This window comes from Canis lupus, chromosome 24 (assembly GCF_003254725.2).
Source record: "Canis lupus dingo isolate Sandy chromosome 24, ASM325472v2, whole genome shotgun sequence".
In the NCBI taxonomy this organism is placed as follows: domain Eukaryota; kingdom Metazoa; phylum Chordata; class Mammalia; order Carnivora; family Canidae; genus Canis; species Canis lupus.
The window spans coordinates 10611105-10683193 of NC_064266.1; the positions used below are offsets into that span (position 1 = coordinate 10611105).

The 72089-nt window shown below is 38.1% G+C and overlaps 1 protein-coding gene across 4 annotated transcripts; it reads right to left on the minus strand.

Moving 5' to 3' along the window:
- Positions 1–351: 351 nt before the first annotated feature.
- Positions 352–34635, minus strand: BTBD3 (BTB domain containing 3). 4 transcript variants are annotated; one of them, XM_025469301.3, is made up of 5 exons: positions 34437–34635; positions 9483–9753; positions 8891–8981; positions 8193–8311; positions 352–4830 (listed from the first exon to the last, which is right to left on the minus strand). In XM_025469301.3, exons 2-5 carry the CDS (start codon positions 9623–9625, stop codon positions 3798–3800), a joined length of 1386 nt encoding a protein of 461 aa, XP_025325086.1. In that variant the 5' UTR covers positions 9626–9753; positions 34437–34635; the 3' UTR covers positions 352–3797. The 4 variants fall into 4 exon arrangements, with proteins under 4 accessions (XP_025325086.1, XP_035561290.1, XP_035561289.1 ...); XM_035705397.2 differs by lacking the exon at positions 34437–34635 and adding an exon at positions 33335–33494; XM_035705396.2 differs by lacking the exon at positions 34437–34635 and adding an exon at positions 32824–32992.
- Between the last annotated feature and the right edge of the window lie 37454 nt (positions 34636–72089).

The following is a 72089-nucleotide window of genomic DNA, read 5'->3' on the forward strand; positions in this document are numbered from 1 at the left end:
TTTAAACAGCAATAGAGAAAACTGCTGACCTTCCTGGATTAAAGACCTTTGCAATTCAGGTTGTATCTGTAATTAAGCTGAGTAGAATGAATATTTTCAGTTTCTTTATTCTCTGGAATAATTCCAAAAATCCTTTGAGTAGGTATGCTGCTGTAGAAGCTGAACCCTGAGTAGATGAAGGATTAAACAAATATAAAGGGTTTCACGATAAACTCTAGTATAAAAGCAACAGAAAGCTGCAGAGAAAAAATATATGTATGTGTATTATATAATTATGTATAAATGTGTACACATGTGTATATATTACTTATATGGGCAAATAAAATGGAAAACTAGTTGAGCACATAAAAATTATATTCAAAATTCTCATATGACATTTATTTTTTTTCATTCAGACACTCCAGCTATTATAACACAGCAGGAACAAGCAGCACTGGTTACATCTAAAGCTAGATGTGATTCAGTATCCACACCCCTTTATACAGTCAGATCCACAGACATGTGAGCAACTATAGCATCAGACTGCCAGCAAAGCACGAGTTTCATATAGGGAATATAAATGCATCCATTCATTTCCTCTCATTAACTTCACAGTCAGGCTTTGAACAATGCGATTGATTAACATATTCATTGTTCTCTTATGCTTTTACCTCAAATTTTTACATCTTTAGGGATCAAAGATATCTGAATACTTAGCAAACAAATGTTCCTGCAAAACCATCTCTGCAAAACGTAGTGGCACCAAAAGTGCCAGAATGGATTTTTTACTGTTTCAAGGGACCTACAAAAATGCTAAGGAAAACAAATCTATGAACCAATTTTATTTTTATTTGCATTTAACATGATTATACACATTCATGTGTCTAACAAGATCTGCACTGTTACATTAAAAATACAGTACAATAACATTCAACATGAGGTACTTCATATTTATATATTTTTCCTTCATAAATAATGCTGTAAGCTACTAAATTCAAGCACTCTGCACAAATGGCTAGTGTCTTGAATTAGCCGAGCTTATTTAAACACCTTAAAAACAAAAAAGACAGTTCAGTGCAATAATTATGTAGAAATTAGACCATTTACTTAAATACTATATTAAGATATGCTTAAAGAATGTTACATTAGAACTGCTAGCCTAGTTCCCCTTTATCCCCAGTATGAACAACGACAAAGACTGCCAGATACATTGGGAAAAGCATCTACAGAGTATTCTGTTTAATAAAGATGTGTTTTTACACTAGAGTTGCCTGTCTTGTCAGAACAATGGTTTTCTAGTTTTAAAAGCTACAAAATTCGAGATTACCAAAGAAAATGAAGCAAGCACATTAGCTTTCATTCCATGTTGAAAATGCAACAGGGAGAATAGGATTCAAAATACAAAATTTCTTATTCTAAATACAATTTTCAAATTTAACTCATGGCTCTCAACACCAGCCAATTAGGTGATGAATCTGTCTTTTGTTTTTTAGGTAATAATAATTAACATAAAATCAAGCTCTTATACCCCCAGTGTACAAGATCTCCCTCGGCTTTCACCCAGCAGTTCCCTAGCCACATGGAGGGCATCTTGCTAACAGGAGTGCTGACAGTGAACGTTACTAAATGAACAATCTTTAATCTAAGGTTATCACACCCACCTCAACAATCTGATCTGATGACATTAGTGTTAAATCAGGTTTCTTCTTCTCTGGCTTAAAAATGAGTGCCTTCTAATCAGGTATATAGTCTACCAATTTGCATGGTAGCTATGAGTTACCGAAATGTTTAATCATAATTTAAAAGCAAAATCCTTTACAGAACTATTTTTAAATTGAAAACACACCTTTATTTCATAAATACTTTGCCAAAACTACTATCTGTCATCTTCCTAATAAGAAATAGTTGTTAGATAATTTTGGAAAGTTGTCCTGGGAGTACTCATCTAAAATCACCAGTAACAGCTTTTGATCACCTATGCTAACAGGCATAGGTAATGGCAAACATGATTAAAACATTTCCCATAATCCAGTGTTCTCCTCCACCAGGGAAGCTGGCCAAAAGCAAAAACCCCACGACTGGGGGGGAAAAGTGGCCCAGAAGCACAGTGAATAAGATAAGGGTAGTCACTTACTGGGGCCTTGCTAGGGCCAGCATGGGGACCATTTCTGTCTGACCTCTTATACTGGCCAGGCAGGGAGGAGACAATGCCTGAGTCGGCAAACACACTTGCATGCACATGGACGTGCATGGACGCCCACGACGTGCACACACCCACCCACCCACCCCAGGACTAACCCCTGGCTCCAGACAAGCCAGCTTGGGACTCGCAGAGCAGGAGAAGGAGGCGGCCAGGGACCACACTCTGGGTGGTGGGGGAAGCCATCTCAGGATCACACTGAGCAGAAAAGCTGCCCAGAAAGACATGGATACTTCAACTGGCAGTGAACACATTGGACACTACCAGGGTCACAGGCACTAAACCATCACAAGCCATCACTGAAGGAGAATTTTTGGATGAGCTTTTCCCTCCTTTGTTTACATTAGCCGTGTAAAAATAAGAGGGCTGGATGTGATGCTGATGCAGTGAATATCAGTTACAATCAAATGTATCGCTCCAGACTTTTTTTAAAAAACCCTGCAGGCATATATTGGCACTTTAAGATAGCCAAAGACCAAATTCTAGCAGTCTGGAACAGGACATAATTATAACTAAGAAGATAGTATGTGGTCAAAGTAGATCAGGTAAAGTGTATTTTGGATTAAAAAGAAAAAAGAAAAATCAAAGAATAAAAGTATCTTATTACATTAACATGTAGTGCTACAAAACTAATTATTACTCCACACATCTGAAGAATTGTTTGGTCCTCTTTTCATGGGAAAAAGGGCATAAGAATTCTATACAGTATGACTTATAAAAACAAGCAAATAGTGGGGATCAGAAGCAAAGTGGGGAGAAGACTGGCTTTTTCAAATGGTGTGTTCTATCACGCCATCAAATAGACTATTTGTAGAATGGGACTTCTTTAGGTTTCCTTTCTAAGCTGTTTTAGTTTAAATTAATAGGCTTGTGATTTTCCCCAATGACAATAAAAATGTGTAATTTAGTTCCAAAAGAAGTGTCTGTACTGCAATAGTTTGTCTTCTAAACTAAAAGGATAAAAACCTGCTTGTAGTAGAAGTCCTGGCCTAAGCAAACATCCAATTTCCTATTTTACATTGATACTTTGCAGTGTTTAACATTTAACAATCTTATGAATTTTGGATTTAAGAAAAAATAATGCCCAGAGTAAAATACTTAAAATGAAACAAGAGCTAAACAAAACTATCGTCTACTTTCTAAATTATTATTTATTACGAAGCAAAGCTTCTTTCAAAATTGTACACTGAGGTTTACATGTAATTTGGGGAAGGGGGGGAGTTCTCTTTAAAAATAACTCATTATTATTTTAGAATATTTATTTCTATTGTCAAAATAAAGCCCTAAAGGAAATTCAAGGTGACCCAGAAATTCTGAGAGAGACAAAACTGGGAGGTCAATGGAGCAGTTGGAAAAGAGCACAAATTCTCCTCGGGTGTATAGATGCAACTCTAAAAACCACAAAGCCTTAAATAAGAACTTGGCTCTTTTAAGCATATAGTTAAAAGCTGAATGCTGCATTTTTGCCTATACATAATTAAAAGTTTGAAAGAAATTAAGAAACTGCCTACAGCTTCATTCATTACGAATTACCTGCGCTGATCTGCAGATGAGCTAAGTATAAGCAAGTAGGAACCAGATGCGCACCTCAGAGCTCACACTGCTTTGGGAGGTGTTTTCAAGCATAGAATATGAGTTCAGGGATCTGCCCTCCTTGCACCCCAGTGCCATTGGTACTATCTGAGGAGCACTGAAACTGGACAGTCACCTTGCCACACTGAACTTCCGTCATGCCTTCTTGTCCAAAGTAGCTGAGTTCATTTCCATCCAGTATCACGCTGGCTGTGTAGAAGGTGTCTGGTTCAATCTGCACTGGGTACTCAAACCACACGGGGAAAGTATTGCTGGAGCCATCTGAGAAGTACTTGCTCAAGTTCTGCCCCAGAACAACGCCCTGCCGCTTGAGTTCAATCTTGGCGCTATACTCTGCAGAACCACAGCTGGAGCCATACAGCCCAAAGCCAGCAATGAACACTCTCTTATCAACTGCGAACTGGATGCTGTCACAGCGGCCCCGATAACGCCACTGGTTGCTACGATAGGCACATGATTGGAAACGGTGACAGCGCTGGGGGACGAGGCCCTTGCGGGCTTTACTTACAAACTGCAACTCGGGCTTTTTGGCTGCAGTGTACCAGAGGAAAATGTCATTGGTCTCATTGAGAGTTAAAACTCCTGACTGGGCAGCACCATTTGCAAAATCATCCAGGGCCATTGTGGGTATGCGGATTAAGTAAAGTGCCTTTCCAAGGACCTTGCGTTTATTTTCAATGCTCAAAGCTAGATCTTGTCGCTGGCATTCCACTTCAGCCCAGTTGAGAGCTGCCTCAAAAACCACAATTTCTTTGGCATTCAGAGTTTCCCTGCGGAGGATACTTTCTAGAGTCTGGAAGTCGATATCGCAGAATCCCTCAGACTTGAGAGCTAACTCAGCCTGGGCATCGATCACCTCCCAGCAACGCTGGGTCAGGTCTGGCTCCTCAAACAGGCAGCTCTGGGAGAGGAGTACACAGGCGTTCTTGGCGCTCAGGCTGGTCTCCAGGAAATTAACGCAGGCTCGGGCGAGGTGAGGGACAATGTACTTTTTGGCAGCATAAAGAGTGGCCAGCACTGTGTCAGCAGCCAAGTCAATTTCATCACAATAGATATATCTGAAAGAGAGCACACAGCATGTAAATGGAATTTTCACAAAATGAATGTGTCCAACAAGATGCAACTACTTTCAAGTTAGTTCCAAGAAAGTCATCTTATGTGACAGTTATTATAAAAATGATTGGGATTAAGGGAACATCTGAAATATGTTCATTAATTATTAATATTCCAACTCAGCAGTAAATTTGTATAACTAAAGATATTAACTTTCTGTTACCATTCTAGCCTCTATTTTATAACCTGCATTCAATGTCTTCTCAAAAAAAAAAAAAAAAAAAAGATACTAGAGCTGTTTGAAAAAAAAAACTATATACCAAAGTTAGTATTAGCAAAAAATAGCAAAATTTCTGTTAAATACACCATCTTATATTTAATCAAAAAATAATCTCCAGAGTACTTGGTGGCTCAGTTGGTTAAGTGTCTGCCTTTGGCTTAGGTCATGATCCAGAGGTCCTGCCTGGGATTGAGCCCTGTGTCCTGGAGCCTATGTCCTGTTGGGCTCCCTGCTCTGTGGAGAGTCTGCTTCTTTCCACTGCCACCCCCCTCCTTCCTCATGCTCTCTCTCTCTTTCAAACAAATACGTAAAATCCTTTTTTTTAAAGAATAATCTTATGTTTTAGAAGAGTGCGCTCTCTCTCTCGATATATATACACAGATATACATAGTTTTATTTTTAAATTTTCTCTGTACATTCAGAAAGAAACAAATGCCTTTAATACTATAATGTTGGCAATGATTACATCTTAATTCTTTTAACTAGGCAGGACTTGAATTTTTCCTTAACACAAAATAAAACCTGAAATTAAGCAAGATATTTTTCAAGTAGCTTTAAAGTTCAACAGATTATCAAATATGAATTTCAACAATCCGACATAGGCTTTGTATCTGGCTTTTTTTTTTCCTTCAAACTCTAAACTCTTTCTTCTCCACACATTTCTTCTACCTTCAGAATTAAAGACTATTATTTCTGGATATATTTAATTAAAAGACAAAAAAGCAAGAAAGCCTAAATATGCACTTATTTTTATGATTCTGTAAGGTATCCCTATGTCAGGATGAGAGAACATTTCTTGTGATTTGGGGGAATGGTGGCAGCCTCCCAAAATGGTATGTAAAGACAAAAATCATCTGCTTCTTTTAGACTGGTATGGTTGAGTACGAGAGTCAGTGAGAACTACATACGGGTGAAAAATACATGCTGTTAATACTTAATTTTTATATTTTTCTAGCTAATGCTAAGATGTTTAGCTACTTGCTGTGAAGTTTTCCTTTAATTTCTACATTTTAAAACAGTAAAACATATATGACAAAAAATTAGCAATGGCTTCTGCACAAGTAAAAAATCCCACAGTGATGACAATAAGAAAAACATCCACAATCACAAATGAAACTTCCATTTTTGCTCCCTAGAAGCTCTTCTCTTCTGATATGCTAAGCCATAATATACCTGGCAAGACTAACTCACAACATACCGGCAGCTCAGTGATGTTCTGACCTGAGAACCAGGATGCTGGGGAAGAATCTGAACAAGGTCAGCACGTTGTGCCTCTTACCCCGGATTGTCAAGTGAGCAGTCTTCCCCCTTTTCTTGACAACTCCCTTTCTAGGAATACTGGCTACTCAGCCATACAATGCATGGTCTGGAAAACCTGGCCCCCACTGTCCATGGCAACAGTGCAGTACTAACTATGGCCCAACAGCAAACGGCACCTTACTTCATTTCTGATTCTTACCACTGTATGTATCATTTTAAAAAGCTGTATTGAGATATATTCTAGGTAATGTATTTGTAAGAAAAAATGCCTACAGAATGACTTGAGTGAAATGTAACTTTATAATTCTTACTTGTGTTTCTTAATTATGTATCTATTCTGGCTGAAACAACAGGACACTCTACTGGACTGCAGTGCAGTCAAAATGCTGAACTAGTGTTAGCGTTCTCCTCAGCAAGAGACAATGTCAAATATACAAAGCTGATTTGACTGGAAAAAAAAAACAAAACCCTCAGGTAAAACTGGTTTCTGTACATGTACCTCTAGAAGATTATAAAGGTCACTAAGTGTTGGTTGTTTAAAAGTGGTGGATTAGTTTACCTTTTGGTACTTCACATGCTCACTTATCTTTCATTTCCCTATTTCCCATTGTGAAGTTTCAGTCAGAAGCAATCTGATTTCAAAACTACAACATAAATAAAGAATTGAATACTTTTAAGTTCTACAATTGACTAGAGTACTTATTTCTCAGTAGAAGTAGACAATAAATATCTTGCAACATTTTAAGCATTTGTGGGATTATCGTCCAATTTGTTGACACAGAAAAATTTAACAAACACATTTATTCCAGGGAACCAAAATGCCCACAGCAGCAGATAACCTTGAACTCTTGATATACTTGGTGTGCTAGAATAAGGATTTAACAAAAATCATAAAACCTTACTTATCACACTAACACCACCAGTGCACATCAAAGAAGCTGATTATATTTTTTAAGTATATATCTTACATGTTTATATTTTTATATTACCAATTAAAATTTTCTTGTAAAAATACATATAAAACTATAGAAAACTATTCATATCTCTCAAAAATGTTTCTTCTACTATCAAATATTTCTTTATCTTTGAGAAATGGTATCTGGTTTTATGTAAGAGTACCTGTATGTATGGTATGTATGTACATACAAAGATCAGATATTTTAACACAGTAAGTTTTAAATAATTTTTTTTTAAGATTTTTTATTTATCTATTCATGAGAGACAGAGAGAGAGAGAGAGGCAGAGGGAGAAGCAGGCTCCATGCAGGGAGCCCAATGTGGGACTCGATCCTAGGACTCCAGGATCATGCCCTGGGCCAAAGGCAGACTCTCAACCTCTGAGCCGCCCAGGCATTCCTAACACAGTAAGTTTTATATCTGCTGACAAGAAACAATAATTCCTAGAAAATTCAGCAATCTCTTAACTAATGGTACTTAAATGGAGTGCAGAATTTCTGGAATTGTGAAACAAAATATAATTTATATCTTTAAAGACTTCATACACAATGCTGTCAGAGAGATTGTAATAGACAATCCTCCATGACAAAGTGATTTTTAATTTTAAGTCGTTAAAAATCAAATCACTATACGTGCCACTTGGTCTCAAATCCCATGCCAAGGTGTCATTGCAAATGCCTGCACCATTCCACATGCTTTTGTCCCAAAAGATGCACAGTAGTTTTCTCCAAAAACATTTACAAGGTAAGCAGCACCCTCTTTCTTCATCAGTCTCCCTTTCAGTTACACAGAACTTATATTTAACTGTGAAGCCAGCAGAGTACAAACACAGCATAAACAAACTCTTTCTAAGCAAATGAACGATGCTTACTTCAGCATAGCGAGAAAAGCAGCAGGTTCGACATCTGGTATACGGATTTCATCTTTGTCCTCAGCAAGTTCTCCGTAAAACATTGCATGGAACACAGAGCTCCCAACAGCTAAAACATACTGTGGAGAAAAGGAAATCTTATTTCATGCACTAAACTGAAAGCATTTTCAGTAAATCAGTCCAGAAAAACAACTCCAAGCAATCAGGTTTAGTGGACATGAAGCAACTACACCTGCTCTTTCTTCAAAGCCAAGGTCTAATGTGTATCCTGCTGTGAAAGCAGAAGATAGATGTTCATGCAAGCCAGCCTTTATGCTGCTAATTACCTCAAAGCTTTAAGGAATTAATGTGTAAGTTCCCTCATTACAAAATAAATAAAATAAAAGCTTATCTAACCAAATTTCTAGGGGAAGAGTAAACATGACTTTCCTAACCTGTCACAACAACTTCCCATGACTGGAGAGTTAAGAGGGCATATTTTTGTGTGGGATGTAAAGCAGGGTAGAAAGACACAAAGAAAAAAAATTAAGCGTGGCTAAAGACCCTTTGGAGAGGCTATGCCTTCTCTGTGATGGGCGAAACACGCACTGCCTGCCATCAGCAAGCTGCCCACCCCAACCAAGTTTCAGGCTTATGAAGAGGAGAGGGTCCCTCTTTGTAAATCTCAGGACTAAACCGGTAATGCAGCTGTTGCTTACTTTGTGTCCTGGCAACCGCTGAGTCCCACCTGGTGGCCCAACCACAAAATGTACATCTGCCATCAAATCATTATTGAACATCACTGCATTTCTATAAACAGAGGCAATTTATTAATTCACAGCAGCCAGCATTTTTAATACCCCCTCCCAACATGCAAATCCCACAAGACTCACAAGCTTAGCAAAGTTTAGTAACTTCAGGGCAGAACTACAAATACAGATTCCACTAAACAACTGTTTGTAATCATTGCAAACACATGGGAAGTAACTAAAGTTAAAAAAAAAAAGGCAAAAAGTTATCCAAACTTTTCATAAGACTAAGGACAAATAATAGGTTTCTATCTTCAAACCTTCCATGGTCCGTAGACACAAGCCTGTCACTTAAATGTTACAGCTTGCAGAAACATTTTTATCTAAGAGGAAAACAGCTGTACTGTTTTGGAAAAGATACAAGGCAGTTTTCCATTACCAATAAAGCTTCTGGGAAAAGAGGAAACACAGATTTATGTTAAAATACATTACAGGTTGTGCAAAAGCAGAAACTTCCAACACAGGAAAACTTTTAAAGTAAATATGCTGGTCTGGCACTTACCTTTCTCGAATGGTAGGATAAAGACCCTGCCAGTTTGGGGCCGGAATAAGGTTGTTATTACTGAGATTCTGCTGGTGGTACTGCTGGACAGTGGTGCTGCTGGAGTTGGCTGGTTTTTTACGAGGGAATATATCAGCAGCCATCTTCTTCTTCTTTTTAGTCTTCAAGGTAATTATTTCATAACAAACTGGGGGCAACTTGCTGCTGCTGCCGCTGTTGCTGCTGCTGGTATTTGTCTTCGAGCTTTTCTTGGACCTATTCTTTACCGTCTCTGGAAGCATCAAGAAGAAGGTGAGACATTTCATGTTCTTTTCCTTGTCATCTACCATGAGTACAGTATGTCTTTCTTTATAGCTAGATATCCCAAATTGGTGCAAACATCAAAGAAAAGAGGCTAGCATGAGCCAAGATGTTAACAGAAACCAACAAGCTGCTATTTTGCTTCTTCTCTCAGCCGGACAAGGTGACCTTTTCACTATGTTCAATAGAAACTGGCTTTAAGTTTTATCCAGTACTGGGTCTGCTAAATACATCTCCATCATGATTCCTATTGCTCTTATGTGCTCATAAAAATAACCCAGTTTCCTAGATCACCTGAAAATGCTACGCTGAGCACAGATGACAGGCAGAGAGAGACGTAGCACTTGTTTTCTGAATTAGGTTAGCAAGATGTGCTGGAGCCGTGCGAGTCTGTTCAGCCGGCTGAAGTTGTATGGTGAATGGATCGGAGGAGAGTAGGTATTACAGCCCTGCAGATGGAGTCAGACAGCCAGTGCTGGGAGCCAATAGCTGAAGTCACCAATCATGATTGGACCAAGCAAAACAGTGACACCTATTGTAACGTGCATAGCTCTGATATTAAAGGAACAGTAGTTGCATTCTGTTGTCTCCTGTATTATTGTATATTTAGGTAAGAAAAACAACCTATGAAATACATCTGCAAACAGGAGAGGAATAGTTTGTGCCCACAGATTTCTCTGCAGTAGATGTACATTTTTATTTCCCCAGTTAAACAGGCAGGATCAATTAACAAAGGGTAGGGACTGGTAACTACTCTGTATTTCTAGTAAAATCTTTATCCCAGCAGCATTTAGTTTCAGATACTTCAAACAAAATCCTCCATTCTTCCAGCTAAAAGGGATTATTAATAGCAAAACCATACTCAACAACACATTTATGACAGCTTAATGGAAAGGAATGTTGTTTTTCTTTTTCCAGTCTCTTTGAAAGCAAGTTACAGTCTAGTATAAAATAAGAGAGATGAGGTCATGTGTTCATTTTACCTCCTAACATTTTCTAGTTCCTATGTTGATCTTTGACAGGAGTCCCAGATCAGAAAATACTTTTAAATTTGACTAAGATTATACCACTAGGTTTAGCTGCACGTTGAAACAGACAAATTTTAGATATGAAAATAAGATTCAAATGAAACAAATCTGTAACCTTTAATCAGTATTTAAAGGTTATAATTCACTAAAAATACATCAGATGGGCCCTGCGCAGGATCTCAAAATCCAGCCTCAACGTTATGGCTTTATTTAACTTGTAATAAATTGAAAGAATATAATCCACAACTTCTAACACAAACCCAGTAAAAAGGCTATTCAAAATGATAAATGTTCTGATGCTGCCTAATTAAAATGCAAACAGGTTCTCTCTGCTTTGAATCAGAAGAATATAAACTACTACATATGTGGTTTTCATGGATGTGAATCCCACAACAATCTCTGGCTTTGTTGAGCAAGAAAAAACAAACCCTGCTACAGGTTCCACATATATTTATTTCTAAAGAGGGACTAATGAGGAAATTTAATCCCACCCCATCTATCTGGATTACTCTCATCTGTTCCAGGTGCAGCAGCCATTTGCTAACCCCCACTCCTGGCTCAATCTTCTCGGCCACGGCCCTGCTTGTTGCACAGTATTCATCTGAATAATGAGTCCCTGACAGAGTAAGGGCTGAACGAATGCACTATGATGGTCACTGTAACTAATAATCTACTCAAGAGAACAAACCGAAACCAAACTTTTAATCCCTGAGGCCCTAAATCATGAGACTGAACCAAGGAATATCCTCTTTATTGTCATCATTATTACTCTTAAAACTGCAAAGCCAGTACAAGATAGACTGTGTATAGAAGAGAACCAATGGTCTTTACCACAAGGCTATTCATCCCCATTTTAGATGGACCCTGAGTGCTCTTATTATAATTACTGTGTTCCCAATCACAGGGCTACCCACCCCCCTACACACACACACCCTTTCAAGTCACACATCACAGAGAGAGATCTAGAGACTAGTTTTTAAAAGCATGTGGTGAAAGGTATGAAGAAACAAATCTGTTCCCATTTGACCTAACTACCCAGGATATGGTTAAAACCAAAAGATTTTTCTTCTGTTTAACTGCTACTGAGCTTCCTGACACCAACTCCTTGGAAAGCCCCCACCATAGGCAGGTCCTTCTAACCAGGATTAGACCTGGCTTTCAGGTGAGATAGTGACCAATTAAATTTATTTTTTTTTTTTATGATAGTCACAGAGAGAGAAAGAGAGAGAGAGAGAGAGAGAGAGGCAGAGACACAGGCAGAGGGAGAAGCAGGCTCCATGCAGGGAGCCCGACGTGGGATTCGATCCCGGGTCTCCAGGATCGCACCCTGGGCCAAAGGCAGGCGCCCAACCGCTGCGCCACCCAGGGATCCCCGATAGTGACCAATTAGAATGGAAAGGGAAATAAGCTGCTTTGAGACAGACATACTAATAATTGTCAACTGGAAAGACAAAATATAACAAGCATAAAAAGCAGATACAAGATAAAAGTAGATATAAGCTCCTTAGAAGGCTTTGTGGTTTTTATTCATTTCATATGCAGTTCAACACCTTTTACCAAGAAAGGCTTGAACACTGCTCTTACACCACTAAAATAAAAAGTGTGCGCAATAGCTTAAGAAAATTATATAATATTTTAGAAAATGTTCTTTCTGACATTAAAGGTTTTAGGTATTTGGAAAATTAAGTTTTGTGGAAAAGCTTGAATATACTAATTACATGAAGCACTGCTCAATCTGAATCCCCTAGAATAATACTGCAAAGAGGGTCATTGTCACTCAAGAAATGTGGGACTGAGGAGTATGGCTGTTTTAAAGAAATGTTAATACAGAAAAATGTTCTTAAATACAAAAATTAAATGGCATTTTAACTTTTATAATCAAATTGAAAAGCATGAAAATGTTAGTAAAATCATGACATAGAAAGCTTCTTAAGAGCTTCGTTTTCCTACCACAGTTTAAAAAGTAACACCAAGTCCTTGCTCCTCAAAGTGTGGTTCATGGAGCAGCCTCAACAGCAGCAGCAGAACCTCCTGGGAGCCTGTCGGAAATCCAGAATCTCATCCAGATTCTGGATCAGAAATGCATTTTAACAGGACCCTCTAGTTAATCTGTAGGACATTCAAGTTTGAGAAAACCTCATATGAGAATAAAATAAGGAAGATTACAGGGTCTCCCAATGATCCAGTATCAACATCTGGAGCCATGTTTCGCATTCAATTATCAAGTGAATGGTGAAAAAATTTAAAATGATTTAACTTGGTTTGATCATAAAACTTAATCTTCATATCTTATTATAAAATTAGGGCCTTCTGATTAGGCCCTAAATGTCAAAATTCTAGGATTCACGTGTGTGGACAGCCAACTAAGAGGCCTCAAAATATTTTTCGACTCTCTGGAAAAGAAGCTCATGCTCAGATTATTTTATAGGACAACAGAGATCACGTTTGTGGGAAAAAATAAAGGATTAAGGAATTCCAAGTTGAAATAAATTAACCATTTAGTATTTTCAAATAATCTACTTCTCAATTTTCTTTCAAAAAATATATATTCTGGTACAGCAAAACCAGCAATCACATAATGTGGTTCAGTCCCCATTCGGCCACAAAAAATTGAAGCGTGTGTGTGTGTGTGTGTGTGTGTGTGTGTGTGTGTGTTGGAGGGGAGGGGAGTCTGATAAATCATTTAGCTTTTAAGGGCCTCAAGTTCTCAGCAATAATATGAAGAGGTTCTCTAGATGACTGTTTCTCAATCTTTACCTTCAATCCTCAGTCAGAAATGCATTATATATTTGGACTCAGTATTAGCACATATTCACGCACAAATGGAAAGATAGTTCACAGAACAAAAACGCTTAGCTTATTAGGATAGTATAGATATTTTCGATCTGATTTTTCTCTTTTCTTTTTAATGTTGGTCTTAATTCATTTTATTGCTTTCATAACCACAGTTTAAGTGATACCGGTCTAGATGATTTCTAATAGCTTTCAGAATTTAACATTCCAGGGCTCTCTTCTATCAAGAACTTGGGCTAAGGGGAAGAAAGCAATAGCTGCATCAACAAATGGAATGAACAACTTGGAGTGTGCATTTATTTTCCTTGAAAAAGGAGCCATAGTTATCATCCATCATTCAGAGCAATCCATGACCCAGACCGAACACAATAAAATGTTATAAAAATTTTTAATTGATTTGATTATACAAAATATTTATATGTCACTTTCCTCTCTGCTTTCATATCTATAGTCCACTTCTTTAAACACAAATTATGGCTTCTTTTCCCCCTGAGAAATTAAATTTGGAGTTAAAACTCCATCTATTGAATCTGCAACCCAAAAACATCACCCATTAAGCTGAAGGGTGGATAAATAAAGGATACCAGCTCCAAATGTACTTTCATATCTTGCCTCCAAAATTTCAACTAGCATTGTATCATTTATTCTTTAAGATTTTATTTATTTATTCATGAGAGAGACAAAGAGACAGAGGCAGAGGGAGAAGCAGGCTCTACGAGGGGAGCCCTATGTGGGAATCCATCCTGGGACTCCAGGACCACACCCTGAGTCAAAGGCAGATGCTCAATCGCTGAGCCACCCAGGTGTCCCAGTATCATTTATTCTTATAATTCTTATATTCTTATGCCTCCTGAATTTTTTTTTTTTTTTTGCCTCCTGAATTTTAAAGCTGTTATAAGACATGGTTAATCTGCCCTAATGAAGTAAATTGGTCAAGAAGTCCATCAATCTTTTATAAAGTATATACATGTATCTCTCACTTTTTGAAAGTCCACATTTTGAACTTTGCTTTTACGGAAGACCTACATTAGTATCTATTATGACTAGCTAAAGGAAATCCAAAGAATTTTTGCTTTTATGAAAAAAGGTAAAAAGCAAAAATAGCATTCAGCATGTTTTGCAGTGAGCCATTACAGAGGCAGCACACATCCTGAGAAAAGTGGCCCCACCAAAATTCTTCCCTGGGAACTACACTCAGCATCAAGCCATCAGAGCTTTGAACTCTGTGAACATCTGTGCTTTATCTTGATTTATTCTGTGCATCTATTAGCAAGATGTGTTCTACTCTATCAGAAAAGCCAGAGAGAAGTCATTTTTTGGTTCCAGGGACACTCAAAACTTTTTCCAAACGAATTAATGGTATTTGCTTCTTTATGCCTTTTTGGCTTACAAAGGGTTTCACAGGTATGCTGTACTTTCAGATAGAGGCAAAACCTGTACTTAAAATACAACATGCTGATCATGCACTGTGTTAGGTGGCTGGCATATGATAGTGAGCAAGATTAGGAACCAACTTTAAGAGATTAGCCAGTCATTGTGGGTTTTGGATGATTTTTACAATTGTCAGAAAGTTCAATCATCTTTATTTCCTTTCATTCAATTCCCAATAACAAGATTATCAACAGAATTTAGGCTCACTTAGATCATCTTCACCACTGGAAGGTCTGCTTGACATCCCTCTTTATTTGGTAGAATCTTATATATCCAGTTTGGGGACGTGAATGAGGTTTGGAACTTGAAAGGGGCTCTAGAAATCATTTAATGTAACTCTCTCTATAGGTAAGATGACTAGGTATCCAGAAGGGATTTGTGAATGGTTAAGCAGTGGCACAATGTCTGGACTAGAATGCAGATTTCCAGACTGGTCGCCTAATTTTGTCTGTTCCACTCATTCTAATTTCCATCCACAGTTAATTACCCCTCATTTTTACCTTCATATTTCTCATCTACTTAAAATGAAAATATGCAAAATTTACAGATATGAAAAACATGAACATATATATTCTGCACCCTGTAGGAAGAGTTCTAGGATACTTTCTGGGAAGAAATGGAAAGGAACTATAACAGGAAGAAACATAAAAAATGCCTAAGGGCCATGAGTAATCTGCTCAAAAACATAAGAGGCTCTCCAGTAAAATGAAAGTTGGGGAAACCAGGCAGTTATGGTTTATACCAACAAATCCTATGTCGACAACTAATAACGGGGGCAACTCTTGTTTAACTGCTCTAACTCTGAACTCCTTGTCTGGACTTGTATTTGGTTTACCACAAAATATCTAAACAGCTACAGAGTGAGGTTAACTGGGGTTTAAACAAGGTAGGGTAGACTGTGGAAATCAGTATCACTTCCAAAAATTACTGACAGACCATCACAGAGGAGAGTAATTTTAACTTAACCTGATAAGCCGTGATGGAATAGTGTTTTGTTTTTGCTTACTTTTCAATACTGAGCTAAAGTTATGCTTGCAATTTAGGAGGTTAAAAAAAAAAAAAAGGCAACAAAATGTTGGCAGTCCCTAAAGATAGCAACAGCTGCTGGAAAACGGACTATATGCTTTCTAAATATAAAAATAAATATGGAATCAAGCATTGGCAGCATGATATAGTGAAAAAAGCAAGAGCCAACAAGAAGTAACCTTAAGGTTATTTAGTATTAGTATTTAGTATTTAGTATCCATTAGACTCGTTTTTTTTCATCTGCCAAATACCCATTCAACCCTCAGGTTTAAAGAATGAAGGCAAGATTACCTGTTTGGGAAAGCATTTTGATAAATGTTGAAAACATTTTGCAAAAGGCAAGCTTTCACTATTAGTAACAATTGTGCCCAAAGCAGGAAACATTTGTGATACAATCTTCTGGGACAACCAAAACCCAAAGATTAATCTGGCTCCCTGCCTTTATAATCTTCCCGGCCTCACAACTACTGACATTTCATCCCATCTGCAATCTTGCTCAAGCCTCTCTCACTGGCCAAGAAGGTCCTAAATTGCTGACGATCTTACTGGGATTTTGGTGAGGTTCAACTATTAACATCTGTGTTGTACACTGTGATCAAGTCCCCACCCGATGCACAAATCTCCTGCACCTGGAACCCATACTCTAGGCTAGTTGTCCACTGGACTTCAAACCTGTGAGACCACCTGTTGGCAGGTCTCTGCTGTACTCACTTTATGAGAGAGCCCAAAACTACAAGTAGTCCATCTATGGAACACATAATGATGTCTATACTAGCAACTCAACTTGGCCCCTCTCAACAATGAACTAGTTTTAACTGTAGCACCAAGGGTGATAACTAAGACTGATGGCATACCCCCAGTGCTGGCTAGAAGAATGAAGCTCATGGACAGATTCACTAAGTCATTTCCTTTTCACCACAGAGCTCCTGTTAATCTTAAATTACACCAACTTGGAAAATATGCAGAAAGGTAGAATGTGTCTATTCTTTGAAGGCAGAAACAATAATTCTTTTAAAAATTCCATATGGTATTTAATATGATATTTCATGCTTATAACTGTGTCTATATGCACACTTGGGATACCAAACAACTTCATCTAAATCCCAAGTTATTTTCTTCCTTCCTTCCTTTTCTTTCTTATTTATTTAACTCATAAAGATTTTATTTATTTATTCATGAGAGACAGAGAGGGGGGGGAGGGGAGAGAGAAAGAGAGAGGTAGAGACAAGCAGAGGGAGAAACAGGCTCCATGCAGGGAACCTGACATAGGACTCAATCCTGGGTCTCCAGGATCACACCCTGGGCTGGAGGCAGTGCTAAACCACTGGGCCACCAGGGTTGCCCTCTCTATCATATTTAAATGAAGTGATCTTGAGAGGGAACAGTATATAAAATTTATCATGAGATACTCTAAAGATAGCTATTTAAAAGGATTACTATGAATTCTTTTATAGAGTTTAATATACTTTGGTAAACGATAATCAATTGCTAATTTTTATATACTCTAGATGTTCTAGTAAATTTCCTCATGTATAAAGTGCTGACTACATAATCTTATTTTAATTTTTTACAATTCTAGATTTCTAGGATTAAAGAAATTTTATGTTTGGCAGAATTACTGATTTATTTAATATAATCTCCTTTACATTTTAATATTATCTTTACTCAACATTACTTGAGTAATCAACTCAGCTAATATTTAATATTTCTGAAATTGGGTTTATCTTATAATTGATGGGAATCTCATAAGTACAACTACTAGGCCTTTTTCTTCCCTTTCTTCTTGGTATATAGAATAATAGCATATCTTACAACTGATGGCAATTTGTAGTCGGTGAATAAGGTGAATATTCAACAGAAAGAAAAGGTGCTCTTCTTTAGGTTTGTTAATATTCTCCTAACCGGGCAAGATGGCAGCTCAGAATTCTGGCTCAACTACATTAGAATAATTAAGCTTTCATCAAATAGTCATTTTTGAAACAGTATATAATCATAATTCTCAATTGAGACTGCTACTATGATAATCAATGATATGGTAGAACGTCTACATGGAAATTCCAAAATGAGAATTTCTATTAGTAAGAGTTCCAGCATTAATACAATGCATTTCTAACATTTTCTCATGGTGTACAACTATACATTTCTATAAACTTGATTAACAGAAGCCTATTAATTCTCTGGGTAATATCTGCTGAAGATACTTTATCAGTCAATCAAAGAATAACTTACAACAACACTATATATAAATTAAACCTAGAGCTAAATGACTGCTTAGGAGTTATTATTTTCAGGGCACCTGGGTGGCTCAGTCGGTTAAGCAGCAACCTTTGGCTCAGGTCATAATCCCAGGGTCCTGGGATGGACAATGGAGCCCTGCATCCAGAAAGAAACATTAGTATTGTAATACAATGATCCCATTAACATCTGACTTTGATCTGGGTACTTAAAAACAATTTATCCAAACAGAAGTAAAATCAGGCTTCAGGAAGTCTCTTCTGAGAAGGCCAGAAGGGAGACTGTACTGATCCAACAGGGGACATTAATCCTACTGGAAATGCTAGAATGGAACAACTTTGCTGTAGCCTTCTTTAGGTTGGCTGTTGGCTTCAGTTGACAGGAAGAAAATTGTATGCTAATCAAAGAAAAACATTTTTTCATAGTTTTTTTTTTAACTTTAGGCAGGTGCTATTTTTCCCCCTGATATTAGGAATAACAAAAAACATTTCCACAATCAGATTAAAATAAAAGCCAAAGCCCTTTTTCATTAAGAGTTAATGCTTTCCTCTATTTGGGAAAGCCACTCTTTTCCAATAAGCACATGGAATGGGACATGCTCAAACCACCAGATATTGTGTATTGATACTGGTTATTAGTGGGGTAAATGTCACAGACCAATTTCCCCAACATCCACAACTCTTAGTAAAAAATATCTACAGGATTAACATTTTTATCACTGTAAAGTGAACAAGATAAGGTTTTGTAAAGGCAAGGCTGGGGGAAGGTAAGAGGAAGCTTTTATTTCTTATTTTAACAAAATCACATAGAAAAAAATCAGTTACCGATTTTAGGAATTGATTGTCATCCACAAGGGTCTCCAGTAATGAAATGCCTTCCTTCACTTTTACTATGTATATGACTACAATAAAAGATAGTTATTTTAAGCAAATAGTGCAAGATCTAAAAGTAAGAAATCTCCACTGAGAAAAACTGTGCTTTGGGAAAATACAAATACATGTGAAGTTATACAAGGCATCTTCATACCCAATTTCCAACCTATCTCTTCTGGGGTAGAGACCATCAAACGAAAATGAAAAAGGCACCTAACTTTTCTAAACTAAGTCACAAAAATGTTTTCTAACAAGAAATTCAAGTAGAATTAGAAGCCTGTAACAGAGGATTATTATAGAAAGCAACTTCTGGCAAAAACTCAAAGTAAAATCTGTTTTAAAAGCAAATTTAAGAAATGGGTTCTATGCTACTTTTAATTAGCTTTAAAGTATACAATTCCCCATGACTGTTGTGAAGGACACAATATAAAGGCACATTGTCCTATAAAGGTTGGCAAAATCTTAACTATATCAACACCAAGTAACATTCAGAGACTGCTTTCATTTGCTGCAGAAAATAATTATTTGGCACTGATAAAGTACTCCCTTGTTTCCATCCCTCATGCTGTTGTAATCGGAATAAAAGTTGAGAAGGTTCTGTACTTAGTTTCACTGCATGTGCCAGAACTAAGAAAATAAGATATTTTAAACAAAAACTCAATTCTAATATATATTCAGCAAGCATTTCTTTTTTAATTAAGAGCTACCATATAAGTAGGTCAGTACTTGAACTGCCCAGAGGTATAGAATAAAATAATTTAATTGCTCATAAAATAACGCTCAAGTGAGTTTCATTTAGAGTCAAAAGTATTCATAAAAAATGTTTTTAAATTCGGGTTTCCCTAATTTCTACATCACAAAACAACAGGCAGGCAGTATTTACATGTGTACCTGAACTATAATGAGCAGATATTCAAATATATCCTCAACAAGTGGCAATTCAACTGTTACTTTGTTTTTTTAACACAACAACCATGTCACCACAGTTCAGAGTTAATGTGGACCCATACAAGATCTTCGGTAATGATCATGACTGGAACTAGACAAAAGAAAAGCAGACAGTCTCTGAAAATGGTGATCAAAATTAATAGGTGTTAGATCTCTGCATAAGCATTTTACTAGCCAGCTATAGGGATGCCATGACCCAGTTAGAGTTTAGGATAGGAGACTTAGTTGATGTCAGTATTTAAGGTAATATGCTCTCATAAAATTTAAAATATAGCATCAAAAAGGAAACAAAAAGGAGTATTTATTAGGTGGTGTATAGCCAAGTTTTAACCAACTATTCTGTGCTGTTCTTCCTGAAGAGGTACCATGTGAAACAAGAATGGGTCTCCCCTGCTCCACTAGTACATCAGGACTGCAGACCAAGCATCTACACAGGAAGAAAAGAAACTCTGTCTCGCCTTTTTCAGAGAGAGAAAGTCACATGTTTTACAACACATTCTGAATCACCACAACATGTCTGTAAGCTCTATCTTATCTTCTTCATGGACTCACCTAGCAAACCAGACTGTTCCCACACTGCAAATGAGCCTGTTGCCTCTTGCAATCTTCACTGCTCTTTCTTCCCTACAAATCTACCTACCAGATGACTATCCATGCTTCACAATGCAGTCCAAAGACAACTCAATAAGGAAGATTTCCTGGTGCTTAGAGGCTCTCCAAGCAGCCTTTTCTCACATTCCATCCTGCCTTATGTAGTCTGATTAGACTGAATTCTCTAAGGGCTACATCTCCCAGTAAGAGTTAATAGCACCACAAGCACCAACACTCACATCTGGCTTTCAATCATTGTGTAACAGGAAGGATTGAGTCCAGCATGTCCAAGCCCATTTAGAACCCTAGAGTGCATTGGTAGAGTGCAACTCTTCCTGGGTTTAAAATGGTCCGAAACTGAGGTCTATGATGTTTCTAGCTATCTTTTGAGTGCAGGTTTATGTGAGGTACAGTGGTAAAGAATCTAGATATCTGTGTCCCGAGGCTCTCCTGAACATGTCCAAGCACAAATGGAGTTTAGTAATACTGCATTCATCTTGCAGCTAGGCCAAATGACAATGCTAAAGCTCTACTTAAAGCAAGTCCCCACATGTGTTTCAAAGCAAGGCTTTGCTTCACCAGAAGTCTAAAACTCACTGTAGTACAGATATTCACATATTTAAAGTGTGGGTTAACCACAAGCAAGACCCAGTTACTAGGACAAAGCTGCCTTTATCAACTAGTCTCAATTCGTGGTCTGGCATATTTATTTATAGCACCAGTAGAGAATTTTAATAATTTAATGAACTGGAAAGGATAATAAATTCTCAGCAATTCACATGAAAGGAAGAAAGCAGTCATATGAATAATCTAAAAAAATAGGTAATTAAAGAGACTTTTACTTTGAAATGTGTTTCATTTGTACTTAACACTGAATGGATAAATTTCCACTACATTAGACACACCCAATCCTCAAACAAAGTAATAAAACAGGCTTGTGTGTACAGGGCTCCTATGTGAATAGTCTGGAAACTCACGCCTACATGGCAAACAAACCACAGTGCCAGGGATGAGCAACGTCCCATTAAAATTACCGCAGAAAATGAGCATAAGTAGAAAAGTGCACTTTTTACACATGTGCATTTCCATGTCATGATTTATTAAGAAACAAAAGTGTTTGATTTTTTCCCAAAAATAAAGAATTCTCAACTTCTATCAATATATTCTAAGACTAAAGGAAGAATAAATGAAGATAGTAATATCAATAGAGGAATAAATAGCTGAGTATCTTCTCCACAGCTGCCAAGTCTCTTGCATGTTAATAAAGGAAAATTTTTATCACCAGTAATGATTTTAAAAATCATTAGTAGGGATGATTTATTAACAAACCGTTAAAATGCAATGGTTTGAATTGTGGGCAAAACATAAAAAATAACTTGGATTTCCAAATAACTTAAAATGGCTATCAAAAATGTATTTTTTGAGCAGGTGGGATAAGGTAAATATATTATTTTGTGCCTGTTGTTTAAAGAATGAATGATTTTACGGTATTATTTTAAGCAGTTTTGAAATGCACTGATTAAGAAAGTATGTGAAGTAGGTAGAAGTGACTGAAGCCCTCTGAAACCTCTTAGTTAACATCTGGTAGTGGTGATACATAACCAAGAGCCCTCATGAGAGGAGCCATCTGCTCCAAATAGAAAAGGGAAGGTTTTCTTTGGAAGCTCCAAAAGAACTGGTACCATTGCCTGGCTGTGTGACTCTTCACTATTGATGCTGCTGGTTCCTAAGCCACCAGAGGTGACGATCACTCCCATGGTTCCTGAACAGCCAAAGGGAACAAGCACTGAAGGACCCGTCAAATCACCTATCTTTCCCCATTCCTCCCTGCCCACACCTGGGGAATAGGAGAATTTAGGAACTGTGGTAAAACAGCTTCAATAATGCAAATTAGCTCCTGTGCCTTCCTTGGCCATAATCAAGGTACTGTTTCATGGGGGAATCTCTGGGAGATGCAGCAGTAAAAACTGTTGATTTAATTAAACCTTGACGCTTGAGCACACATCTCTTAATATTTTGTGTGATGAAATGCACAAAGCAGTTCTAGTGAAATGCAGATACAACGGTTGCCTTGAGAAAAAAATACTCATGTAATTGTTTTAGAGGTGAACAACTCTTTTTTTTTTTCATGGAATATCAACCGTACTTGAGAAAATTTGCCAAATATGCTTTTTCACTTAAATATCTAGCAGACATCTTCTCAAAAACGAATGAAGTGTCACTTCAAATAAAGGCAAGCAAAAATTAAAATTTTGGAAATTTTGATTACATCACTATGTTTGATAGCTTCCCAACATTTAAAGACTGTTCTTGATGAGATTGGTGACATTAAATGAATGTAATATTTTAATATTGTGTAATTAAACATAACATTTGAAAGATTTTCATAACTCACTGAACCAATGTCTTCTAATAACAATGCACTCACATTACAAAATCGTGCACAGGAAAAAAAATGGTCCATTTTAAGTGCAAGACAGACCAATGGATTTCAGTATGACAAGAGTACAAGTTCACTGATGTTTTCACATGGCAATTAAACTTTAAAAAACTACCAAAGTTTGACAAGGTATTAAAGAATATTCTCAATAATCTGAAAAGGCTATTAAAATATCCTTCCTACCTACCTGGGAGAAGAGATTTTCATCATATGATTCGACCCAAAACATTTATTTATTTTTAAACATGTAAGTAAATAAAGTTTTTCTTTGCTTTCATTTCTACTCCTTAATAAATAACAATAGATATAACCTCTATAAACAAAAGTTCTCAGGGTTTCTCAAAATAAGAGTATAAGAATCCTGAGAACAAAAACTATGGGAACCACTGACACTCGACTTGCATAAGGAATTTGGATTTTACTGTAAGCATGATTGGTGGCCAGCCCTTAAGAGTGTTTTAATAAAAGTTCTTTTAAGGTGTTTATACCTATCAGTCTTTTGGTTTTACTCTTCTAGAAATCAACAACTCTGAGAGTAAAATTCTCAACTATTCACCCCCCAAAATTTTTTTGCACATTAGGTAGACAAAATAAAGAATACAAGAAAAACATGACAATTTCTGCCACAAAAATTAACAGCAAAGAACTAATATTGTTTGTTCTATGACCCTGTTTGGCACCTTATCTTTGCTCCAACCTCACAAAATTCACAGGACATGAGATGCAAGATTTATCAGTTCATACCTTCTTGGAAGACTTTAAAATAAAAGTTTAAATGGATTTTTAGTAAAAAAAAATGTCCTTAGAAACTTCACATAAGTTTTAACAGTAAGAAAGACATTGATAGGACATCTTCCTGATGGTATGCTTTTCCAGGTTTCCTTAGGAGAATTAGAAGTAGCAGCCTCTGCTGTCCCCCCAAGGTAAGCATTGCTGTCAACGTGAAGAGAAGTTGCTGTTCATTTTCTTTCATTTAAAGACAGACACATTTGTTTGGTTAAATGTGTCTGGTTAAAACTTGCTTCTCTCACACTAATTTAATATCTACCTTTGTATTATTTATCTATAGTACAGTGTTTGGTTTTATATAATGCCAATAATCTTTGTAACATACTAAGTAGTAAAAGATACTTTGTTGGAAATAAAGTTCAAGTTAGGACTTTGCTGAAGTCCAAGGGAAATATTTCATCTACCAGCAGTAATTTTTCATTTAAAAATAGCCTTTACTGGTGTGTCTGTCTGGCTGAGTTGGTGGAACATGGAACTTGATGTTAGGGTTGTGAGTTTGAGCCTCACTTTGGGTGTAGAGATTACTTAAAAATAAAATCTTAAAAAAAAAAAACACTTTCTTAGCTTCACTCATAAAAGGATTTCAGAGGTTGTGTATGTTGGTAGAATTGTAATCCTCATAATTACTTTATACCCAATAATTATGTTATTATACAAAGACAGTAATATCAAAATACAAGTTGTCCCAAACTTGAGCATCTGGTTTTCCTATAACTCAAGCCAGACACCATTATATACTGACATCCCGAACCGGCACCCAACCTCGTACAGAGTATATCACTGCCTGGTGATGATTCTGAGTACCTGCCAGCAGCTGTATGCTACCAAGAATTCAGGATCAAATTCTGCATTTTGAGGAGTCTTTTGTGGCACTGACAAGAGAAAGTAGATAAAATAACTCAGAATTGCAAGTAAGCATGGGCTGATCCCATAGGTCCCACAAAAATACTGTTGAATAGTAGTATTAAGTTAGCTAGAAAATCCACTAATTCAACTTAACAAAATTCTACATTTCTTGACAGATATGCTGAGACCCCCTAGGGGAGAGGTGTTGGGGGGGGGGGGCGAGCAGGCAGAGAGCAGGGACCAGTGACTGCCCAGTCTCTCCAACAGAAGCGTGCCAGCTTCCAGCACTTACCCACCCTGGCTCCTAAGGCCCCAAGGAACGGAGAAAGAAGAAACCATGGCAAAGGAGGGAGTGCTCAGGGATGCACCTCTGCCAGAAAGGGTGTCCTACGTGGAGGGGAGGAGAGGCGCGGGTTGGGGGGAGGGCTACACAAGAGGAAGCAACAGCTAATAACAGCCTGAACTTACATCTTGAGCAGGAGGTGCTTCTGGGTAGCTTCTCACCATTTTTAATGATGACAATAAGATTATTTGGGGAAGAGAAGCCTGCTATAATGCTAATTAAAAATTATACCATTTTCCAGACTTTCTAGGAATGTAGATCATTCCCCAAAAAGCCCTCCAATAATACATCTAAGTGTAGTTTAATTATTACAACTAGTCTTTTTACTACATTTTCCATGAACAGAGATGTGAAAATAGGTGGGAGCCTTGGTAATCCCTTGTCTATCCAGAGACCTAAAGTATAATGACTGAAGACCAAAATTAGTTCTTCACCAGAGTAGGTATGTTTGCTGGTGCTGGGTAGGCAATATCACCACTTCCAAAAAAACTGGATGGATATAAAAAGATGGGAATTTAAAAAAAAAAACAAAAACAAAAACAAAAACTTTACAAATAAAACAATTACTATGTATGTCCCAAACCAAATGTAGAACCATAAAAATAAGGGATATTTTCCAGGTGGGCTATCAATTAATAGCTTAAACTAAGGGTTACTTTGCGATTCAGCAACAGCAAGTCAGGTCAAGGCTTTCCATTCAGACTTGGCCAATAAAACAACTGTTTGGGGTTAAATAAAATAAATGATTACCAACGACATTTGAAAAGAATGAATCTTCACAATAACAAAACCCAGATGTAATGCTAATCTGAATTTCAAAGGCAGAGCAAACTTATCAGGCAGGTGCATTCAAAACAGTGGTCCTTCAGAAATTTTATTTCTCACGTCTATGGTAATCATGGTTAAACCATTTACATCCTCTAACTGAATATAGGGATTGCTCTTGTTCATATACTACTATAGAAAAATTCAGTAGGTAAAAAATAAGGAACTAGATGTGCCTAGAGGAAAAGAAAACAAACTGAAGAAAAGTTTCACAAATTCTGTGTTTAGGTAACAGCTATTGGATTTATGCATTTCTAGGAATACATACACTTTGGTTTATTGTCTATTCTTTAGTTGCTTATATGATCTCTAAAAAATCTTTTTTCTTGCACATGAAATCACTTATTTGCATGGCAACTACAATGAGACAAACCATACAGATCTCTATCAAAAGAGAAGGATGTCTGATACTTTTGAAATACTCTCCAATTTTAATGACATAAAAGGAGACTCTAGAAACAACGTAAGCAAAACTCTAAAATGACTGCTCTAAGGACTGCTGTAAGAATTACTGTAAGGGTGACTGCAACTGACTGCAGTCTGGGAAGCTGAAGGTAAAGGACTGAGAATGCTTTGATTTTGTGGATTTAGTACCATGTTTAATCAATGTGCTTCTCTGTGGCTCTCAGTGATTTCAAAATCACTTTGTAAAGGAACTATTTCAACCTCAGAGGAAAAAAGTTTAAAGGGGATATAAGAGATGGAGAGATGCCTTGAAAAGCAAGAAAGCACAAGAAGAAAACAAATGGTTATATTCCATTTTAAGGGACTGGTTAAAAAAAAAAAAAAAAAAAAAAAACAAATATAGTAACAGTGTATCACTGATATTTACCAGGGAGCTCAGACATGTATTTTGAAAAGTTACCAAAGTGAGGCTACTATTCCCCCTTGGTTTAAAGCTGAAATCCAAAAAGCAGATCTAGAATGTAATTCACACCATTCAAATGTGAATTAAGGCAGTTGGCTACGTTTTCCTGACAGTTAAGCGACTTGTCCCTACACATTGGCACAACTGAGCACTTCACAGCCTCCGCCTTAATCCTCATAACCAGTCTGTGAGTTATTATATCCACTCTAAATCATACATGTTCTGGAACTTCTCCCTTGTGGTAGAATGCTCTATCATTAATGTTGGACCCACTGATGTCAAAGACTATGCTACTTTATAAGAAATTCATTGAAAAAAAAAAGAGAGAGAGAAGGCTGACTGCATTCATTCATTCAAAAAACATTTACTGGACACTTTCTATGTACCAGGCACAAATATACGTGGGACACGTTAATGAAGAGACATAAAATATATTTGCCCACACAGAACTTACAGCCTAGCAGGGGTGGGGAAAAAGACAAGTAACCATCAATCAATCAGTCAGCATTTTAGAAGATATCTATCACATAAAAAGAAAATGCAGAGCACTGCAAAAGGGATACAAGACATACCTTGCAGTTAAAAATAGGGCAGACCTCACTGACCAGGTGATATTTTAGTGAAGACTGGAAGGAGGTGAGGAAATTGGCCATGACTACATCTGCGGAGAAGATTCTACAGGCAGAGGGAAAACCCAACACAAAGACTTGAAAGTGGGAATGTGCCTAATTTATTTCAGGATCAACAAGAAGGTAAAGATGACTGCAATGGAGAGCAGGAGAGGAATGGAAGTGGAAACAGGGCAGAGTTACTGGTAGCCAGATTGTATTGGGCTTCATGAATCATTATGAGAAACTGGACTTTTATTTCTAAGACAGAAAGCCATAGGATGGTTTTAATGTAACCTGACTTGTTTTATTTTATTTTATTATTTATTTATTTTTTTTCTGACTTCTGTTTTAAAAAGATCTATCTGGTTGTTATGCTGACAATATATTAAAAGGAAGCTAGGGAAGGAGACCAGAGGGGCGACTGTAATAATGCAGTCAAGAGGTGCTGGAAACTAGGGACAGGATGTGAGTAGTAACAGAGGTGGGGAAAGGGTTAAGCTCCTGAATTTCTATGGACAACAGGATTCTGGGTACATTTTGAAGCTACAGGAACAGGATTTGCTGACAGCTTTGATGTGGAGAGAAAAGAGTAAGGAATAATTCCAAGGGTTTTAGCTTGAATACCCTGAGAGAAATGGAACTTCCACCCACCAAAATGGGGCAGGATGCAGGAAGAGCAGGTTTATAGAAAACTATAAAAATAAATCACTTTTAATCCTGTTAAAATTGAGTTATCTTTTACGTATTCAAGCTTTAAGAAGTCAAAAAAGTAGTTGATATGTTCTTCAGAAGTTTCAGGGCACTCACTACTCCAGCTGGAAATATACATCTGGGAGTCTTACAGAGCTACATGGTATTTTATTAAAGCCTTATAACTGTTTGAGACAAGAGTCCTACAGGAACTGAGCCCTGAAGCATTCCAAATTAATAGGTTGGTGAGAAAAAAACAGTGCAAATTTTAAAAAATGACTGAAAAAGTGAAATCAGTGATGCAGAAGTACAGGAGGAAAAGCAGCATATGGTGTTCTCACAACCAAGTGACTTATGTCAAAAAAGAGGGAATGACGACCAATTATATCAATGTTGCCAATACGTAAAGATGGGAAATGACTGCAGATTTAGCAACTTGGAGTATCTTCTTTTTCTAAAAAAAAGTCCTAGTGACTGTATCCCACCTCACCCCAGAAGATAATTATGGATTGAATATGATGTTGTATTTCAATGTGCATGTGAACTGAATGTTTTCCTAAAGAATTATCCAAAAGAAAGGATTTATTCCAATTTAACATTTGGGATTTGAATCAGCTGATCTGTTAAGAAATACGGTTAAGAAAGTGATAAACTATAAATGCTAACAGTAATTTGTTAAATATTTAATTCCCATCCCTTAACAAAACAGCCTCAAGGTAAATTGGAAATTAAAAATATAGATTTTGTCCTGATTAGGAATTATGATAAACCAAAAACCCATATCACACTACTGTTTTTCCTATTAGAATAAAGAACACAAGTTTGCACATTATGACCATTACTATTTGATAACGTTCTAGAAACATTTTGTAATGTTCTAGAACGTTAACATTAGTGCAGCATGCCATTAAACCAAAATAAAAGGTATATTAGAAAAAAAGTAGAAACAAGTGTTATTGGGAACTGATTTAATATAACCGGGAAACCCAAGAGAACAAACTGCTCTTGGAGTAAAAGCCAGCTATTAAATAAATACACAAAAATCAACAACTATCTTATACTAGCAGTAACCAGTTTGAAGAACCCATCACAACAGCAACAGCAACAACAAAATACCAAAGAAGAACCCTAACAAGAAATATTAGGGCTTAAACAAAAAACAAAATGAAAAACAAACAAAACCTCTTCCAGGAGAGTTAGAAATCTGGATAACCTGTATTGTCCCTTAAAAGACACTTACTCCATGTAAATGACAGTCCTTGCCAAAGAACAAGAATGCACATAACTGTAGTGGAAAACTGTAACAAAAGCAGGAAAGTGGAAAGCAGCTACGTAGCCCACCTAAAAGAGTGAATGAAATGCTCCAGGTTACTCACAAACTGAGGGAGTAAAAGGAGGTGAAAGGGTAGCAGGTTAAAATAAGGTTAGTAAAGGCTGTTTAGGAAGTCCTACCCCTGGATGCCCTTCCAACTGGCCATCAGGCCCAGAGCTCAGCAAGACTGGAGACTAATTGATAAGAGAGTAGATAAAACAATTAAGTCTTCAGGCTGTGAGAGCACAGGAACCTTCCCCAAAGTGGCTCTATAGAAAGAGGATGCTGAGACTCCTGCCAGATGCCTCGGGGAACCCTGGCAGCTAGATCCTTTCAACAGCTCAGGATGCTGAAGTCCATACTCTCTGACCAGCCCAAGAGGAAAGACCCTACAAAAGGCTCCAATAAACGACTGGGAAGAAACAGTAAACAGTGAAAAAAGGCTGGGGGAGAGGGAGACTCAGGAGATTGGGGGTGGTAGGGGAGAAAGGGGCAAGGGGCCATTTATTTTATAGTAAGCCTTTTAGTACTCTTAAACTATGTACATGTATTAGTTTAAAAATAGTAAGATAAAAAAAAAGATAGTAAGATAATGTTTATCTGAAAGGACAGATGAACATAATTCTGATTTTCCAAAGAAAATTGTGACTTGCTCTACCAGATATTTCTACCTAATCTAAATCTACAATTTAAAAGAGTTGGCGTTAAGTTTAGAGATCAACACATAGATTAGACCTAAAGCAGAAGCAAACCCAAAACTAGTCAAGATCTTAACATGTAATAAAGAAAAGATCAAAACCAATGAGGAAAAGATGGACACTTTAACAAATGGTGTTGGCAGAATTGACTTGCTGGTGAAGAAGAGATGGTCTAAGACAATTCACATCCAAACATTAGTACATACTTAATTGTAAAAATCTAATATATTTTCAAAATTTGTTACATTAAGGTAAATGTAACATAATGAGGTAAATGTAACATAAAACTTTTAAACATAAATGTTTACAAAGAAAAATCATAAAGGAAAAAACAAAGCTTGACTACATAAAAGTAAACCTATTTTGCTGTTTGGAAAACACCATTAAGTAAAAGTAACAAGCTATATGTGTGTGTGTGGGGGGGGGGGGGTGAAACTGCAAATATGATAAAGGTATTAATACTCTTTATACAGAACTATTCAAAATCATTTAAAAAAATCATCAATTAAGAATAAAGGGAGCAAAGTACCCAAACAAACTCCTTTCAGGAGTTAAAACAAGAAGCAAATCACGAATTCCACTAGTTACCAAAGACTAGAAGTTAAAATAAGATCACATTTTTATAGAAAATTAGGAGGGATTAAACACTGGAATGCTGACACAGTGAGGAAATCATTAGGTGCATAAGGGAATCAATGTGTCTTGGCATAAGCAGTTTGGCAACGTGCCTCAGGAACCATAAAAGGTTCACCTCTGCCCCAGGAATTCTGCTATAAACCTAGCCTAAGCAAGTCTAAGACACCAAGACTTTCAGGCATAGGCATTTATTCCAGCACTGCCTGTGAGTCTGCTCTTCCTTGAGCCTACCTCCTTTGCCCGACTCTGTTGAAGGCTGTCTTCATTCGGTTCATTACATCTTTCCAAAACTCTATTGTTGCAGATACCATTACTATTATTATTACCCTGATTCCACGGATAAAGCAAACACAATCAAAGAACTAGTAGAATTTGGAACCAGCGTTTAGTGCCAAATTTTCAACCACTAAAAATGAAAATATATCAAACAACAGAAAACTACTTAAACCTTGGTATATCAATCATTAAAAAATCTTACATTCCGTGGCGCCTGGGTGGCTCAGCTGGTTAAACATCTGCCTTTAGTTCAGGTCAGGATCTCTGGGTCCTGGGATCAAGACCCACATTAGGCTCTCTGCTCAGCAGGGAGTCAGTCAGCTTCTCCCTCCCTAGCAACCTCTATGCCTCTCCCCTCCCCCTTAAAATAAAAAGCAAAATTAAAAAAAAAAAATCTTACAAAGATTTAAAAGTGTAGAAAACGTCTATGGTATATTAAATGAAAGCACGGTATTTAAAACTACAAATGAAACTAAAATTGCTAATTCTGTTTAAAAATATTCAGATAAATAAAAAGGGACAAGCGGAAGCACACCATCTCATGAATAGTTTATTTCTGATGATGTGATTGTGATTTCTTTGATCATTCCCTAAATATCTACAACAAGGGAGGATCTTTTATTTTAAAATGTTTAGAAACCATAGAAACAACAGATCCTTTCAAATGTATGTTTGAAGGCTTCGTTTTGAAACATGATGGAAAAAAGATTAGGTGAGAGGTTACTATCTTAGCAGCAGAGCACTGCTGTCGAACTACAACATCCATCAACTGAGAGGGATTTCCATCTATATTTTCTCAGAGTAAAATGGAAAAAAATCCTTTCAGAATTTGCTTGATAGTCCAGCTAATGCATACTTAATTAGCACCCAAGATAGGTGATAGCTGCAAGAGAAAAACCTCTTCAACTCCCAATGCATGCTTAGAATCCCTGGTCTACTAAAAACATTTTGGAATTGATGGACTGAATTCTGATTATTATTTACACAATAAAGTTTGAAAAGTTTCGAAAAGGAAAAAAAGCCTAAGACATGGAAACAATATACTTCTGTACTTTGTTCAGAACTGTTTTAACAGTTCCTTGCAATGCAAACTGGATTTAGATGGCTATAGAATTCCTGTTCTGAGCATAACAATGAACATTTAAAAAAATTATCTTTGTGTGCCAGGAAAGGGAAAGAGTGGGTGAATCTGTAGACAAACTATGCCTTAAAGTAGAACACTACAAGCGTTTAACTTTTTGTAAAGAATCAAATCAAGGCAAAGCACCTTCTAGGAACAAAACAATTTTAAGGGATCCCTGGGTGGCTCAGCGGTTCAGGGTGTGATCCTGGAGACCCGGGATCGAGTCCCACGTCGGGCTCCAAGCCTGGAGCCTGCTTCTCCCTCTGCCTCTCTCTCTCTCTCTCTCAAATAAATAAATAAAATTCAAAAAAAAATTAAAGACTGATAATGACTTTGGCGGGGGGTGCCCACAAACTGCCACAAGATTATTGCATGGCTGTAAGATTCTGTTTCACTTAGAAAACTTCTGAAATACAAGAGGTCTTAGGACTTTGAAGAATATATACAATTCTTAAGTTTGTGTGCCCCCCCAAAGGAAAACGGTTTCAAAAAATATCGTTTCCACCACAGTTTTAAACTTTGTTAAACAAGTTCTCGGTGCAACGACTGGAAGAATGATTAGTCCTCATAGCTGCTGGCAGTATCACCCCATACAACAGCATTAATAATTCTGTAATTACTTAGAAAGAAAAACTGGAACTAGTATGAGATCACCCTTACCTGAGCTGAGGCCAAGAACTGAAAAGGGTGATTCAAATTCTTCAGAAGAGTCCCACTCGGAATCCCAAAGGTAGGAGGACCCGCCCACTTCCCCTGGAGTAACCGTTGCCATGGGAACCCGCAGTAACCCTTCCGAGCCGGTACAGACTGGGGGAGGGGGAATCCTCCCAGAGGCTGGGGGATGGTTAAAAGAAGGGGATGGGGAGAGGGAAAAGATAAGGGGGGGGGGGGTTTGAGGCTAAAACCACGAAAACTGCTCCGCGGGGACAGGGGTTAGAGGAGGGCTGAGTAACCCCAAAGGAAACCCAAAACCATGAGTGAGAACAATAACCTGGACGCTAGAGTCACATTATAGTTAAGTTCAAATTCGAACCATTAGCCGCTTCCCTCCTTCGCGGGTGGGAAACAGACTACCCTTTGTCAGCTCCCGTCTACGGAAAACGAAGCTGGACTTTTATCTCCATCGGAAACTGAATGCTACTTGGTAAAACTGAAATCTTGACTTTCTTACGTTAAGTCACCGGTCCCCAAACTCTGCTGCAAACTGGAAACACCCAGGGATCTTTCCAGCGTGTCTAACTGGCCTGGGGCGCTATTTAAGCTTAGAGTTTTAAGACTCTCCGGTTTGGTTCTCTTCCGCAGCCGATTTTGGGAACTACTGTGGTCCGTGATTTGCTGAGGTGCTAGAGTATTTTCTAAAAAAAAAAAGAAAGAAAGAAAGAAGAAAGAAAGAAAAGAAAAGAAAAGAAAAGAAAAGAAAAGAAAAGAAAAGAAAAGAAAAGAAAAGAAAAGAAAAGAAAAAAAAGAAATAAAGCACCATTATCTTCCTTTGTCTTTTTACGGCTAATAATAGAATTAGCTGGCTCTCTCCAAGCACACGCAGGACAATAGGTTTCTTGACAAATAGGAATCCCCGGCGTGTTCTCACAATGCTCTCTTGGAGATAAAAAGACCAGGCTGCATGACCTTTTTCTTCCCGAGACAGCAAACATCCTTCCCGCCCTAGCACCAAACTTACACACCTATTTTAAGCGCGAAGGGACCGTGAATGGTGCTCGGAACTCGGAAGGACGAGCTGCAGCACCAGAAGCAAAGACAACCCCGGCAAGCCCGTCCTCACTCGACGGGACTGGGAGGGCGGCCGTGGGTCCCCGGAGCCCGAGCCCCAGCCCGCGCCCCAGCCCGCGCCCCAGCCCGCGCCCCGCGCCCCGCGCCCCGCGCCCGCTGGCAGCGCCCCAGTAAAGTTACTCGGGCAAGTTTGCTGCCGCCCGCACGCGCCTCCCCGGCCCAGGCCCGCGGCGCCCAGGCCCCCGGCCGCGCCCCCTCCCGGACCTCGCCGCCTCCGCCGCCCCGCACCCGGCCGGCTGCCCGCCGCTCTCCTTCGCCCCGCCCCGGCGCCCCTCGGCCGCAGCGGCCCTGCCCTCCCGCCCCGGCGCCCGGACCCCGTCGGGAAGCCCGCCCCAGGCAGAGCCCCCGGGCGGCCCCGAGCCGCGTCCCGGCCCCGCCGCGCTCGGCACCCTCGGCCCGCGGCCCGGAGCGCGCCCCTGGCCGGCGGGTCGCTGCTGCGCACGCGCGGAGGCGCCCGCCAGCTCACCCGCGGCGCCCTCGCTCACCGTCCGCGCCCTTCGTCACCTCCGGCGCCGCCGCAGCCTGCGCCGCCCGCCGCTCGCCGCCCGCGCCCGCGCCCGCGCCCGCGCCCGCCGCCCGGGTCCGGCGCCCACTCCGCAGGCCCCGGCCCGGGCACTCGGGGATGCAGCGCCCGGCGGGCTCGGCGGGCACCCGCACGCAGGGCACGCTCCGCGGGGCCGCGCCCAGCAGGCCGCGCGCCCGGGGCCGGAGGGGGCGGGGCCGGAGGGGGCGGGGCCAGCAGGCCGCGCGCCCGAAGGCCGCCTAGGACACGGGCATGCGCAGTGCGCGTCCCGTCCTGGAGTCCGGCTGCGGGCTGGTCCCTGACCCTAGACCCGGGAGCGCGAGGAAGGCGGGAGGCAGGGCTAGGGTTCCCCGTCCCTGAGCGGCGACCCCACTCTTGTTCCACAGACTGCAGGCTCTTCCTCTCGTTCCTTCAATTACTGTGTTCGACATTTATTGAGCACCTACTTTAGCAGAGCCTTTGTGCAGGATCCAGGGCGTTCTCCAGTGAGGGGAAACCATTGGCTTGAGATTCCTCTCCTGCGCTGAGGGCATCCTTCTCCTGGAACAGATAAGGGGAGTGCCCCGCCGGCTTACGCAGTTTGGGGAAGGAGAGTTGCTGCGGGGTTGGGTTGATGCCAAAAACCTCATTGAGGACCCTGGAAGAGTAAGAACTGGCGTCAGAAGTTCACCTGGAGAGGAAGGTCAACGGGAAGGAATAAGCTGCAAAAACCAAAAAGTATGCACACGCGAACTCTACTGGGACAAGTTCAACTTGAGTGTATATTGTTCATAGTGAAGGGCAAAAACGATGGCTGGAAGGGTAGTTGAATGAAGCTCATCTGGAAATTATTTTTAATGCTTAACCTCAACATTTTACCCTTTTTCAGTTCATAATTAAAAAGCGTTACAGACAGGGTGGGGGTTGGGCTGGGCGGTGTTGGTAGGCTCTGATTAAATGCAGAATTTAGAAATACAAAGACTAGAGACGTGCAATATTTGTTTTCCGGCAGGAAGTGGTAGAGTCTTAAACTCCAGTGTTGGCATCAGGAATGGAAAGCATGGAAAAGTTTTCAAGGATTGTGGAGGATAGGAGAATTCTTTAGCTTTTGTCACTGCGCTTTTGAGTGTGCGGAGCTGTTTATAGTAACAGATTCCAACTTCATAGGATTAGATGATCATCTATGGTAAGCATTTATCAGTGCATAAACTAGACCTCTAAAATACAAAGCTACGGGGGTCCCTGGGTGGCTCAGCGGTTTAGCGCTTGCCTTCAGCTCAGGGCGCGATCCTGGAGTCCCTGGATCGAGTCCCATGTCGGGCTCCCGGTATGGAGCCTGCTTTTCCCTCTGCCTCTCTCTATGTCTATCATGAATAAGTAAATAAGATCTCTTTAAAAAAATAAATAATTAAAATAAAATACAGAGCTAAATGTCTCTTTTAACAGCCCTGATAGAATTTACTTACTTCTACTCAATTGAGAAACTTAAATTTGAGACATTATATGTGTGTCTATATGTGTATGTATATATATATGTATATGTATATATGTAAAGACAAATGGCCTTTGGAAAACAAAAAACCCCAAATGTTGTATAACAGACTGTCTGATACTGTGCAAATGACTAATATCTCTGAGTCTTACTGCGCTCATCTGTAATATGGATTCATGATAGTTAATTTTAATGTGTCAATTTGGCTATGGCAAAGCCCTCAAGATATTTCATCAAGCATATTCTAGATATTTCCATGAAGGTATCTTTTCAAGGTAAGATTAACATTTAAATCTGTGGACTTCGAGTGAGGCAGATTGCCTTCCATAATGTGGGTAGGCCTCATATAATCAGTTGAAGGCCCTCATAGAAAAAGACTGATTTCCCCAGAGTAAGAAGTAATTCATTCTGCCTCTGGACTTGAGGTACAATTCTTTGCATCTCCAGTGTACCGGCCCACCCTCCAGATTTTGGACTCTCCAGCTTCCAAAATCACGTGAGTCAATTCTTTAAAATGAATCTCTAAGTTTCTCTCTCTTTTGATAGGTAGGTAGGTAGATTGACAGATGTTGGTTCTTTTTTTCTGGAGGACACTGATTGATATACCTTGCAAGTTGATGAAGGTTACATAAGTTGATTACCATCTGAATTTGAAAAACAGATTCTAATTTGTAAGTTGTGAGGTTATGAAAAATTAAAAGTAGGTAAACAGGCAGCGTACATTAGGGTGTGAATGAATGGCAACTACTATTACTTGTGGATGAATAGCAGAGGCAAAACCAAAAGAGGAGAAAAGGTAAAATACTGGTACTTTAAAAATATTTTCTCAGTTCAGTGGGTAATCATATTAGATTTAATAAAAAAATTTAAGTGGTAACAGAAAATTTTGGTCTTCCTAACTTGGACATACTATAAAAGCGATACATATGAATATTTTAATTATTTGCAAATAAATTCCAAATGAACTATTAAGTAAAATAGGCTTTAGCTCTACTTTTATTTTATGTTATTTAAGAGAAAGAGCCTGGGCTTGTGCACACACGGAAGTGGGTAGGGGAAGTAGTAGAGAAATCTTAAGCAGACTCCATGCTCAGTTTAGAACCCAACTGGGGCTCCATCTCATGACCCTGAGATCATGACTGAGCCGAAATCAAGAGTCAGATGCTTCACTGACTGTGCCACGCAGGTACCCTTTAGCTGTATTTTAAAACACCAAACATGCAAAGCAGAGATACGAATTCACATTTGAATATTTTATTCCAATTTAAGCATCAATGCAATTCACTTTACTTGCTACCTGAAAGGGGAAATGTAAGAAGAAGTTACTTTTGAGATAATTCCCGATCTCAGAAAGTGCATGATACAGCACTCTCTATTTATTGAATTCCTTCTGGGGCAGGCCCATAGCTTTTGGGAACATGCAAAAAATGGACAAAATGTTCCATTAAATCTACAAATATTCCACTTACTATGTACCAGGCAAGATTCTTGCCCTCAGGGAATTTGTCAAAGAGCCTAAAAAAAAAAAAAAAGAATAATGATACTTGTAATTTAAGGTATGGTGTGACAAGCTCCTTTGGAGGGATGTGGATGTTCAGGAACTTGATGGGGGAGACTCCCTCTCCTCAAACTGCCTCCATTGTGGCATCCAGCTTTGCACAGTTTGGTGTGAGACAAAGGGTTAGAGCAGCAAGCATATTTTAAAACTGTTTGGAGCAAAGTTGATAAACATCAAATAAAAGAACATTCCACTGACTCACTTGCTTCAGAGTTTATAGGATAAAGTCAGAGATGGCTGGGTAGGAAAGACCTTTACCACTCATTCAGATGTAAAAGCTCCTTTTCTCTTTGTTTTCTCTTTATTGTCAGGGCTGTTTTGTTTAAAGGAGAATTTAACTTTAGAGTTAAAAAAAGACCCAAAACAGCAGAGATAAATTTTCCCTGACCTAATGGAGATTTATGAGGAAAATACTTAAAAACTAAAATGAAAATAACAAAAGGTAAGGGTTTGGGTTTATAAAAAGACAAGGAATGATTGAGTTGGAAACCAATACACAGGAGGACAAAGATGACCATCATGTTTGTCCTGTAACCAGTGCTGTCATAATGTGACCTCCTTTTTCCTTTTGGCTGAGAACGAAATATTCCACCATGTGTGAGAGTAAACCAACTCCAGGATTTACAAAAGCAAGTGATTTGGGGAAAATACCAAGCATTTTAGTAACCATTAAGTACTCAGGATATTTTATTTTGAGAATTTGTGAATATATTCATTTCAGGAGCTTTGCCATGGTGAATGTGAAGTAAATTAATCTGGGATTAAAGAAAACCCTATACTAGAAAAGGAAGAGTTTTAATAAAAATTGGGAGGAATGGCCTCCAGCCATGAATGTTAATTATCATCTGATGAATAATAATGATGATAATAGGAGATGTGAAATAAGTTAAAATACATCCTGGGCCAGAATTTTTTTTTTTTTTTTAAATTACAGACCCTGGAATGTTGCCTTGAAAATTTAACCAGTGTGTAGCATTAAATGTTTTAAAATTAGACTTAAAACACAATGAGCTCTGCACTATTCATATGTAGCACTCCATGATTTTTTTAGTAATGCTATTCAAATGAATTCAGTTTGCTCAGTAACGTAAGTAGAATGTTGATCACCCAGTAGAGAGAATGGCAATATAAATGTTTCTTCCTATAAGCATATTTGATCATGAAAAATCAAAATTTAATAACATGGCACAATATTGGTTATTCTTTGCAGGATTTACCTTTATTTTTGAATATTAAACTTTCTATCAGGATGGCATTTAAAATATTGGGTATAATCATAAAAACTAAATGCATATAAATTATTTTGCATTAAGCAATGATAAAACTGGTGCAACAAATCCAGTGTTGGGTTACAGAGGGTTTTTCCTTTGAAAATGGAACTCATGGGGAGCCCTGGTAGCTCAGAGGTTTAGCACCGTCTTCAGCCCAGGGTCTTGGAGACCCCGGATCGAGTCCCACGGTGGGCTCCCTGCATGGAGCCTGCTTCTCCCTCTGCCTGTGTCTCTGCCTCTCTCTCTCTCTCTCTCTGTGTGTCTCTCATGAATAAATAAATAAAATCTTTAAAAAAAAAAATGGAACTCCTACAGAGCATTATATCCAGTTTTATAGAATGTAAACACATACTTCATTAAGCAAGGTTTTGTAAAGTCATACGAATATGAAAATAATTATTTCTGTACCTTATATTCTATTTTACTGGGACAGCCTTGGTCTCAGTACTAGGTGAGATTTCTTGGATAGTGGCACTTCTGTGTTTGTGTTCTGGATATTTTACTTTGTGTTTATTTAGCAAAGGTCCTGGTAGAGAAATCACCTCTGACAGTGGGGTCATAAAACCTTTCTATGATGCCTACACGTATTTGATATGTTTAACTCTTGTGTCCAATATCCCATTGCAAGTATAAAACTAATCCACATTCATGACAAATGTTTCCCATGTTGTTTTCTATTCCAGTGATTACTGACCATCTGTACCTAATATATTGGCTATATCTAATATTTCTCAGTGACAACACACTCTAAGACTTAGTGGCTTTAAAACAACAACCTTTGTTTTTTCCGTCATAGGGTCGGCTATGCTGTTCTATGTCTGGGCCAGGCTTGGCTAATCTTGTTTGAGCTCTCTCAAGCATCCACATTTAGCTGGTGGGTGGCCAGAGGCTGGTTGGTCTAGGATGGTCTCAACTAGATCAACTCAGTTCTGCTCTTTGGGGTCTCATATCTTATGTAGTGCAGATTTGTTCTCAGAGCAGTGGTGGCCCTTCAGAGATGGTGTAAAAATACACAAACATATTTTCAAGCCTCTGATCAGATCAAGTTGACACTTTTACTGGCCAAAGGAAGCCACATGGGCAAACCCAGAGTCAGTGCAGAAGGGCACTACCAGAGTGTGGATACAGATCTTACTGCATTCAGTCTGCCATGTCTAGTGTTTTATTTAATTAGTCCTATCATGTTTTATTCTGTTCATTTCCACTTGTTCTTACACTGTAATGGTTTTTTAATCTATCTTGGCTGCAGTGTTGAAAATTTCTACCTGTTGTCAATGAAATCTTTCTTTCTCTAAGTTTAATTACTATCTGTCCTTTTGAACCTTTCTTTGTGGTTTAGCCATTTTTACACTCTTAAAGCCTTTTTAAAAATTTTAATTGTATGGATAAACAATGAAAATAAATATGATCTTTGATCAACTAAATGATCAATAAACAGATGCAATGTGCTTAAAAAACTTCATGCATTATCTTGGGTTTAAAAAAGGTTTTAAATGCTATATATTTTGTCAAAATTCTAAATCTGATTTCAGAAAGATTAAACAAGTAAATAAATGTTCATGTGCATATAATATTGATAAATATTTCCTGCTGCTTCAATGTCCACTTAACATTATAATTCACATGTGCATTGTTCACTACATTTCTTTACAATAGGTAGCTCAGTTTATCATGTAAAACCATTCCCCAGTTCATTGTATAAAACCATTTCTGGTTAAATTTTGAGGAAGATACACTGATTAGTTATATATGGAGAGATTTATAAACCCACACATGAAATAAAAGCCATTGTATTTTATCAATTGGGTATATGACTAAGCTATGTTTTAAGAAATAGAACAAGGGACACCTGGGTGGCTCAGCGGTTGAGCGCCTGCCTTTGGCTCGAGGTGTGATCCCGGATTCCCGAGTTCAACTCCCACATCAGGCTCCATGCATGCAGCCTGCTTCTCTGTCTGCCTGTGTCTCTGACTCTCTCTCTCTCTCTCTCTCTCTCATGAATAAATAAGTAAAATCTTTAAAAAAAAAAAAAAGAAAAGAAATAGAACAAGTACATTTCCATCTGTGGGGTTACATTTGGTGGAGATTCAGAGTCTTATGGAAATCTTCTTTCTTTTTCCCTATAAACAGGCATTATAAATTGTTTGTTACTAGATTATAACCTTATAAGAGTAAATTACAGTTCATAGAGCTTTGAATTACCATGCAACATTTTGTGCTTACATGAGTAAATGACAAAAAATAGACTAAGGAAACACCACATACTTATGCTGTTTGCCCTTTTTAAAAGGGTTATTACTGTGTAACTCCCCATAAAGCTGGAGAACATATTCTTTCTGATAAAGTAACTTGGACTAGGGGAGCCCTACAGATTCTAATTCTCCCAAGGTTAGCTTTGTGGATTTGGAATATTCTGGAATCTAATGTGACAGGTAAAGCTGTATCTCACCAGACCCACTTGCTCTGATTTTCCTTAGAACCAAACCTCCAAACAAGATTCAAGTGCAAGTAGTTTATTTGGAGGTGATCCAAGGAAGCACTGGTGGCGAAGTGGGAAAGTAAAACAATGAAGGGGAGGCAGCCAAGTTACAGGCTGGAGTTTAGTCATGCAGGGAAAACTCGGGGAGCCAACACAGAGCACATGCCTCAGGGATATTCCAGTCAAGGGTCCAGGGAACTGGGTTCATTATCCACTAATTCCCATTCATCAAGGGACAAGAGAGCTGGAATCATTACCCATCCATCTAGTCTTTCAGAGATTGAGGACTGCTACCAGGGAAACTATTCCCTGAACTTTGATTTAGCCCTTGCTCATAAACTGAAGATGTTTCTGTAGCTAGAAAAAAGTCAAAGAATATCAGTTGCTGGCATTTGTAAGCCAGGCATCTTGCACCAGTAAGTGTAAGGAAATAAGAGCAGGGCAGAACCAGTTTGCACCAGGTACAAAGGGACACAAAGTGGCATCATGCGGTCCCTTCCCAGGCAGACCTGAATATTATCTTCATTTCCTTCAGTGATTGCCTCTTTTTCCATGTTTTCTTGTTCTCTGTGATGCTCTCAGAATTCAATACTCTCAATAAAGTTGTGTTCTAAAAATACACATACTAGGAGCACCTGGGTGGCTCAGTCCCAGTTGAGCATCTGACTCTTGGTTTCAGCTCAGGTCTCAGAATTATCAGATGGAGCCCTGTCCCTGCCTCCACACTCAGCAAGGAGTCTGTGGGAGATTCTCTCTCCCACCCTCTCAAATAAGTAAATCAATAATTTTTTAAAAAAAGAACTACAAATCAGACAGTGACCCACTGTGGCGCACAGGACAGACAACATGAGTTTGCCAAACCACCAGGCTGTTTGCACACCCTTGATGCCAGGCACCATGTATCCGAGACTTCTTCTAGAAAGTTTGGAAGAGGGGATCCCTGGGTGGCTCAGCAGTTTAGCGCCTGCCTTTGGCCCAGGGTGTGATCCTGGAGTCCCGGAATCAAGTCACACATCGGGCTCCCTGCATGGAGCCTGCTTGTCTCTCTCTCTCTCTGTCTCTCTGTCTCCTGTCTCTCTCTCTCTATCATGAATAAATAAAAAATCTTTAAAAAAAATAGAAAGTTTGGAAGAACTTGTATAAAGGTGTTGGCATCTTGGAGAAACCTGAAGACTAAACTGTTAGCAGATATCTATCTGGAGAACACTGGAGGAAAATTTACTCCCCACTTCCCTCCTTGGAGATATTTGGCAGTGGCTGGAGACATCTTTGGTTTTGTTACCACTTAGAGGGGAGGGGACTGTTGGCATCAGGTGGTTAGAGGTGAGGGATGCTGCTAAACATCTTACAATGTACAGAACAACATCCTTCCACCGCACAAGGAATTAGCCATACTAAAAGTTCAGTGGTGACACTGTTCAGACACTCTAGTCTAGAGAGACAGCATCAGTGAGAAAGGAAGAAGCTATAGGTCATGCCTTCCAATGTCCTCTTCTAATCTTTACTCCCAGGTTTTACTCTGACAAAGTTTCCATTGATTTCGAAAGATATTGCTAAGCATGTTGAGAGGCATTGAAGGGAAGCTCATTTTGTTTCATGAAATTTTACTAAATTGAGTAAGGGAGTAGCAATCTGACCTTTTAAAATGTTTTCAGATGCTGAGTGCAGGATTGAAATGCTAAATCCAGAGAACCAACTATTAGTGATTAGTAGTGCTATGGCAAAAAGGGCAGTTTTCTTTTGACAAACCAAGTCATGAAGGACGGAAAGATACTGACACTCAGTGATTAATTTCTGGAAATGTAGTTGAACGAATCAAATTATGTATCATTTGATGCCATTAAATTTGAGTTCCCACATTATATGTGGACCTTTCGCTTTTCAAACATCCTCAGTGTGTGAAATTGAACGTGCCATTTACAAGCTATCATGTAATTTTCTGTTTTCTGAAACAAAAGCAACAATCTGGGTACATTAAAGACCATTATATAATTGAGAAACCTGCTTTTTAAAACTTGATCCAAAACACTTAAAATTACTATCATTTGTCAAAGGGAATTATTTTTTAACAGTGAAAAATCATTTGAAAATTAAAATTAAAATCCCCTTTTGCTTTGTTCCAACAAGAATACCATCCATGTGTACGCATTTTTACAGTTTACACAGTTTCTTTTCATGCCCACCAACTCACTTGATTTTCAAATCAACCTTATGAACAGAACAGATGCCATTTTCCCCATTTGTAAATGAGGACTCTACAACTCAGAGATGGTAATTTACTGACTGAGCTAGGAAGACAGAGTATCCACTATTTATTAAAAAAAAGACCCCCCCCCAAAAATAAAAAAGGCCCAAATTTTAATCATTAATTTGAACTGATGTTTAATATTGAGATTTAAAATTTTTATTAAAGCAGCACACATAAAAAAGCATACAAATCACTAGTATGAAACTCAGTGAATTTTCCCAACTTAAAAACGTCTGTGTAACCATCACTCAAACCCTCATCCCAAAAGCCTATTTCATGCATCTTATAGACACTACTACCCATTTCCCCCACAATAACACTATCCTTTGTTCTGACAGCATTCATTTATTTTGCCCATTTTGAACTTTATAGACCTAGAATCATGGGTATGTATCTTTTATGTCTTCTTTTTCTCAATATTAAGTTTGTGAGCTCCATCCAGTTTATTAAGTGTGGTTATAGGTTGTTAATTCTCATCATTGTATCATATCCTGTGTGTGAATATTTCAAAGTTTAGTCATCCATATGATCATTGATGAGCATTTGGTCATTTCTATTGTTTTCCTATTATAAATAGTGATGCTATGAACTTCCTTATACATGTCTTTTGATGAACATAGATAAATGTTTTTGTTGGACTTACACTTATATGTAGAATTGCTGGGTCAGAGGATTTACATACACTCAACTCTAGTACACATCACCCAACAGTGGTTGTACAAATTATACTCCCCCCAGCGTAGTTTGAGAATTCTTGTCATTTTTTATTCTTGCCAAAATTCACATAATTTGTCTTTTTCATCAAATTCATTCTTTTAGGTGCAGTATCACATCATGGAGATACTAAATTTTAATTTTAATTTTAATAGTTGAAACCTGAACCTCTTGGTATCACTAGCCTGTAGGTTTAAACATTGATTTTAACCCTGAAATTTGCTTTGTTGTCACTTGTCCCCAACTACATAAATACAAGGCATTAATATCCACTTCAGAGCCACGCAATTAATTTCAATTGTCCATTCAGCCCACAGGGACTGTCTTCTGGATTTTTGTTTCTGACCATTTATTAGTGTTTGGTACCCATGAGGTGTGTGGCAAGTGGTTTAATCAGTCCCATGGATGCCAAGCCCCTTAAGAGGGATTAAAATCCCAAGAGGGATTTTGCCCAGTACTTTAGATGCTACCAAAATCCAGAGCAACTGAAGAGCATATGCTATGTTCCATTCCGTTTTCCCTCCGCAAGAGGGAGGAACTATTATAGTTCCACTATAAAAGTCTTTGTTATCTGAGCTTCATAGCATTATCTCTGCCTCTGCTTCCAGCCCCTTGCATTGATCCAACTGGCCAAATCCCATCCAAATTCCACATTCCAACCAATGTCTCATGTCCTGCCTCTCTCTCTCTCTCTCTCTCTCTCTCTCTTTCTTTCTAGGGTCATTATACTTGATAGCCAGAGAGAGCTTGGAAAAAACATCCCCCACTGACCTCCACCCATCCCTTCATCCTTCCTATTTCTGACCCAGAAATTTACATATATAGTTTCCATCTAATGAGTGCCCTCATGTAACAACAGTTCACCAGTCACAACTGGTCTTCAGATAACAATTTAGTTTAGGTTGGGATAATGTACAAAAAAAAAAAGTATTTTCTCTTGGGGCACCTGGGTGGTGCATTCGGTTAAGAATACTATTCTTGGGGATCCCTGGGTGGCGCAGCGGTTTGGCGCCTGCCTTTGGCCCAGGGCGCGATCCTGGAGACCCAGGATCGAATCCCACGTCGGGCTCCCGGTGCATGGAGCCTGCTTCTCCCTCTGCCTATGTCTCTGCCTCTCTCTCTCTCTCTGTGACTATCATAAATTAAAAAAAAAAAAAAAAAAAAAAATCCTATTCTTGCTTTCAGCTCAGGTCATGATCTCAGGATTGTGAGATTGAGCCTTGCAATAGGCTTTGCTTTCAGTGTGGAATCTGCTTGAGATTCTATCTCCCTCTCTCTCTCTGCCCCTCCCATTTATGTTCTTTCTCCCTAAAATAAATCAATAAATCTTAAATTATTTTTTCTCATTAAAAATTTTTTTTCTCCTAAGAAGGAAACTTTGGAAGTCAGAAAATCACAAGCCATTCATGACAGTAGTGTCTCTACACTCTGATAAGTTACAGAACTCCTCAGAGTGAATGACACATAGTAAATGAAGAAAAATCTGTACTCTTTAGTTAGATATGTGCAACCTTCAATACCTAGGTCCCTAATGTCTTATAGTGTTACCAATGTCTGTAAAGAGTGACAATATTTTGTTCATTATCTTATCTAGTTTTAATTTTTATTTTATTAACTGGGTGAATTATCACAATAATGCTTTCTACAACACGACTTCCAAATTCAGTGGCTTAAAACAGTAAGCACGTTGTTAGTTAATGAGTCTGAGGATTGCAATTTAGTCTGGGCTGAGCTGGGTAGTTTAGCCTTGGCTGGGTTCACTCATGTGCCTAAGTTGTTAGCTGAATATATAGCCATGTTTTGGATGACTGATATGACTGTTCTCTGCTCTAGGTGTTTTCCTCCTTCCTCTGGGACCAACAGGCTAGCCTGGGCAGGTGCTTTCCATGGAGATGGCAAACAGAAAGAGCAAGAAAGCCAAATTGTGCATGGACTTTTCAAACCTTGGCTAGTAGTATTATGTTTGCTGACATCCCATTGACCAAAGCAAATCATGTAGTAAGAGCTAGCATCTGTGTGCAAGATACTGCAGAGTTTGGTAGCCAAACACTTGGGTACAGGAAAGAGTGAGGGACTAAGCTATGTTTGCAGTCTGTCACACAAAGTATACGTAGACGAATCACTTAATCTTTCTTTTTTAAAAAAATTTTGTTTATTTATTCATGAGAGAGAGAGAGAGAGGCAGAGACATAGGCAGAGGGAGAAGAAAGCTCCCTGTGGGGAGTCTGATGTGGGACATGATCCCAGCTCCCTGGGATCACAACCTGAGCCAAAAGCAGCTGCTCAGCCACTGAGCCACCCAGGTGCCCTCATTTAATCTTTCTAAGCCTCAGTTCTGTTGTCAATAAATTGGAGATGATCATAACCTACAAACCTCCCCTCAGATATTTCTAACTTAAAATATGATAAATAGCTTACAAACACTTATATGCTTCAAAAACTATTCAGTGATGTATACATGAGAGATGCCATAATTATTGTGTACAGTTTTCTCTTTTTTATGTTTACATGGTGGCTTTAGTAATTGGCATAAGTTGACCCTAAGCAGAATTCTGAGGTGGGTTAATGTGGCTTTCAGTGCCTCTGGCCCTGACAAAAGAAGTGGCCTCATTTTTATTAAGCCTTCTTGGGGCTTCCATTATAAAAGTCTGACCATTTTTAGGAAGCACCAAATGAGTGGATGAATATATGAATGAACAAAAGATGTTTTAAAGGAAATGACTAGTCTTGAAAAAGCTTTGTCCTTTTTTACATTCAGTTGAAATGAGTTGAGTGCCTTCCCTGTGCACACCTCCCTTGTCAGTAACAAGTGTCAGGGATGCAAAGAAAAATGGAAACAGCTACCCCCCTTGGAGGAGTTCACAATCTTGGGGTGAGAAACACTTCCAAACAAGTTTTATTACAATGTGAGGGATACTCTATTGGAGGTACATGCCAGATGAAATGAGGTCTTTTAGAGAAAGGAGGGTCAGTTTCAGAGAAGGCTCTTTGGAGCTGAGAGGAATGAGTGGGAGTTACCTCAGACAGAAGGTATGCATTCCAGGCCAAGGAAACAGCCTATGTAAAGAAAGTCTGAAAGAGGTAACATGCTTGGACATTTATAACAGGATCATAGGTGGAATGGGGAATGAAGTTAGACAGGTAGGCAGGTGTTAGAGCATCCCTGAAGGGCCTTTTCTGTTATCCCAAGCATTCTCATTTTGTAGGGAAAGGAGGGCACTTGAAGAATTTAAAGGAGAGTGGTAGGTTCAGAACTTAGTATTAGAAAGATCACAGTGGTGGGGAGGACAATGGGGGTGATATTGCAAGAGTCCAAGTAAGAGATGACCTAATCCTGATCCTGGGCCACAGAGGGAGGGTTGAAGAGAGAAGGAAGGATATGATAGAAAGTCACGAATGTTAATGGGAAATTGTGATGGACTTGATGGATGAAAAGGATTTACCCACCCACAGTAGGAGCATGAAGAGTATTCAGTCAGACTCTGTGTGAATGAATAAGTCAATGATTGGCATTTACTGAGCACTTACTTTGGGTGGGTGCAGGAACTGGTCACTGTGGTGCATCTATAAAGATGAGGAAGATACAGACCTCTGACAATTAGTGAACAGGTAGCTGTAGTAAGTCACAGAATTAAAAACAACAACAACAAAACTTCTATCAAGGAACATTTGATGTACTATGATACTCTCAAGATAGGGATGAATGATACTGATTAGTCAGCTTTTCTTTCAAGGAGCTGGTGGGGTATCATTCTAAGCTTGAATTGTTCATGTCTCTATTCTTTGCCTTAATAGACTCTATTCCTTTAATGGAAAACCAGCTAAGTACCTTTCATTCTCTCTTTCTAATGTTTGAAAATGAGTAATACTCAAAAGTTGAGTTCTTCTAGAATCTTTACCAAAAGCAGCTGAGCTAGCACAGCCCTATCTTTGCTAGGTGACGGTTGTTTTGAAAGACATGTAAGTAAGTAAATTTACTTACTTATCTAAGACATATATTTTGAGAATTTTATTGTTAGCCAAGTCAATTCTGAAGCAAACCATTTACAGTTAGAGTAGAATATAACCCTTCTCAGAGGACGTTGAAATTTGCCCACAAAATACTGAGAGTGACTTCAGACAGATTATATACTTTTCTTAGAGTAAAGTGGACTGGAATTAGTGGGGATGGTAAATGAAAGGACTAGGTTTCTCAGCTACAAAGCAGATCACACTGGCACCAAGTCAGATAAGTACTTCCATTAGGACTGTGGAAAATTCAGTGGAAATCTATGTAACCCCTAAATGGTGCATTAACTCACAGTGTTTCAGCATTAGGTTATCTATTTGGACAGGTAGTCCAAAAGAACTTAACAGAACAATATTAAAAAAAAAATCATTCCCTGAAATAAAATGTCTGAAAAGAGTGATAAAATTATTTGCTGCCCCTTTCAAGTATAATGGATATGCTAATCAGAATCCATAATAAGTTTTCATTTCTTTGTTCTAGTAATATAAATTTATAAGGAATTCAAGATTGATTTACTTTTTTGAGCAAAAGGTAGGCAGGCAATATAAAGAAGGTGAGCTAGAGACTATGAAATTTGCCCCTTTGTAAAGGAACCTGCTACTTTTCAGCCCCTTTCTATAGTTGCCATGTGGGAATGAGAGGTCTCATGCTATCAGGCCTTCTGAGGATTCAGAAAAAAAATTGGAAATTTGAACACTTCCAGTATTAAAGTTTTGTCAATTATTTAAAAACTACTGTGTTCATACCAAGCCTCATAGATAGCAAGGACATCATTTCACAACAGAATAAACTATTAACTTATTGCTTAATTTTGCAGTTGTTATTATATTAACGTTTATAATTTAATGTTTTGATATTGAAATAAGTTTGAGGGGCACCTGGCTGGCTCAGTCTATGGAGCACATGACTCTTGATCTCAGGGTTCTGAGTTCAAGGCCCACATTGGGTGTGGAGATTACTTTAGAATATATATTTTTTAAAGACGGAAGTTTAATTTCTTGCTTTATTTTAACTTGTGCTTATTTTTTCCACATGTGTATTCATTCTCAGTGTTATGTTTATATTTCTGATATACAACCCTTCGTTTAACCAATATTTGTTAATCCCTGCCCTGTTTTCTGGGAATTTCAATGTTAGAAGCGTCTCTTACATGCAAAGATGTCCATACAAAGACCACTACAACATCTAAACATCTCTAGCCAAAAGCCAATAATAAGAGCAATAAACAGACTATAAAACTTATATTCTATCTGTGCAGCCTGTTTTCTGGTCTTTTGAAGACAGAAGTAACATTGTTATACAACAGTTAGTCTTTGGAGAACTACAGAAAAAGCCTATTTGAATATGGCTATCTCTAAATTATCTGACAAAAAATTTATACTTCCTAATGTAAAATAGAAATTTGTCATAATCTCTTATTTTGCTTCAGTACAGATTTAATTCAGTTCAATAATCCAGTTAAAAAAAAAAAAAGCAAAGGAGTATTTTACTTACTGGAGCAAAGATTAGGAAGATTAAAAATAGCTACTTTTGATTTGGAGTCTGACTATAGGTTCTCTGTCGCTCTAAGAGGAAGGATTTTTTTCTTCACAGATTTTATTTATTTATTCATGAGAGACACAGAGAGAGAGGTAGAGACACAGCCAGAGGGAGAAAGCAAGCTCCCTGCAGGGAGCCCAATGTGGGACTCCCGGGAACGCTATCTGAGCCAAAGGCAGACGCTCAACCACTGAGCCACAAGGTGCCCCAAGGAAGGGTAAATTGATGTAACTTTCAGAAACTCAGTTCAGTAATATGTTACCAAATTAAAAAATGTAAACACCTACCCTTACTTTGTTTTAGAAATTCTACCCTCAGGAAGCACATTGTTGACTCTTCCTAATTGTAAAGCAAAGGCAACAATTTATGTTTTTCTTTTAAAGATTTTATTTATTTGAGAGAGAGAAAGAGCATGAGCAGGGGTGGGGGAAGCATGAGCCAAGGGCAGGGGAAGCAGGGAGGGCAGACGGAGAGGGAGAAGCAGACTCCCCAGTGAGCAGGAAGCCAGACATGGGGCTCAATGTGGGGCTCCATCCCAGGACTCTGGGATCATGATCTGAGCTGAAGGCAGATGCTTAACGGACTGAATCACCCAGGCACCCCAACAATTTATATTTTTTTAATAGGAAATAATTGTATGAATGTTGAAACGGCCACTCAGTGGAATATTTTACATTCACTAAATGTGAAATGGTGTATATTTTTATGTGCTGACATGGAAATAATAGATGTGAAGCAAAAATTAGGGTCCAAAACATTTCCATTATGTTTTTTAAAAATATTTTATTTATTTATTCATGAGAGACACACAGAGAAAGAAGCAGAGACATGGGCAGAGGGAGAAGCAGGCTCCATGCAGGGAGCCTGATGTGGGACTGGATCCTGGGATAACACCCTGAGCCGAAGGCAAACGTTCAACCGCTGAGCCACCCAGGTGTGCCTATGGTACCATTTTTGTTAAAAGTACATGTATAATATAAAATTGAGATAGAGAAGAACAGAGAAAGAATGAATAAATGAGGGAGATACAGGCAGTCCTTGCCTTGCATGGTGGTGTGGAACTGTACAACCAACAGTGCAAGCTGTTACTATCTGTTACATGTGTCTACAAAAATTAAAAAATAGGAAAGTTAATAATTCACCAATATAAAACATTAGAAGCATTCGATTTTATTTTATTATTTTATTTTATTTCTTAACAAAAAAATTATCAAGAGTAGCTTAAATAGTGCTTGCCTTCTTCTTATTATATAACTTATGGAGCAAACAAACATTGCCATGCTTTGGTGAATTATCATATTCCTGTTCTAAATTTTTAAAGAATTTTTTATTTATTTGAGAGAGAGAAAGAGATCACACATGCATGAACGGGGGTGGGGAGAGGAACAGAGGAAGAAGGAGAAGGAGAAGCAGGCTCCTCCACAGGAACCTGATGCGAGGCTTGATCCCAAATCCTCAAGATCATGACCTGAGCAGAAGGCAGTTGCTTAACTGACTGAGCCACCCAGTTACCCCTGTCATACTCCTTTTTAAGTCATCTTCTAGCACTTTCTCCTTTACACTGTTCAGTGCTGAAATATCTCTGAGAGGTTTTTTAATGGAAATATTTTTGCTGACATCACTTCCTCTGGCACATCTTCCATCTTTTCATCACAACTACACTCCTTATTTATGTCTGTACGTTTGTGTTCACTAAATTCCTCTCCAATAGCAGCAGTGTCAATGTGCTGAATATCAGCTATTTCTTTTAGAACTCTATTTATATTTTGTTTGAATTTCACCTTTGATGTTAACACTTTTTGGGATTTTTTTGGCTGAACTTTATGTTGGCCAATTTCCTCTTTCAATTACTGATTTTTCTAAAATGTCACATTGATTTATTCCTAGGGAAAAAGGAGGTAACATAGCTACAAGTTTTGCTGTCTGTGTCAATAGACTAACAATATGCAATGGACAATCACTGACAGACTTCCAAAGAAATAATGCTGTTGGTTACCAATCATGATTGATATGTATCTGGTATTTGTGAAGTGACTGGTGGACCAAACAACTAGAAACAAAGCTTGTACTTTATACAATTACTCACAGTTAGTATGGCTTTAGAGACTGAAATTTGAACCATTTTGTTGGCCATTGAGTTATAATTGAACCATGGTAACAGAGTTTTACCTATTAGCACCTGCAAATCAATGACTGCTTTAAAAAAACATGAAAAAGGGGCACTTTGGTGGCTCAGTCGGTGAAGTGTCTGCCTTCAACTCCGGTCTTAATCCTGGGGTCCTGAGATGGAGCCTGTATCGAGCTCCCTGCTCTAGGGGGAGCCTGCTTCTCCCTATCCCACTGCCTGTTACTTCCCCTGCTTGTACTCTCTCTGTGTCAGATAAATAATATCTTAAGGAAAAAAAAAGCATGGAAGAGCATGCGACAAAATGTACAAATGAGTAGTGGTCTCTGGATCTTCTATCTGCAGATTTTTTTTTTATTCAAAAAAGTCCTATATGTATTCTAAATTTTCCTGCAATTAATAGATATTATTTGTAAAACACAAAAGTAAACATTATTGAGAAAAAATGTAATTTTTTTACTCCTATAGAATCCAATTATGTTTTGATGTTAATCAAAATTAATTTGATTCAGATAACTTGAGGATAGTTCAGTTAATAAACAGTTTTGAAATTATTCTTTTAAATTTCTTCCCTCTGAAATTGGTTTTCATTTGAATGAATAAATTTGATTAATTTAGGGGCACCTGGGTGGTTCAGCGGCTGACTGTCTGCCTTCAGCTCAGGGCATGATACTGGTCCGGGGATCGAGTCCCACATCGGGCTCCCTGCGAGGAGCCTGACTATGTCTCTGCCTCTCTCTGTGTATCTCATGAATAAATAAATAAAATCTTTTTTAAAAATTTGACTAATTTGAGAAAATACTCTATTACAATATTTAGTATTTCTTTCCAAGGATATTGATATGTCTCTCCATTTATACTTGTCTCTTTTTTACCATTTAGCATGTTTATAGTGTTTTTCATAAAGGTCCTTCATATATTGTGTCTATTTGTACTTAGATGTATTTTTCCAAATGTACTGTGAATGGAAGTTTTTTTTTTTCTCACTAGATTTTTGAAATAGCATAGCTATTAATTTTGTATTTTTAATCATTTATTTTGTCATCGTATTGAACTCTCGTCAATAAAATTTAGAAGTAGGATAGACATATATTTTTTATGTCAGTCAACAATCATGATCTGCTATATGATGGGTGAACTTCCAGTGTTGCATTTATAAGGTTCATATTTCAATTATGTGCAGAATCCTGTTGTTCTTTTTCACTTAAGTATTCTTCTCTCCTGCATCATTAACTTTTCTCTCCTTACTGGATAATTCCCTTAATCATTCAAACATCCTGTAATTTCATCCATTAAAAATAAGGTAAAATAAACCCTTTGACATCATATGTTCCCCCCATTTACCATCTGATTTCTTGTATCCTCTTTAAAGCAAAATTCATGGAAGGAATAGTCTCTACTTGCTGACTCTCCTTGTGCAGAAAAGAATTAATGTAGCAGGTCTGCTTTTAAAAGGCCTGCTTAAAGGGAACTTGAATTTTGGGAGAGTTCTAGCATCAGTAATTACAAGAATGGCTGACTCAGGAATCATAAAGATAAAATGTAATATATCAGATATATTTTAAGTTAACAAGAAAAAATTTAGATATTCCTTTAAAATTTAAAAATCTGTGTTGTGATATGATCAAATTTAATTTACTATATATATGTATATAAAAGTGGCTGACTGTGTCTAAACTGTTTGCATAAACAATGTGGCTTATGCTCAACAGCTGCTTTTACTCTGGGGGTCAGGAATTTTGGTACATGTCAGGCAGAGTCTGCTTACATGACCAGCTTCCAGTAAAAACCTTGAGTTTTGTGTCTCTCTTGAACTTCTCTGGTTAGCACAGCTTAACTCATGTTGTCACAACTTGGAGTATTAAGCATGTTCTTTGTAACTCCACTGGGAGAGGACCCTTGGAAGCTTGTGCCTGGTTTCTCCCAGACATCACCTCTTGCACCTTTTCCCTTTGCTGATCGATTCTGTTTTGTATCTTCACTGTGGTAACTCAAAGATGTGAGTACAACTCTATGCTGAGTTCTGTGAGTTCTCCCAGCAAATTGTCAAACCCGGGGAGATCTTGAATACTCTCTGTCACTATCTTCACTTCTTATTTTCTTTTGAACCCTCTCCATTAAGGTTTTCCTTCCAGTGTCTCTGTGGGATCCACTGGTTGTACAGTCCAGAGGTCATTTCTACCTCTCAGCAGCTTTTGGATCAAGCCATTATTTTCTTCCTTTTGAAACTTTCTTTCCTTGGTTTCTAGGACTGTCCACAGGCTTGGTTCTCCTCCCACTTCATTGGCTTGTCCTTTTCATTCTCCTTTGCTAGCTAGATATTGTTCTGCTTCCTACATTTTAGAATAAAGGGGACTTTGAAAATACCAGTGTTGTTGGCATGATGGAAAGGGGAGTATCTAACTCAGATGATTCAAGGGACAAAGCAGAAGTTTGAGGCAGTGTAAAGAAAGAGTAGACAATTTTTCTGCAAAATTTTACTATAGGGATCCCTGGGTGGCGCAGCGGTTTAGCGCCTGCCTTTGGCCCAGGGCGCGATCCTGGAGATCCGGGATCAAATCCCTCATCAGGCTCCCGGTGCATGGAGCCTGCTTCTCCCTCTGCTTGTGTCTCTGCCTCTCTCTCTCTCACTGTGTGACTATCATAAATAAATAAAAATTTAAAAAATAAAAATTAAAAAAAAATTTACTATAAAAGGGAATAAAACTGAAGTGCTACCTGAAGGGAGAGAAGGGGGCTAAGAACGAGGTTTTAAAGTGGGAGAAACAATGCATTTGAATGCTGAAAAGAATGATTCAATAGAAGGGGGAAAAGGATACATGGTATAAAATGAAAATAATGAGCACCCTGTGAACAAGCAGAGTGTTTACCTTGAACAGGAGCAGGAGAAAGGTCATCCATAATTAATACGAATGCAGGATATGTGGGCTCCTTTGCTTCTAGATTTGTTGATAAGATAGGAACTCAAAAGAGTGCTTCAGGGTCCTTCAACTTTGTTACTCAAAGAAGTGAGTTTATGTGTTGAAGATTAAGGAGCAAGGAGCTATAATGGAAGAATAAGCTCTAGAACTTGATGATGGATAAAACGTGGGGAGTGAGGGTTGCATAGATTCCCATTGACTTTCCTTGCTCTTCATAGATATTTTTTTCCAAACTTATACATATACATATATATTTTTTTTTCTTTTAAAGATTTTTTTTATTTATTAGAGACAGGGGGGAGAGAGAGAGAGAGAGAGAGAGAGAGAGAGAGAGAGGCAGAGACACAGGCAGAGGGAGAAACAGGCTCCATGCAGGGAGTCTGACATGGGACTCCATCCCGGGTCTCCAGGATCATGCCCTGGGCTGAAGGCGGAGCTAAACCACTGAGTCACCCAGGCTGCCCTTTTTTCCAAACTTGATGTCAGTGGGATCTGCTTTGTTTCCAATCAATCTGCTAATGTTAATTTATTAATCTCACTAGTATCAGTTTAATTTTCTTTAGGATTGCTGGTGTGTCATCTGCCTGGCAGTATATGAAATGTTTTGCAATTTCAGTGCACTCTGAGAAGTATTAGGCACTTCTACTTCTTCTACTTTTACTGTATATAATTTGATTTATAACTAACTTGGCTAAGGCAACATTCTCAAAGACTTTAGAGTTTGAGGGGATTTGGAGATATCGGAGTAGACACAATAGAGAGGAAGTTGCTTACATATTCATGTCTGGGGGTCAGAGAGATGACCTGAGCTGGTGAGCTGCCTATAAGTCTTTTGCTGGTAGCTAGTAATTAAAATTCTGAATGTATGGCTTAAGTCTAAGGTAAAACAAGCCAGAGCCTTATGGACTACCATATTCATTGTGAATTATGTAACTGTAATTATATCCTTTCATTTTATAACCCCCAAGACTTGAAAACAGATGTTTCTGATTTCCAACTGGTTAAGGTACATTTTAGTTATTTTTCCTTATTAAAGTTTTGGTTTTATTTACTCTGTGAAAGAATGTGAATGGTATAATTCCTTTTTTTCAAATTTAAATTCAGTTTGCCAACATACAATATAACACCCAGTGCTCATATCTCAGTGGTATAATTTCCACAATATAGAATCAAGGTCATATTTATTTCCTTACATGTGATTAAGTATTTCTAAAGATTATATTTATTTATTTGATAGGGGGAGGGGCAGATAGAGAGGGAGAGGGAAACTTCAGCAGATTCCATGCTGAATGCAGAGCCTGATGTGAGGCTTGATCTCATGACCTGAGATCAGGACCCAAACCCAAACCAAGAGTTGGATGCTTAACCAACTGCACCACCCACATGCCCCTTTACATGTAATTAAATTTTATAATCATTTCACAGACAGACATTTGAAAATAATGTATATGGTTTATAGGGTAGAAAATTTGATAACCATTCCTTTGTATGGCAAGCACTTAATGAATTTCTAATATGTATAAGAGATCACATTAGGTATAGGGAATGTAGGGAGAACATAGGATAGTCAGGATCTCTGACCTGATGGAACTTATGTTTTAGAGCACAAGTTGGGAGGGGAGTATGTGTTAAATAGAAATATTTGTAAGTTGCCATAAATGCTATGAATGAAGCAAGAAGTTGAGATAGAGATAGCAAGTGGCACTTAGATCAGATAGGATGGTCAGGAAAGGCCACCTAGAGGAACTAATACTCAGAATCCTAACAGGTTATAAGCTGCTGGCCAAGTAAAGGTTTGGAGGAGGAGCATTCTCTGGAGAGAGAATGGGAGAGAAACAAGGGAGCAAGGGGTTCTTGCAAAAGAGTGATTATAATGAGAAGTCATGGAGATTGGTTTGGATAAGGAAGGGAGGAATAAATAGACTGTGAGAAAGTTAAGAGAATTAGTATTTTGGAGGTCTCCAAAGAACTAAAGAATTGCAGCAGTGAGGGTTTGTGAATAACTAAGAGAGATGCAACAAAGGTAGTAGTCCTGCCTGGTAGGATGCTTAAACTCAAGATTTTAGAAATAGTGTGGTTTTTGATGATGACTGTTTCTAAGATGTGGCCAGGGCAGCAGGTGACTAGATTGGATTGGGAAGAAGGCATTGTTGATAAAGGGGTAAGGATCTAGGGGTCTGGAGTGTTGGGAAGTTCACTGATGTGGACATTGCTGTAGTATTTTGTGCAGAGAAGATAGCTAGTGGCCAAAATAAATGTATTGTATGCATTATTCAGGTTCTGTATATTTTAATTAAAGTTAGTCTAATGATATATTGAATTCTCAGAGATATATTCAGTTCTCCAAATGTGATTGTGATTTTGTGCTCTGCACATTTGATTCTCATTATCTGTGGTAGTTATATTCTAAAAGTCAGCTTGAAGACTAAATTTCAAGCAATACTGAGACATTGCTCCTTGGTGAAATATTAGGTTACTTTAAGCCTCTGGTCACAACATTTTCATCAACCAATCAACGTATAATCTTGTTTTATATGTGTTTCTGCTTAAAGACACTTTATTTAATACATATCATGAATTCATGAACATTGAATTCATGGACAACAGCACAATAACTCATGCCTAAATGAAACTTAGCTAACACACATATTTTGTCCATAAGGAATATTCAGCCTTCTGGTACTTAGGAACTCTAATGGCACTTCAGCACTCTGCTTAGGGGTTATTTTATATAGTGAAATCACCAACAAAAAGCAAAAAAAGTATTAAAAACATGCCCCTAAATAGACCATGGGAAGGATACTTGTTTACAGTACAAGAGCTGAAATAGGAAGGCAGAGCTTTGCTTGTTTGACCTCCACTGATAACTGCACATGGGGTAACTCAGATTTTTTGCCACTTGGTGCATATCTGTAAATAACTGCAAAATTGCCATGCATACTGATTTTAGGGTTAGAAATAAAATTTAACAAGCAAGCAGACTCACAAATATGGATTCTGTGAATAATAGGAAACAATTGTATATCGTGAGATTATTAATTGGCTCATGACTATATTATACTTAGTGAAGTTTTTATAATTTTGGAAAATATAATTAACCCCTTTGTCCAAATTAAAACTTTCAAATGTTTATTTTGGCTACTGAATTAGCTGAATTTTGTTTTATTTATTCAAACAATCTGAAAATCATTTCCTTATGATAAACAAATTTAACAATAGTTATTATTTTAGTTAATTTTATTTGTGCTGCTAAGTAAGGGACAGATAGGCAAGGCTAGTTAGGGAGAGGCAGGTAGGGGGTGATGTGACTAGGCTGAGACAATGGGTTACATAACCAGGCTCACAGAAATACCAGATGTGGGAAATAGACATGATATTTACAAGAACACCTTGTTTTCTTTTATCTCATGATAGTTACAAGTACATCGTGTTTGTTCTAAATATAGACATAGGGTTGTAAATCCACCATGATATTGACAAGAAATTTAAGATTTCCCTGGTCAGTTTCCTATAAAAGACCAAGCGAAGAAAAAAAAAAAAAAAAAAGACCAAATGAAATGCTCTCAGTGGCAACTCATTCTGGACCTCTCTACTCTAGAGTGTTCTCTTTTCTGTTCTAACCTTCCCTTTATAAACTTTCACTTCACTTCACTTCACCCTTTTTCAGAGAGATTCATTCTTTGACTCCCTAAGACAAGAACCCTGCAACACTACCTTATATTTTGACAACTTCTGGATGTTTTTGGATTTCTGTTTTCTTTCTTGCCCTTTGTTAGGTTGATCAAAATTTATTTGTATGTAATTTCTTCCTATGGCCACTTAAAAATTATACATCATAATTCTTTTCTACTGTCATGACTTCAGTATTTGCTGTCTTTTAAATCAAACATTGAGATGCAGAAAAAATGGACAAAACAAGGAGACAATAATGCAATGACAGCCTAGTACTAGTCACCTGATAGGACTGAACATTGCTATTAAAATTGAAGTGCCTCTTGTTCCATTCTAATCCCATCCCTGCCATTTTTATCAGAGGTAACTAGCTTAAATGTTGTATCATTTTTGTTTTTCTTTTTTGCTTTACCACATATGTTTGTGTGCCTAAACAACATGTTGTTTCATATTGTGTGTTTTTAATTTTGTATCAATGGAGTCACACTAAATGTATTTTTCTGTGACTTGCTTTTTTTGGCTCAATATTGTACTTTTGAGATTCATCCAGGTTGATATATTTAACTGTTCAATTTTACTAAAAATTAAATTACACAGTTTATCCAGTCTACTGCGGAAGGAAATTTGTCTTTTGTTTTCTTTGGCAGTGCTCTAAACATTATTATATAAATCTGAAAAGTGCTTCAGGGTGTATTGCTAAGTGAACTACTGAGTTATAAGTTATGAGCATCTTCAACTTTCCCCAACAATGGCAAATCATCCTTAAATTATTTGTTTTCTTTATACTTTATACTTTATTTGTATAAAGTGCCTGTTATGTCCCTTACATACTGCCTTTATATTTAATTTTTGTAAAGGATAGGTGGGTGGATGGATAGCTATTTTAACACTTTGGGTCAGTTATACTTGTTGCAAATACCTTCTCCCAATTTTCAAATTGAGTTTTCACTCTCATCCATTTCTTTTTATAAAATTTATTTTAGGAACACTTACATATGACAATTCTCTTGTAAGTCATTTAATCTTCTTATCAACTCTTTGATATAGGTAGTTATCAACCTAGCCTTCTTTTGAGGAAAGAGAGGCAGTGAATACAAATAACTTGCCCCAGTTCACACTGGTGGTCGATAACAGAGCCAGGATTCAAACCCTGAGCATTAGTCTCTACAGTGTGAGAGCCCAACCTGTATTAATGCTGCTTTTCTATCAGAAAACTGTAATTTTAATGTATCCAAATTTATTACCTTTCTTCTTTATTGATTGAAGTTTTTCTATCTTGTTTAGGAACTTTTCTCAATATCATAAATATTATTTTTTTTAAATATCTCTTCAGCATTTTAGTTTTGCTTTTCATACTAATGTTTTTAATTTATGGAGGGGGCACCTGGGTGGCTCAGTGGTTGAGCATCTGCCTTTGGCTCGGGTTGTGATCCCAGGGTCCTGGGATCGAGTGCCACATGGGTCTCTCCCTTTGGGGAGCCCATACTTTTTTCTGCCTATTATTCTGCCTCTCTCTGTGTGTCTCTTATGAATAAATAAAGTATTTGAAAACAAAACAAAACAAAATCCATGGAGAAGTGCGTGTGTCTGTTAATGTGTCTCTGTGTGGTAAAGGATCTAATTTTATGTTTTTCCATAAGAATAGATAATTGCTAAAATGTTTATCTTTCTCTGTTAATATATAATATCATCTCTGTAAATAAACATAGAACTATAACTACTAGAAATAAGTGAATTTAGTGATGACTGGGGATTCTAGTGATTGATTGGAAAATTAAATGGGAAGGTTACCATAAAAAAATAGCATAAAAACATGAAAAACTTTAGGGTAACTTTTATAAAATAATATGTAATAGATCTCTATGGTGAGATCTCCAAACAGTGTTGAGGGAAATTAGAAAAGACCTGAATAGAAGAAGGAGATACACGATTTTTAATGATTAGAAGACTCAATAATGTTAAGATGTCAATTGTTTCTAGATAGATGTATAGATTAAAAGTAAATCCAACCAATATTATCTTTTGCAGAAAGTCCCAGGCTAGTAATAAATTTTATTTTAAGTGTTTTTTTGGCTGATCAAGATTTCTAACTATTCTTGATGGTTTATAAAAATATAGTTAACTATCTGTATTGATTTTGTTCCAGCAAACTTCTGAACTCTCTTTTTCATTATAATAACATGCCTGTAGATTTGCGGAAGTTTCTATAGATATCATATCAGCTCTGAATTACAACAACTTTATTTCTTTCCTTCCAGTTCTTAATGCTTTATAGTTCTCTTTTTGTTTTTCTTTTCTGGATAATAATCAACAGAAGTGGTGATGGCAGACTTTTTTTTTTCCTTTTTCTTTTTTTTTTTTGAGAAAAATTGAGAGAGAATGAGCAGGGGAGGGGCAGAGAGAGAGAATCAGAATCTCAAGCAGGCTCCACATCCAGTGTGCAGCCTGATGCAGGGCATCATGACCTGAGCCAAAATCAAGAATTGGACACTTAACTGACTGAGCTCCCCAGGCACCCCATCCAAAAAAATTTAAAACAAATACAATAACTAAACATAATTTCATGCACCATCCTTTCAAAATCTACTGAAATTACTTTAATATTTTTCTTTTTGTCCTTTATTTAAACCTTTATTTCTTTTTTCTCTAATGCTCTTCCTTTCTTTATATAGATTTGAGTTTCTGATTTATGTTGTTTTCCTTCTCTCTGAAAAACTTTTTATAACCTTTCTTGCAAGGCCATTCTACTGGCAACCAATTTCCTCAGTGTTTGTTTACTTGAGAAAATCTTTGTTTCTCCTTTATTTTTGTAGGACAATTTTGCATAATATAGAATTGTAGGTTGGTGGGGTCTTTTCTATCACCACATTAAATATTTTGCTCCAGTCTTTACTTGCATATGTGGTTTCTCAGAAGTTATTATTCATTTCTTTCCTCCTTTATACGTAAGGTGAGATGTCTTTTCCTCTGGCTTCTGGCAAGACTTTGTCTTTGAGATATATATATATATATATATATATATATATATATATATATATATTTTTTTTTTTTTTTTTTTTTTTTTCCCCCCCAGTTAGGTGGGACAGGGTGGCTAACCTGGATGGAGATCCATATTTCCCTTCCTCCAGGTCAGTTAGGCTCTGATGAAATACAAAAGATTAGGCTCTGGTTGAATAATTTCTCCTGGGAGCAGAAAATTAATCGATCAATTAATTAATTAATTAATTAATTTTTGGTCATTTGAATATAATATGCACAGCATAGGGTTTTTGTTGTTATTTATTTGTTTGGTTTTTGGCATTTTTTCTGTTCTGTGTTCTCTGAGCTTCCTGAGTCCATGGTTTGATGTCTGACATGAATTTGGGGGAAATTCTCAGTCATTATGACTTCAAATATTTCTTCTGTTCCTTTCTATTACTTACTTACTATTTACTTACTATTACTTTTGTGGTGGTCCCACCATTCTTGGATGTTCTGGGTTTTTTTTTCACTCTTTTTTTTTTTATCTTTACTTTTCAATTTCTATTTACATATCCTCAGGCTCAGAGATTGTCTCAGCGGTGTCCACTCTGAGCTCACCAAAGCCACTCTTTGTTATAGTGTTTTCATCCCTAACATTTATTTTTGATTCTTAGAATTTCCACCTTCCATTGTGCATCCATTCTTACATGTTACCAGCTTTTTGCATTAAAACTATTTACATATTAATCATAGTTATTTTAAATTGTTACTCTGGTAATTCTAACATCCTACCACATCTGACTCTGGTTCTGATGCTTTTTCTGTCTCTTCAAACTATTTGTTTTTTTGTTCTTTGTTTTTGTTTTTTTGCCATTAGCATGTCATTTTTTGGTGAAAGCTGAACATGATGTACTAGGTAAAGGAACTGCAGTAAACTGGTCTTTGTGATATGGTGGTAAAGTGTGGGGGAGAAGAATGTTCTGTAATCTTACAATAGGCTGGTCTTTTAATGAGCCTGTGCCCTGAGCTATGAACTTCACAAGTGCCTCTCAGTATTTTTTCCCCAGTTAGGTGGGACAGGATGGCTAATGTGGATTGGAGATCCACATTTCCCTTCCTCCAGGTCAGTTAGGCTCTGATGAAATACAAAAGATTAGGCTCTGGTTGAATAGTTTCTCCTGGGAGCAGAACAGGCTACATTTCCTCTCCCCTTACTGGAAGCCCCAGGGGATTTTTCTCTTATCTTCACTGTGAGAACCTGGTAGGACTCCAGGAGGTGAAACTCACAAAAGTGTGATACCCCACCCCACCCCCCTGAAAAACACCTTTGCTCCTGAAGTTCTTAACTCTCAGTTTTATCCACACTCTGCCTCTAATAATTTACCACTTACAGTTGAGGTTTTCCTTCCCCTGCACTGGTTCTAGAAGAGGTTTCTACTCCTTTATGTTGTGATTCTTTCCACCTGCCTTGTCTGTGTTTTCAGTATTTATGGCAGCAGTTTGTGCGGTGACCTCAATTCTCTGATAGATCTAAGAATAGTTGTTGATTTTCAGTTTGTTCAACCTTTTACTTATTGTTAGGATAAAGTGATGACTTCCAAGCTCCTTTCATGCCAACCTGGAAACTAGACTCTTAATCTGTCAATGTAGTAAATTATATAACTCAATTTATATAATCTACATATAAAGCATATAATTATATATTTATATACATTTTTTTCTTTTAGAAAAAGAGAGAGAGAGAGCATGAATGGGAGGCAGGGACATAGGGAAAGAGGGAGAGATAATCTTAAGCAGACTCCACACCCAGTGCAGAGCCTGATGCAGGGCTCTATCTCACCACCTGAATTCATGACCTGAGCCAAAATCAAGAGTCAGATGCTTAACCAACTAAGCCACCAGATGCCCCAATAAATTTATTTAAACCAACCTCACTTTCATGGGATAAATCCAACTTGGTTATGATGTATTACTTTTTTTTTTTTTTTTTACTCTGCTCAGTAGTATGCTTAAATTTTCGTTCAGATTTTTACACATACATGCATGAGTGAAAATATGCTGTAAATTTCCATTTCCTGAGCTTCTTGTTTGGTTTTTGTAACATAATTATACTCACCTCATGAAATGTTAGGGGATATTCTTCCTTTTGCTGTTCTTTAGAAGAGTATGAATAATAGTTAAATTATCATTTCTTCAAATGTTTTTTAGAACTTGCTCACTTAATCTGTCAGGATTTGGGAATTTCTTTGTGGAGAAGTTTTTAAGTACTGATTCCTTATCTTTATTGGTTATAGGCCACTCACATTTTCTCTTACCCTTGAGTCAGTGTTGATGCATCATTATTTGGGAAATTGTTTTATTTTCAAATTTTTGGGCATAACATTCTCTTATGTTCTTATTAGAAAGCTGTAATAGCCAGAGCTATGTCTCTTGTCCTTAGGCTTTTTTTTGGAACTTTGTTCTAATTCTTTGAAGTCTAAAATAAAGGTAAATTCCTTCAGACACTGTTTGTTTCTGCCTCGGCTAAGTGCTTGGGAACTACGGTTCAGGGACCATTTCTGTGGTAGAAATAGCTAGTTTTTCACCAAAACATGTTCTTTCTCATCCTATGTATGTAGTTAGATTCTGTTTCTCAGCCGACCTTGGAATTGGGTATTGCCTTGAGCCAGAATTTTTCCCAGTGGATTGTGAGTGGAGTGATGCATCCATTTCCAAATTTGGCTGATAAACATCTTGCCACTGAATGAACACCCACTTTAATTGCCTATTGCTATGTCACAAATCACTTCCAAGACTTAGTGCCTTAAAAACAACAACCGTTTTTTGGGGATCCCTGGGTGGCTCAGCGGTTTAGCGCCTGCCTTTGGCCCAGGGCGCGATGCTGGAGTCCTGGGATCGAGTCCCACATTGGGCTCCCTGCATGGAGCCTGCTTCTCCCTCTGCCTGTGTCTTTGCCTCTCTCTCTATGTCTATCATAAATAAATAAATAAATCTTTAAAAAAAAAAACGTTTTATTTCTTATGAGCTTATCTGTTGACTAGGCAGTATTTTACTAGTCTTGGCTAGGCTCAGTTATGTGACAACATTAAGCTGTGAACTTGCTTGGGCTGGAAAGCAGGCACATCAGAGGCCTGGTCACTCATTGTAAGCTGGAGTGCCATGATTCTACCCTTTGTGGCCTGTCTCTCCATGTGATATCCTACATCTCATGGCCTTTATGTAGCTTTTCTTTATAACAGGATTGTCTGGATATCCTTTCAATATGGTAGTTGGACTATCAAGAGGGAAAATGTGGATACTGCCAGCCCTCATAAGGCTTGAGCTCAGAAGCCCCACAAGGTTGCTTCCACCGCATTTTGTTGGCTAACACATGTATTAAATCAACTGTCATTCAAAGTTGAGAAGGTAGATCCCACTCTCTGTGGGAGGAGCTAAAAAGTCACAATGTGAAGGGGCAAAGGCAAAGGGAGACATGATTCATTGGGAGCCATTGTAATGTTTTACCCTGAATGTCTGCACACACAGAATCCTTTCTGTCTTCCGTTATAGGTAGAAGCAGATACTCAGGGAGCCCTTATGAGTCATGTCAAGTGAAGGCAGAGTCACCTCTTTTGGAGAGCTCCTCATCTCCAGCCCCTATTCCCTGTCAATTGGACATGATGTAGATAAGAAATAAAGTGGTTGTGGTAAGCCACTGATATTTCAGGGTTTATTTATTAAAGCAGCTAATCTTACCTTAAAAAGTAAAACTATAAGCTTTTAAATTCTCAATTTGAGGTTTTTCAGACCATTCAGGTAATGTGAGTTGGATTATAAACATTTGAGAGGAATGTTTTATGACTATAATCTCTGAGCTGATGTCTTTTCTTTTCTACCCAATGCCAAATCAACTTTCCTTGTTGATTCATGTGGTGTGAAGCATGGGAGGGTTTGGAGGGGGTAGGCAGCAAGGAAATTTTCTCTTCATTTATTTTTACTCTGAGAGTAGCCCTTTGTAGGTCCTATTTTATATGGGTGAGCTTTGGCATCTCCTGGTCCCAGCCAACCCTGTCCCAAAACAGGCTGTGAAAGCTGCCAACTCTCAAGTTCTGTTGGATTTGCGAATGCCTTTAGCTTGAAGCTGGCCTTGACTCTTTCCTGGTGTGTCTGGATTTCTGCTCTCAATCAATGTTTGGCCTCTGAGAATTCCACTTTCTCTCCCACTTACACTTACATTTAAAGATATTTTATTTGTATTTTAGTGAGCATTTTAAATCGTTTTCAGTAAGAAGGTCAGTCTGGGTTTGTAAATTTTAGAACTGCCAGAAGAAGAATCAGGCATTTGTTTTTAGAGGAATTTAAATTTATGATAAATTTATGTGTTTTTCATGACTTCCATAGATAACTCATCTCATTCTGCTTTTGTGAATTTCCTATTCACATCTGTTTTTTTAACTGGACAGTAATACAAAGTGCTCCAAGCAAAGTCCTGATGGTATTTCCATTCACTGTGATCTCTGGTGGCTAGTTTACATCTCAGAACCACTGGTAAAATAAAAATTGATACCACCCCTGCCTTTCTTTGCACACGGGGACTTACTGAACAAGCCATTCTTGCCTTCAAGTCCTGCCTTTCAGAGTGAAGTAATATTTATTTCATTCCACTGGACTTTCCTCTATTTCCTAGGTAGTCTGCTGTGAATTTCAGGTTTAGCATTCTTAGCATTAAGTCTATGTCTTAGTCTGAGAACTCCCAAAAGCAGACCCTGAGTCACGGATTCAAAGACAAGCAGTTATTTGGGAGGTGATCCCAGAAAGCGGGATCATCCATACAACTAAACTCAGTTTGCATTATGAAAAGAGTGTAAATGTAAATGTCTGGGAGGTAGAGAATTTAATAGACAGTGGGTTTCACATTATAGTAAGATATACGCCAAGAATACAGAAGATTAAATGAATAGTGCCATGTTTTATAATCGCCAAAGTAACAAAAATGATGATGGTGATGAAGATTAACACTTCTTGAGCATTTTCCATACACTTTTCACTAAGTTTAGTTAATCCTCAAAAAATCCAGTGAGGTGGGATGCTTATCTTATCCCCATTTTTCAGAGTGACCAACTAAGGCATGGTTAGATTGCTTAGCTGCATAATGTCACACAACTAGTAAACAGTGGAGCAAAATTTGAACCCAGATACTCTCAAGAAGTCCATGCTCCTAAATCCTATGCTGTATATTGCCTCTCAGATGTATTCTAGAAATGTTTGTCCACTGTAGAAAATTTGGAAAATATGTAAAAGCAGAAAGGAAAAAGTAAAATTGTGGACAGTTGTTTCAGTCCAAACCATGATCCCAGGAGCACTTATGAAATTTATTTATTAAAGTAGGAATTTTCAGTCTCTGTTTTAAAGTGGAAAGAGCTATGAATCTAATAAATTAGGAAAGCAACTCAAGGAATTGTAGCAAAAAGAAAGGAAGAAGAGAGGGAGGAAGGAAGAAAGAAAGAAAGAAAGAAAGAAAGAAAAGAAAGAAAGAAAGAAGAAAGAAAGAAAGAAAGAAAGAAAGAAAGAAAGAAAGAAAGAAAGAAAGAACCAGAATGTAAACCAAATTTTTCTCCATCCAAAGCGCTTCTTTATTGTAATACCCTCATTGGCATAAGGGATTTATTTCAGGAACACATTTTGAGATCTAAGGACAATTCTGTTGGAGGCTGTGGGTGTATGTTTAGTTGTAAGAGCTCATAGATCTTTGAGTCTGCACATGGAGTGTGTGGGGCTTTTGTTCTAGTCTTTCCTCTAAGGTTCCACATTACAGAAGCTAGCATTTACTTTTAAATCTATACCTTTGAACTGGACACCTAAGTGACTGTAAACTCTCCCATAGCCATTTAAGAATATCTTGCTCTTTGAGGCTGACTCCATATTTAAAACAGATTCAAAATAATATTCAGGTCATTTTCCTACTAATAAAAGGAATATGATCTCAATGATCAAGATAAAATGAAGGTACATTATGCAATTTTAAAAGGAAGTGCTCTTTTTATTTTAAGCACTGAAGTAGAAAGATGAGTAGAAGAAAGAAATCATTGAAGAAAATTAAATTGGGGATCAAGGAAGGGCAGGGTAATAACAACCAACTTAATTATAATAATTTATAAAGGCTCATTATAGGATGATTTTCCAATATCATTCATTGGATCACAACAGATCTGACCTGATATATCTTAAGTAAACTGCTTCATTAGTGATCAGTCTGAATGCTGATCAGACTGCCAAAAGAGCATCAGCAATCTATTATTAGTGGGGAAAAATATAAATTATTTTGAGCTGTGGAGTATGTGGTTGTCACTGAGCACACCATTATTAGATATTTTAAAGAGAATTGGACAAATGGCACAATTAGGAGGAGGAAACCTTCTAATTTAGGAAAACCTCAAGATGGATTTTTCATTTTATATACAGGCTAATAATTAAAACCTCATATGTATATTTTTTTGTGTGTGTTTTGATTTCTGACTTAGGCTGGTGGTTACTGTCTTTGACCCAGATTAACTTCTTCCTCCTGAATAAACATGAATTATCTGTATGGAAACTTGTACTTAAAATGGCTTGTGGTTGTCAATTGGTCAATTCCTAAGGCACACTTCTGAGCTTTTCCACAAAATGAGTTGTTTTGTATACGTTTTAAATTCATTAATAACCTTGCCATTTAAGAGTAAGGATTTAGTACAATTATGTTAGCTTAGATGGTTAGGTCAGTGCTACTTAAAGTATGGTGCCCAAACTGGCGGCATCAGCCCCACTTGGGTACTTGTTAGAAATGCAGCTCCTCAGGCCTCAGCCAGATCTATTGGTAGTAGCATCCTTGGCAGGTGAGACACAAGAATCTGTGTTTTTTTTTTTTTTAAGATTTTATTTATTCATGAAAGACACACAAAGAGAGAGAGAGAGGCAGAGACACAGGCAGAGGGAGAAGCAGGCTCCATGCAGGGAGCCTGATGTCGGACTCGATCCCGGGTCTCCAGGATCAGGCCCTTGGCTGAAGACGGTGCTAAACCGCTGAGCCACCCGGGCTGCCCAAGAATCTGTGTTTTAAACAAGATTTCCAAGTGCTTTTTATTTGCAATAAAAATTTGAGGTATAAAGAGATTATTTCTAAGGTCAGCAAACTTTTTCTGTGAAGGGCCAGATCATAAATAACTTTAGGCTTTGCGGGTTGTATGAGCTATTATAACTCCTCATCTCTGCCACTGTAAAATGGAAGCTGCTATAGACATGAGTGTGGGTGTGCTCCAGTAAAATTTTATTTACAAAAAGACAAATGGGCCAGAGTTGAACCATGGCCATAGTTGGCTAACCCCTGGGTTAGAACATGGAGTGCCAGTTGTTTTAGGTTTTAATGTTATGTCCATTATTTCAGGAGATGGAAGGAAGGAGAGCTAACCCTTAATAAATGCCTACTATGTATGTATTTACCCCAAACAACCTCTGGCTGCCTGTCCAACCATGAAGCTTAAGTACTGGAGAACAACAGTTGGTGGCAGTTGGAACTGTATGGTTCACAACCTGGACAGGTTTATGTGGGAGTGCTTGGTTTACATTATTATCTTTATTGTACAGATAAAGAAACTTGCCTGAAGATGTACTACTAGACAGTGTCAGAACCAGGATTAAACCTCTGGATGCTCTGATTATTATGCTGAGAATAGGTAACATAGTTGACACTAGCTATAAGCTATATTCCTTTTCAAAAAGCATGAAAACAAAAACTTGCCATTGAATATTGGAAGGCTGAGCAAGAAAGAGAGAGACTGTGTGTATAAATGAGTGACTCAAGGAAGTATCTTCGACAGTGAATTAAAAACAACTAAAAGATTACTTTGGAACAACAGAGATTAGTATGGCAGATTGGTAGTAAATTTTCTATAAGTTAGCTATTGGTATATGACAAACCACCTCAAAACTCAGTGGCTAAAAATAATAATGTATTATTTCACATCTCATCTTGGCTTAGCTCATTCATGTGTCTGTAGTTAGCTCTGGGTTGGGCAGCAACTCTGCTAGTCTTTGCTGCACTTGGATAGTTGGCAGACTGTAGACTCAATAGGATGGTCTCAGCAGGAACAACTGGAAAGCCATGAGGCTTTCTCTCATGATGGTGGCAAGGTCTCAACAGAAATAGTGAGCAGGGGTGTTCAAGGCCTTTTGAGGCTAATGCTTAGAACTGGCACACCATAATCAGGACTGAATTTCCTCCTAGTAAAAGAAAGGGTAATTTCCTCATGTTTTGACTTTGTCTACTCTTATGATTTCCCTTGGACAATAGATTGCAGCAGAAGTGAGAGTGAACTGGTTCAGTAACCATGCCCAGTCTGGCCTGCTGGAGATAAGATGCCATACAGAGCAGACACAAGCTCTCCTAGGATAGCTAGCCTCTCATCCACACAGAGCTGACCAGACATGTGTGGCTGAGTCTAGTGAGACCAGAAGAACCATGCAGCTGAGCTCAGCCGTAACTGTCAACCCATAGAATGCTGAGCTAACCACAAAGTTTAGGAGGGTTTTGTCTTTCTTTAATGGCACAAAAACTAACTGATATAGATATCATACTTGTAAAATGACTCCCCTTTATTCTGTATTCTTTGTGCTGAAGCGAGTAGTAGTTAGTCTTTGACTCCAATTGGAACTTCAGGAAGTTGTCTAAATATCTGTGTGGATCCTTGAGCTTGTCTGTGGCTACTGTCAACTCAACAAACATCTCTGGGGGAATGCTAAGAAGTCTTCAAGACATAATTCTTTTTTTTTAAAGATTTTATTTATTTATTCATGAGAGACACACACACACACACAGAGAGAGAGAGAGGGAGAGAGAGAGAGAGAGAGAGAGGCAGAAACACAGGCAGAGAGAGAAGCAGGCTCCATGCAGGGAGCCCAATGTGGGACTCGGTCCCAGGTCTCCAGGATCACACTCTGGGCTGAAGGCAGCACTAAACCGCTGAGCCACCCGGGCTGCCCTCAAGACATAATTCTTATCTGCAAGAAATCTGTAGTCCTATGGGTGAGACAGCTATATATAGATGCATGGTAATCCAGTACAGTCCATCTTGACGTTGGAGCTATGGAATCACAAGGCTGTCAAAGAAGAGAATAATGTATTCAAGTTGGAGAAATTGAGGGTGGCTTTCCAGAGCTGTTTCCTGTGTAAGGGAAATGAAATTCCAAATAGAGTAAATGATACATGTAGAGGTGACTACATTCTAAAAAACCTGGTGGCTTTGGGGAATATTAGGGCAGGGACCTAGGATATTTAGGAGCCTCTCCAAACTCCTAGGTTCTGGGATACTCCCTTTTCTCTCTATGTATCTCTATGTATGTATGCTAGCCTTCAGGGTAGCAACTGCATTTTTCAGATGTGAATGATCTGGATTGCCCCAAACCTAGAAGTGACAATGTCCCCTTTGTGATTTGAGTAAAAAGTTGTCTTTATTAAACCTTCTCTGACAATACTTAGTGTATTGTATGACAATACTTAGTCATTTTTCCTGACCATATCTTGACGGATCCAAATTTTCAGGGAAATGATTCTGAGATTTACAGAATAACATAGAGAATGTTTTGAAGAAGATTAGATGAGGAGAATTGGACACTGGGGAAAAAAATTGGAGACCAGGACACTACTGCAGTTTTGTCCAGGTTCAAGTTACAAAGAATCTGAACTAAAACAGGGGCTGTGGGGGAGAGACAGAATTTATTTACTTAGGCCCCAAATGAAGGCATCATCCTCGATTCTCCCTCTGTGTATCCCCACCTACCTACTGGAGCACACACACAAAAATTCCATTAGCAAGTACTCTGAGTTCTCTATGCAGAAATGTTCCAAATCTAGCAATGTTTCACTACATCTGCTGCAGAATTTCTAGTCTCAGCTGACACCGTTCCAAGCCTTAATGATGGGAATAGGCTCCAACTGTTCCTGTTCTCAAGTTTATTTTCCAGATAAGGCAAATCCATAGAAATTAAGGGTAGATAAGAGGTTGTGTTATCTAGAGAGCAGCCGGAGTCCTTCTTGAAAAAACATAATTCAGACCATATTGCTCCCTGCTTAACACTCTCTAATAGATTCCCCTGGTGATAGAAAATGGAAGGGCTCTATATGAGCTGACTCTGCCTACCTCCCAGGTGTCATTCTATACTCCTGTCCCCCTTAGTCATAGTCCTTCATTCACACTGGTTTTCCTTTTTCCTGAACTCACCTAACAGTGTCCTCCTTTGAGCTTTGTACTGACTGTTCCCTTAGCCCCGAGCTCTTCTACTGGCTGCCCCAGGGCTACCTGTCTTAACATCTTCTTGTCTCAGTTCACACACCCATCTGTTCAGAGAGGCCTTTCTTCTCTTTCCTTCTTAAGGTAGCACCTACCTTACTCATCATGTTCCATCACATGACGGATTCATAGGATTTATTTCCTCCCTCCTTTTCCTCTCTTTCTGTCTCTGTCTTTTTCTATCTCTTCTCTGCTCTAATTTACTTTCGGATTTCTTTCACTGCAGTGTAATCTGCACATAACACAAGTGTAAGGACCTTGTAGATACTAATAGCAGTTTTTGGAGGGATGAATAAAGAATTGAGAGAGACATTTCTGAGGTCAATTCTATAGACTGTGGTGACAC

Excerpts from the sequence above, each read along its gene's own strand:
- BTBD3 (XM_035705396.2), bottom strand. The coding sequence starts at position 32,935 with ATGGCAACGGTTACTCCAGGGGAAGTGGGCGGGTCCTCCTACCTTTGG. Across the intron at positions 8,982-9,482 it reads TATCCTACCATTCGAGAAAG|AAATGCAGTGATGTTCAATA; the intron begins GTAAGTGCCAGA and ends CTCTGTTTATAG. Across the intron at positions 4,831-8,192 it reads GCTTTTCTCGCTATGCTGAA|ATATATCTATTGTGATGAAA; the intron begins GTAAGCATCGTT and ends GCTCTCTTTCAG.